Source organism: Cheilinus undulatus, linkage group 21 (assembly GCF_018320785.1).
Source record: "Cheilinus undulatus linkage group 21, ASM1832078v1, whole genome shotgun sequence".
In the NCBI taxonomy this organism is placed as follows: domain Eukaryota; kingdom Metazoa; phylum Chordata; class Actinopteri; order Labriformes; family Labridae; genus Cheilinus; species Cheilinus undulatus.
This window is the reverse complement of record NC_054885.1, coordinates 38,862,647-38,928,470: the sequence shown is the minus strand read 5'-3', so window position 1 is coordinate 38,928,470 and position 65,824 is coordinate 38,862,647. Positions and strand designations below refer to the sequence as shown.

The window sequence follows — 65,824 nt, the reverse complement described above, 5'->3', positions numbered from 1 at the left end:
GATTCATCTATCTATTTTTTATTATTATTATAAAAGTTCATGATTATGGCTAAATGTTTTCTGTTTTTAACTGCTGTGCACAACAAAACTCCAGCAAAAGCACTGAAGTATCCATGCCATGAAATAGAACAGGTAGTAGTAAGGTGTAAACATTTCCCAACAGCAGGAAAACATCAGATAAAGCACCAGCATTGGACACTCACTTCCACACTGGATCGATTAAATATCCATTTCTCTGTTCTGCAAGTTTCCGTTTCGCCCTTAAAGAGTGTTAAAGAGTTTAACGCTTTTATTTTGAAGGTGGAGAAACAGAATGGCTAATACACATATGTTAGCGTGAATGAATGAGGTTAACCTTTACTGGCCTCTTATTGGTTCTTTGGAGATGACCTCATGCAGCAATGGAGAGCTCCCATTGGGCGGCAAGAAAGGATTTCTGCATAGAGAAGCTCTACTAAAAGGCTATGTTTGAGCATTTTTGATTGGCCCTCAGCAAATTCTGTAAATAAAATGAATCATGGCCCGTATCAGAATGTAAAGCTTTTGTTTAACTGCATTGTACTACTTCGTTTTAGCGCAGGGTGGTGCTGCCAGGCTAATTTTGTAAACAAACATTTTGACAAGTCAAATTCAGTTTTTTCTGTGACTAAATTAGGACAACACTGTAAATAGTAAACAAACAAAATAACAATATAAAGCCATGATGGATTTTGGCAGTAAATAGCAACACCAACGGCATTCCAGGGGCAGAGCCAGTGATAGCTGGGGTCGACCATGGCCCCCAGAAATCTGATTAGCCCTCCAAAAATCCTTGAAATGAATGTGTGTTCGCCTACCATTATTATGCTGATGACTGTCAGATTTATTTGCCTATAAAGGCCCCCTGACACCCTTGTAGAACTGCCTAGGTGACGTCAAGGCTTGGCTGGCCCAAAATTTTCTTTGCTTAAATGAGGGGAAAACAGAAATTGTGTTGTTTGGACCCACTGATCCCCTTATGGACCTGGGCCCCCTCAGAGACAATGTTCAACCCTTTGCCACCAACCTTGGCGTCTCCATGGACAGTGATTTTAAACTCAACAAACAGATCAGCACAGTGTTACATCAGGCTTTTATCACCTTCCTCTTTTATCGAAACTTAAGCAGTTTTTATCTTTTAAGCACTTTGAGCAAGTCGTGCACTATTTTATTTCTTCACGCCTGGACTACTGTAATGCACTTTATACCGGCATCTCGCATAAAGCCCTTTCACGCTTACAGTTAGTCCAGAACTCTGCAGCATACAGGTCCATTTAGAGCTGTAAAGTACTAACTTTACTCTGTTCCCGTTCATCCCAAATAGCTGTCCCTCACTTCCTGACCCCCAACATACATTTCCTGCACTTACATTGCTCTAAGCCCGGTCAGGCCTGAGTTCAGATATTTCATCCTGCCATGACACAACAAATGCACTTTGCATGCTGTAGCTACAGACTATGGAGAAATAAACAATGTGACAGTGACTTTACTCACTCCCTGTGTCCCCATGTGTTTATTATTTGTGTGCAAGGGCATTAGTACCGTGCTGAAGCCCACCTTGTTGATCCTTACCAGGGCAAAGGAATTGTACCATGCCTGAGCACAATACAGAGCACTCACATGAGTCAAAAGCACTGGACTATGCATTCTTAGTCACTGTACGGACTGCCTCGTGTGAGAGCACCCTTCTGTTTTTAGGCACCTAAAATGCCACTGACATGTAAATGTATGTTTTTAGCTGAAATTGTTAAATAAATGTGGTCTAGAGCAGTGGTTCTCAACTGGTTTAGCTTCAGGACTTGCCTCCTTTTCCAAAATAAAAAAATGTAACCCACATTTCTGAAGCTCTTTCTACCAAACAGAATATGATTAAAAAAATAGAGCAGTTATAAAAAATACAAACAGGTGAACAAAGAGATGCAACAAACATGTTTGAAAAATTCTGACAAAAGGGCTCAGTGACCCACTTTTGGGTCCCAACCCACCAGTTGAAAACCTCTGGCCTAGATTATATGCATGCTGAAGACGTGCAGAAGCTTATGCAGGCGTAGGTTTACAGCAGTAAAGGATAGTATCATCAACATATAAACAGAAAGATACATTTAAATACTGACAGTTTATGATGAAGGCCCAGGACTGAACCTTGAGGAACCCCCCCTGTGGATTTACTCTATGAGAGGTGAGCTTCTCTAACTGGACAGTCTGGGTTCTACCAGCAAACCAGCAGCAGCTTTACCAGGATCAAATCAGATGCTGTGAAAAACAGAATAAAAAGATCTTAGAGAAATCCATAAAAATGCACAGACAGCAGAAATGCGTGAGCAATTTTTGCTTGCAAAGTGAGCTTAATGTGTGTGAAATTTATTTGAAGCATGCTTTGTTCCTTTTCAATAAAATATATAAAGTTTTTCACATGCAGAGAGCCTGAGATCACATGTTTCTGCAGGAATTTATAACATGAAAAACGACGTTTTATATGGGAAACTTGATCTGAAATATTTATCTGAAATATCTGTGAATATGTGAGCACCATTTAAATCATCACATGATAGATTAGTTTCATGTCTGCTCATGTTTCTGAAGCTTGGGTCTGGAAATAGAAACTGTACTGGGATTTTCTCATATTGGTGATAAAAGTTATTTTATTTTTTTGCATCATCCATGGGGAGACATATTTTCATGAGCTGTAGCTGAGACCAAGAGGGCTGCATGTGGCTGAAACATGGCAGCGATGCTGGCCACTGTACAGGGATGACTTTAACATGACGTGATGGATCTACTGACGTGTTGACGTGTCCTCTCTCACATTCAGGATGTCTGATGTGAGCATGAAATGTTTTCACTTTAAGAGATGTGACAGCGCGTTCTATCAACTCATGGACAGAAAACCAAGGTATAATATCTTTACTAGTCTGTTAAAAACATCTAAACACAAACATTTAGAAATAGAGGAATTAAAGATACTTACAAAGCAGATTTGGCACAAAATAAGTGAATTTATTGGAGTTTTAAAGAACTAAACTAAATTTTCAAGTCATCAACTGTTAGAGCATAATTAATTGTTATCGAACAAACCTCCCAATGATAACTATTTTTTAAAATAAAAAAACCTCAAAATGCACTGTTCCACGTTATTATGGACAACAGAGTTTTAAAACATTTTATAGGTTGTTAAGAACTAAAAATGGTAATTTGTTGAATTTGCAGCATTAGGAGGTCATATTTACTGAAATCAAAGCTATTTCAATCAAAAACATCTTAACAGGTCAAGTTCCATGTTAACATAGGAGCCCTTCTTTGATATCACCTTGAACTTGTGAGTTTTTGGAGAGTTTCTGCTTGAATTTCTTTGCAGGATGTCAGAATATCCTCCCAGAGCTGCTGTTTTCATGTGAACTGCCTCCCACCCTCATAGATCTTTAGCTTGAGGATGCTCCAAAGGTTCTCAGTAGGGTTGAGGTCAGGGGAGGATGGGGGCCACACCATGAGGTTCTCTCCTTTTATATCCATAGCAGCCAATGAGACAGAGGGATTCTTTGCAGCATGAGATGGTTCATTGTCATGCATGAAGATCATTTTGCCACAGAAGGCATGGTTCTTCTTTTTGAACCATGGAAGAAAGTGGTCAGTCAGAAACTCTATATACTTAGCCGAGGTCATTTTCACACCTTCAGGGACCCTAAAGGGGCCTACCAGCTCTCTCCCCATGATTCCAGCCCAAAAATGACTCCGCCCCCTCCTTGCTGGCGTCGCAGCCTTGTTGGGACATGGTGGCCATCCACCAACCATCCACTACTCCTCCATCTGGACCATCCAGGGTTGCACGGCACTTATCAGAAAACAAGACTTTTTAAAAATGAGTCTTCATGTATTTCTGGGCCCACTGCAACCGTTTCTGCTTGTGAGCATTGGTTAGGGGGGGCTGAATAGTAGGTTTATACACGACTGCAGGCCTCTGGAGGATCCTACACCTTGAGGTTGTTGGGACTCCAGAGGCACCAGCAGCTTCAAATACCTGTTTGCTGCTTTGTAATGGCATTTTAGCAGCTGCTCTCTTAATCTGATGAATTTGTCTGTCAGAAACCTTCCTCATTATGCCTTTATCTGCATGAACCTGTCTGTGCTCTGAATCAGCCACAAATTTATTCACAGTACGATGATCACGCTTAAGTTTTCCTGAAATATCTCATTTTTTCATTCCTTGTCCAAGGCATTGCTCTATTTGAGGCTTTTCAGCAGCAAAGCACATTTTTCTTTCCCAAATTGCTGAAACATGTGTCCTGATTAATGAGGTGGAACGTCCTTCTTAGGTAGTTTTCCTTTAATTGGACTCACCTGGTTAACTAATGATCACAGGTGTTTGAGATCGATTTCAGTGATCCAAAGAGCCCTGAGACACAACACCATCCATGAGTTTAACTGAAAACCAAAGAATTGAAGGTTTGTGGCACTAAAATCCAATTTGCATAATAATTTTGAATGTACAACAAAAATGTGAACAAAAGATTGATTGATATCTACAGGACGCTTGCAGCTTTGAAAGATTATCTTATTGGTTATCATTTTTCCTTTCTGATTTTCAGACATCTTTAACTCAATCTTTATCTTTCACATTTTAAAAGTTAGCATCAAATCTGAGAAACCACGTTGAATTAATTTTTTACATGTGAAGTTAATGCTCCCATGGCACCTTCCACATTTTACCTGCATATATCTGAAATAATAAGAATTTTCATCCCAGTCTGCAGCTGATCACGGTGATTCCTAGTGATCAATTAGTTTTTGCATGTCTGTTTCTAAAATTTCACCTTCATTTGTTTGTTCACATCAAGGCTGAGCAGCACCTTCCCTAACCCTCTCCTTCACCCTCCTCCATCTCCTGTAACTTCTCCCCACTCCCTCCATCATACTCCCTCCCTCCTTAGTTACATATTGATTAGGCCGCTCGGTGTCTGTGTGCATATGAGCCTGGTCTGCTGTGGTCAATGAGGTCAACATGGTGGCCAGACAGGCTCCCCCACCCCCTCTGGTTTCTGTTGGTGTTTTTTTTTCTCCCCTTACTGCCTCCTCCATCACCTTCTCCCCCCTCCCTCCCTTTCTCTCTCCCCCCTCTGGGGGTGAGTGGGTGTAGTCGAGGTGAAGGAGGCGTTGAGCGACGGCGTCAGCATCACTCCTGAACCCAGCTCACAGCTCGTCTGATCTCAGCTGACAGAAAATGAACGCAGCCAGCATCACGTCGTGTCAGGATGATCTTACAGACAGAGGAACATTAAAGGTTCTCCGTGTTTGTAAGAACATCAGAACCTCACAGGAGAGCCTACCTGATGAAGAGGTGGCACAGCCTAGGGCCGGGCAGGTTGAGTTTATGAGATATGATGAACTTTAAAACAAGAAACACGACAAGACAGTGGAGATATGTGCAGGGCCAGGTGATATGGACTTGCTGAATGAGGATACACAATATAGCAATCATTTTCTATGAAGGAATAATAAATGGTGGTCTCAAACCATCCAACAAACCAAAGTGAAACCTGTTTGATATCAAAGCTACAAAACAGAAGTCCCAAATATTTGGCAGTTTTTCATTTCTAACAACCAAAAACTGCAGAATACCCTGCACACAGGCTTAACTGTGCAAAAACACGGCCACCACTCCTTTATATAATGGTCATCATCGTGTTTTTAGATGATTAAACCAGGGATGCATAGGTTTAACATCAGTATCAGCTGATATCTGCCTTTTTGACAAACATGTCAGCAGCCAGCAAGCTCACACTCACAGCTATGGGCAATTTAGAGTCACCAATTCACCTTACAAGCACACCTTTGGTCTGTGGGAGGAAGTCAGAGTATCCCGAGAGAACCAATGCATGCACGCAGAGGCGTAGCTAGGGATTTAGGGCCCCCAGAAAGAATATTACACAGGGCCCTTCTTTAAAGGAACCCTGCATGATCAGACAAGTTCATCTTGTTGGATAGCTTTTTTTATCTCTTGAATGTATATTGAACTAAAAAACTCACTAGATATCAGCATTTTTAGTAAATTTAAGTTTATAAACTCATCAGGAGGCCATGTTTTGGTACAAGCTGGTGGTGTGACGTCACAGTTCTGCAGCACTCCTCACCGTTCCTATGCAGTAACCCCCGTTTCAGACTGGCAGCCTGTGTTAGAGCTGCATCTCAGAGATGCTGCACGTCTCACACAAGGAGAATTTTACAAAATGAGGTCTCCTCTATTTTTTATTTGCACCATGAGCGGTTATCTGACCATCTAGACAGGAAAATGATAAATACAGAGCTATATTTACCTTGTTGTAGTAAATATTTACATCCACATCGGTAGAATATGTTTGAAATCCATTTCTTGATGAACCAGATGAAGGTTTAATAAAGTTGTTCCCCAAACATCGACTCTTTATGAAGCTTTCTGTTTCCACACGGTTCAAAATGTTGCAGGTAAAGATAAAAACAGTACTGAAGCACTTCCAGTTTATGCTTTTCAAAGTAAAAGTCCAGTTTAGCATTTCTCTGGAGAAACTCCCTTCATATGTAAATAATGCTTTTATTTTGAAAAGCTCCCGGCCTGCTTCCACTATACGCTGAATCCAGTCACTTGCAGGGAGTTTTATTGAGGTAAAACTTACTCCCAGTTTCCATATACCCTCTCTAGTCTATCAGAGCATTTCCATAGCTGGCACTCCAGACCGGCAGCGGCGCGTGCCTGGAGCACCACTCCGCTCCACTTAGTTTTAAATATGCTTCAGGTCTATTTTCAGCGCCGGCTGCTGCCAAACTTCGTAAATTAACTGACATTCAGAAAGCACCAACCATGGAAGTCACAAGCGTAGAACATCCGATACTTTCAAAATAAAACACAATACACAGACTCCCAATTGTGAATCATCACTCTATCAACATTCATCCTGCAGCGAAAGCAAAGGTTAACGAGAGGTCAGTTGGTCAGAGTTACAACGGCACCATTGACGAGGAAAAGTTAACTTTTGGGAATATTTAGCCAAAGAATTTTGCATAAAACCACAGATCCTTTAAGCAAACATTTACCTTTTAACTTCCTAATGTACTCACCTAATGGTAGAAGCAATAATATCATGTACTTATACCACAAAGGATGATGAATTAACCCCAAAAGGTAAAATAGTCCGCTCTTGACATACTATTCCTGCGTGAACTCGCAGTTCTACCGTGATCTCTTCCTGCTGATCAGGGCTGTGCGCCGCGGCACTGCGCTCTAGACACACTTCCAGTGGGCGAGGTCGCTCACCTTCGGTTGAACCAAACCCGCGGTGCGTCGGTGCACGGCGCACTCGTCCTATGTGGAAATCACGGGTTAGAAGGAATGACAGAGCTTTGACAGCAGGGAGACAAAACCAAAACGCAGCAAACTGGTGACTGGTTTTGTCTGATATGAAAGCTGTTATGGCAGCAACAGCTGCAAGCAGCAAAACCGTCGGAAACAGCGGTTACTGCATAGGAACAGAGAGGAGCGCTCAAAGGGAGCTGTGATGTCACACTACCAGCACAGACCAAAACATGGCGGCGTCCTGGTGAGTGTATAAACTCAAATTTACTCAAAATGCAGATATCTAGTGAGTTTTTTGTTCATACAAGAGATACAAAAAGCTATCCAACAAGATGAACTTATCTGATCATCCAGAGTTCCTTTTAACCCTTTAAACAAATGTGTAATTTTTACAAATATCTATGCATTTTAAAATATTTTGCACCATAATTTCCAGCATTTATGAGCAACAGTTTAATTGAGTTTACTTGCATTATTTCTGGACTTCACCATTTTGACATTTTTAAGGGAGGAGAAGGGGCCCCCAATATTGCATTTTATTTTTTTATTCAAATTGCAATCTGCTTACCGATTCATTTAGTCGCTTTTGATTAAAAAATGACACTAATTACTAAGAAAAAATAAATTAAAAAAATTCTATTCATTGTAGGCTTGTCAAGGGCCCCTCCCTGTGGAGGGTGATGCTGGGTAATTGGTACTCCCCCCTGTGTTACACCCACGCATGCACAGGGAGAACATGCACACTCTGCATAGAAAGGCAATGACCATCTAGTGCTAACCCCTGCAGCCCTACTTTGTTGCAAAGCTTCCTGTTAGGGATGCATGATGTTTGATTTTTGCTGATACCTAGAGTTCAGGTTTTAGAATTCAGTTGTAGCTGATATCCAAATATAAACAGAGCTCTCTTTAAATGAACTTTAAGGATGAATGAAGAGAAATATCTGTCAGAGGATCATGAAGCTTCTGTCCTTTTTGATACTGATAACCATTAAATAATGAAGCATCCTCATTTTGAAACATATGGTGTTGAAAACAGTTTCACATTTGCCAGTGTTTTTGGACAATGTAGACTGCAGGAATTTGGCTGCAAATTTTGGTCATTGAAACTGAAAAATTGCCCAAGATTGAGTGTCAGGAGTGTCTGTTTTTGTTGCTGTAGTGTCAAACAGGTTTCTCTATGGTTAGATTTTTGTTGGCATCATATCAGAGTTTATCATTCATGACCATACAGCTCAAAAATATCTAGCTATGATATTAGATATATATATCCCAGATTAAACACAACATAATGTTTGAGGTGACACTGATACTCTGGATAAACATCTGTGTATTCATGTGAGAATGCAGATCTCTCTCCAAAGATGACCCGCTGACGTCCTTCGCCTCTCCGCTCTGGTCTTTGTATGGAAACAGAAAAAAAAGCAGCGTGTTTTTCAAACACCACCTGACAGTGACCGCCCTCGCTGACCCCTCCGGCCGGCCGGCAGACTCTGTCTGAGTGGAGGAGGGGGCAGGATGGATGGAGGAGGGGGCAGGATGGATGGGAGCGAGGGGTCGATGGAGGTCATGAGGTAAAGATGGAGGGAGACGCACGCAGAGGAAGCCTGGGAGGATGCAGCAGAGACAAAGCGGCAGGAACAACAAACACTCTGCTCTTTCTTCATGACTCATTATGAGGAGAAAATGTTTAGGTTCAGAATATTTAGAGGCACCGAGGTGCAAATAAGATGATCTCACTGGTTTTTAATGACCACGAATGCTGCACAGACTCTAAATCCCCAGAGGATCAATCCTGCAGACGGTGGTGTCAGTCTGGTTTTCACTAATGCTGCAGAGGGGTTTGGCTTTTTTACTTCTTCTCAGTGAAATGTCTCAACAGCTAACGACTGAATCAGCCATTACAGAAAACCTGGCTATATTCTACATCATTTTAGGCCTCTTTATAGCTTAATTTGGCCCTTTAACTGTCAGGGCAGGGTTTTTGCAACAGATTATTTGTCCAAAAATACTTAAAAATCAGAGCAAGAGGGGCCTGATTGATGTGGAAGTGTAAATCTGAAATATGACTGATAGTTTTGACTCCATGTCTGCACTGAGCATTGGCCAATGTTGGCGTGAATTGCTGTGGTTGCTTCTTCGTCCTTTCTCTTAATGGCGGATTTGCAAACCAATTAAACACATGACACCACCTCCTGTTTATGGACGTGTGCTCAGGCATGAATGCTGTTAATAACATGAAAGCCGGCCAGCGGGGGAGAGGGGAGCAAACATGCCTGAGCATGGTATGAGACAACAGTGCTTCATGTGAAAATGCCTTTCAGACGGACACCCAAAAGACTCATGAAGAAGATTGTGGCGCTATGGGCCGTCTGTATCCAAAATGACCATGTGTTATATGGGTCAAAGGTCACTATAATGCAGCCTCAGTGAGAGAAGGAAAGGATAGATGAAGTCCAGTCAGAGAATCAATTGTCTACAGGACTAATAGTTTTATTTCTAGGTTTATCTGTAATCCTGTAAATGAGAATATGGATCAAGAAGCAGGAAGGAGAAAGATATTTGATGATTAGTCGACAAAACCTGACCAATCATTATTCAATCAATAGTTAATCATAAAATGGGCTGAGACTTCCTGGATCAGAGAGCAGGAGCAGATCTGTTTAAAAAAGAACATGATGTTCTAAAGAGGCTGTGAAATTATCGAGCTGAAAAACTCAGAAGTCTCCAGCTGAATCTGATTTTTGGTATTTTATGTTCTAACTGACAGACAGTGGTGTATATTTAGGATGTTAATACTTGTATTTAAGTAGAGTCCAGTTCTCTGATCCATGTTTTATCTGCCTATATGGACTCAGCTGTGTAGAGTCTTTTACACTAGAGCGCCCTCTGGTGGCGGCATCCTGCAACAGCACTCCGACTTGAGAGGCTTGGAACATTAGAATTATTTTTAGGTTGCTCCTCTTATTTGTTCAATAAACATAAGAAAGAAATCATTTTATATTATAACAAGCACAATATTTGATAAATTAAGGTAGAGATACACAATTTAGAAAAAAGATATCTCATTTTTGGCTAAATTTGATATCAATTGCTATATTAAAGGATGATCATTTCTCCTATTCTTATTTTGATAAAGAAAAACAAATACATAAGCAAGAAAAGCAGGAATTTTGTAGAAAAAATCCACAATAATGAAAAAGATGCTTGAAAGTTTGAATAAAGTCTAGAGCAGTGATACTCAAAACATGGCTCTTTTGTGATGTTTTTTTGGCTCTTTTGTCTTTGTTTGAAATAATTTTCCCCCAGAAAACCTTAAAAATATAAACCTTAACCTCAGAAGTCAAACATTGCAAGTAACATTAATCGGTGTGTTTCCCACACTTCCACAGTTGGCGTAAATTGTCAACCTTTATTTTTTGTTTGTATATTTCCATTGCCCTTAATTGTGATTTACCCCCTTTTTGCCATTTTTAATCTATTTTTTTCTTTTTAGTCCTGCTTATTGCCGTTTTTTGCCATGTTTTCCCCCTTATCATCCATTTAAACTGCCTTTTTCCATTGAATGCCACTTTTGTCCATTTTAGTCTCTTTTCACTCTTGTCTTTTTTTTTTTTTTTTTTTTACCAATTTTGCCAACTGTTACTCTTTTTTTAAATCAGTTTTTATTATTTTTTTTGCCATTTATCTTTCTTTTTGCTATTTTCAATTTTTTCCGCCCTTTTTGCCATTTTTGCCACTTCTTGCACATTTAAGCTGCTTTTTGCCATTGAAGGATACTTTTTCTCTTATTTACTCATTTTTTACCACATTTTACTGTTTTTTCACCTTTTTTACCACCTGTTACTTATTCTTTAATCAATTTTTGCCACTTTTTTCCTCATTGTTGCCAACTTTCACCCATTTTTTGCCACTTCTTTGCCACTTTTTTGACCATTTCAGCACTTTGACTTTTTTTATTACCATTTTAACCCATTTTCACCAATTTCCACCACCTAGATTGTGACTCTTGTATTTTTTTTTAACAATTTGGCTCTTTGGTTGAGCAGGGTTGAGTAACACTGGTCTAGAGAATAAACAAAGAAAAAAGATAGTATCCAACTGTAATTTTGGCACATATCAAGTTAATATTGCACTGTGATTTGAAAATTGCGACATACCATACTGCAATTTAATCTAATTTGCAATTAATTGCCCAGCCCAAATAGAGAGACAAACAACCAGGCACTCTCACACCCATGGCCATTTAGAGTCACCAATTAACCTAACGAGCAGGTCTTTGGTGGAGGGAGGAAGCCAGAGCACTTAGAGAGAACCCACACATGCATGGGGGGAACATGCAAGAGAGAGGCCCTGACTGGGAACTTTGGCAACAGCGCTAACCCCTGTGCTGCTGTGCAGTCCATCATTTGATCTCATTTAGTTAAATGAAAAAAGGATATTTAAAAATAGATGTAAACTGACATCAGGAGTTTGTGTTTTGTTTTGTTTGGCAGATTGCCTCAATAGAAAAAGAGTGGCGATGTGCAGTAATACAGAGAAACAGGATGAATCCTGATGCACAGGGATATCGATTGTTAGCATGATAATCAGAATCAAATCATGCGGTCAGTCGAGACGCACAGCTCTAGTTCACACTGATCAGATGAAACACACTTTGGGATCAATGTACCTGGATCCAGACCCACAGCCTTAAGAGGGGAGGATATTTAGAGACCTCTATTTATGGAAATGTGGGTAACGTTTTTATAGTTTGGACAGTGTAAAGGAGCTCAGCTGCAGTTTTGATCATTAAAAACTAACTGCCAAATATTGGTATATTCTGGTACTGTGACACACATTCTTCATTTGTTTACTGAAAAAACTCCAGAGCTAACTCACCCTGACCTTCTGGAGCTGAGAGTGAGACAAAAAGAGAGATATCTTGATTTAACGACAGATTTATTGTTTATAGTGTGTTTTTTAAACACTTTATGTGAAGCAAAAAGCATTTATCAATAAATATAAACCTTTCATTTTTAGGGCTGTTAGGTCTTATTTTAGAGAGAATGGATCATGTTTTCTTCAGGACAGCTGAAGGTTAAAAACAGAAGTCTGAGGTTTTGTTGCTGAGTCAGCATGTTGTGAAAGGAAAAATAACGATCCTCAGTAGAATATTTAAAAAGTCTCCTCCATGTTCATGCTGGAGTCTGAACCTCCTTGGTTTGACTCTCCACCTCGATGATCTCCTCCTTTCTGTCCTCCACTTTGGTCTCCTCCTCCTCCACCATCAGCGGTAACCACGACTCTTTGTGCAGCCTCTCGCTCTTCTCCACCTCCTGGACACTAGGGGGCGATGTGTGCCGCATGTGTGCTGGCAGGTGTTTGAACTCATCCTCGTTCACATCGTACTCCTTCATCTTAAAGTCCAGGATCCACCAGAAGCCGACGAAGCCCACGTCCAGTACTCGCTGAGGCAGCTCCCTCCAAGGCACCGACAGGTTGGAGCACTGGGCCTCGTACAGCGTCACATTCGGGTCGTAATCCGCCCGGTAGACCAGCGTCAGCAACCCGAGGCTGATGTGGCGGAGCCGACCTTCGTTACGGAGCTTCACCAGACTCTGAACGTGGCCGTCAGAGGTGGCGTTACGTATCCACGGTGACAGCAGGCCCAGCTGGTTGGAGCGCTCCAGTAGAGCGGCGTCAAATGACGACTGGTCAGGTTTGGTGTAGAAGCAGGTCCAGACCCCGCCCAGCAGAGCGCCGTATACCGAGGCTTTGATTGGTCGCTCCCACGCACCGACGACCATCTCTCGACATGCCTCTTTGTAGTCGGACGCCAGACTGCGACACCACACACCTGCAGACAAGAGGATGGATGGTTAGTCCTACTGGAGGTCTTAGTAAAGTTCAGCAACCCTCTATAGTTTTTACTTTACAACCCCAACTCCAAAAAAAGTTGGGACACTGTGTAGAATGTCAATGAAGACGATGATCATCATATTTGATTCACAACAGAACATAAACAACATAGCAGATGTTGAGACGGAGACATTTTAACATTTCATGAAAAAAAATGTTGAATTTGATGGCAGCCAACACATCTCAAAAAAGTAGGGACAGTGACATGTTAACCATTGTGTAGCATCCCTTCTTTAACAACAGTCTGTAAATGTTAACAAAGTGAGGAAACCAATTTCTGGTGGAGGAATGTTGTCCCATTCTTGCCTGACGTAGGATTCTAGCTGCTCAGTAGTCCTGGGTCATCCTGGATTTGTCCCTTTCAGATGCTTTCAGTGATAAGAACTGAGTTACAGGTGACAAAAAAATAGTCCAAAAGTGGCAAAAACATGGCAAGAAAAATGAGTGAAAGTGACTAAAATGGGCAGGAAACAGTCAAGAGTGGCAAAAATGGGCAAAAAAGGGAAAGTGGTATTCAATGGGAAAGGTGGCTCAAATGGGTAAAAAATGGTGAAGAGAGCAAAAATGGGGAAAAAGTGGCAAAAAGAAGGTGCAAAAATGGGCAAAAAAAATGAAACGTGGTATTTATTGGCACAAGGTAGCCTAAATGGGCGAAAAGTGGTGAAAAGGTAAATGGTCCAAAAGTGGAAAAAATTTGCAAAAACATGAGTTAAGGGTAACTAAAGTGGGCAGAAAAATAGGAAACAGTGACATTTTATTGCAAAAGTTAGCTTAAATGGGTGAAAAGTGGCAAAACTGGGATAAATGGCAAGAAGGAGTGGCAAAAACGGGGGGGAAATAGAAAACAAGTGGCATTTAATGGCACAAGGTAGCTTAAATGGGTGAAAAGTGGCAAAGAATGGCGAAAAAGGGCAAAAAAAGTTCCCCTTTTCTAAGGTTTTCTGGGGGAATAATATTCCAAATTAAGACATAAAAGAGCCACGGATAATCACAAAGAGCCACACGTTGAGTATCACTGCTCTAAAACCTCTCTCTACTTTCCAGCACTGATAGTTCCTTTCCAGATGTTAGAGCTGCCAACGCCATAGGCACTAATACCATCAGAAATGCAGGCTTTTTAAAATTAGTACCACTTTCTTTTCCAGCCTTTTGTTGCCCTGTCCCTAATTTTTTGAGATGTGTTGAAGCCATCAAATTCGAAATGAGCTAATATTTTTCATGAAATGGTGAAATGTCTCAGTAGTCTGTAAGAGTAGTATTCTTAGAATCATCTTATCAAGAGAAAGAAAACATCTAAAAGTGTAACAATCAGTCAGATGGCATTATTTAAACAGTGTAGCACGATATTAGTGCAAACACTATTTAACAAGTTCTATAAAACCCTTTAACACAGTAGATTCTTTCAGAAATCTAAATGTACGGTGGACCTAACCCGGTCTAACCAGGCTAACCCATGACTAAGGCTTCTGCGCATGTCTGTTTTCTCTGTTTCTCACCCGCTTTGCTGTTCTTCAGTCTCTCCCATCTGCTGGCTGGAGGAGCTGCTGCTGTTTCTGCTGCTGCACAGAAAAACCTCCTAAAAACACGAAACGAAGCCATGATAACAGCTCCAAACCTGAACCACGGTCACCTTCACTCAGAGCTACATCCTAACTGTCAAATACCCAAGCTCACATGGAGCCAAAATGGCCACCACACAGTGCAACGGCTTAAATCTTCCGACTGAGGCTGCGATGCGCAAGTGTTCCGCTTGCTGTAGGAAGGTTCCTAGCTGAGTGAGACGACCCGGAAGTATTTAGGTGTTTCGCTGTTCGAATTCTCTAACTGATAAAGAAAGGTGCTTCGTTACTTTCTTAAATTTCTCCTTTAATCTTATATTATTACATTATATTAGATTACATTAGATTACATTATATTAGATTAGATTAGATTAGATTAGATTAGATCACTGTATATTATATTATATATTATATTAATTATATTATAATATTTTTCATTAGATTAGATTACATTAGATAAGATTGGATTAACTGTATTAGGTTATATTATATTATTTTATATTAGATTAGATTACATTAGATTAGATAAAATAATATTATATTATATATTATATTATTTTATATTATATTATATCTTATTAGATTAGATTAAATTATTTTATATTAGATTAGGTTTGATCTTTTATATACTATAATTTATTTTTATTATTATTTATTATTATTCATTTTATATAGTTTTTCCTGCAATAAAAGCCATTAACATTTAATAGAGATTAAAGGAACAATTGCTGCTTTTCTACACATGTAAGACTTTCATTTAGCATTAAAATCATCTGTAAATTTATGGGATTAGTTGAATATCAGTGTTGGAGTTTAAAGAGAACTGGTTTGAAGCTCTGAACATTTAAACCAACTGTGCTGACTAAACTGGTTTATATCCATGTAACTTTCTTTTGCCTCTGTCATGTTCAGGCTGTTTGAAAATCATTTACCAGTGTCTGTTTTGATCCAAAACAGTAAATCTTCCAGGAAAAGCCTTAAAGTGTGGTTCTGTTTCTGTGTTGTGAAGATAAAGAGAGCACAGATGCACCGTTGAGGTTTTCAGCACACAAATATGTTTAATATTTAATCCACACAGATAGATCGATGCATGAATCCATACTGAACGGAGAGGATGGGCGTCGGTGTTTCTGCAGATTTACAATAATCCCTGTACACGTAAAGACGACACATCACTGATCGCCTGCTTCACACCGAACCGTCTGATCAACAGCCAATCAGAGGAGAGAAAAGAGACCCTCGACATGACACAATAACAACCCTGTTTACACAACTTTTTGATCCTTTAGTTTACAATCAGCTGCATCAGATATGTATAAGAAGATCTGATAATGCCCATTTAAACATTGTTTCTGAGTGGAATTCTTAATGGCGGAAGAAAAATGAGCAATAATCCATCATGATATATAATAAGTACGAGTGTTTGTCCTGTAAGCTTTTAATTACACTCAAATGTCTCACTATCCAAACCTCCTACACCAGTTGCTAGGGTTGTCACAACACCAGAATTTAAAACCTGGATATCAAACTTTGACATGACATCTTTGAATTGAGATATGAAATGTTGGATTTTTATTAAATGAACATTAGAATATTTGGAAATCCTTCCCATCCCTAATCAATACTTCTTTGATACCTGAACAACATAGACACCCTAAGCATCCAATATTGTGCTATTCATTGTTTTTGATTATCAAAAATTTGCCTGCACACTGAATAAATTTCACAAAATATTGTCATATTTGCGGGGCTCATTCCTCTCCTGCACACCAGTCCTGTGAAAAGATTGCAAAGTATTTTCTTCTTTGTTTTGCAGCTATAATCCACAGCACTGTAAAGACCTTATGATGATTTTTGCATATTTTTAAGACCCTAAAAGGACTTGAGTCCTCATTTGAGTCAGTATTTGCAAACCATTGAATTCAAAGATGCTCTTTTTCCCTCACAACAGAATTTGGTTAAAAATATGACTAAAGATCTTTCCCAGAGTTTAAGCTCTTGAACCGATTTAAAGAATCTAAATGTCTGACATCCCTCCTTCTGCTAAAGGCAGAAACAAGCCTTTTCATAGATTTGTATTCATGCTCTACACCCTTTTTAGCCATAAAATCTGACATCTGCACCATTTCCTTCATCTAAACTGGGTCCTCATTTTGGTGTTAATGATTCTGGATTCCTGATTGGCTGTTTGCAGAAAAATCAGACACATTCCTGGTGGAAAAGCCCATCAGTGCTGTCGATCACCTTCCTGTTGCTGCTGCCGGTTTTGTTTTTTGGTAGAATTGTTGCATGTCGGGGCTCTGGGCGTCGCTTTAAGAGGGGTTGAAGGTTTCACAGAGGACAAACTAAGTGGGGGGGCGGCGGGGGGGGCAGATGCAGGCAGGACAATTGAGGTAAATATAGGAGGAGATCGAGTGTGCTTACAGGGTGAATATAAGATCGATACAGAGGAGGGAGGTAGTTATGAGGCTGGGTTACAGGGCTCATGAAGATAGTTACAGTGCCCTGTGAGGGACAAACAGCATGGCAGGCAGATTACAGATCAGAGGAGGTACTTACAAGGCGTTAAAGTTACAAGTCGATGGGGCAGAATAGTTACAGGGGACGATACACGGCTGGGAAGGTCAATTCAGAGCCAACGGGGACTTTAACATGACCGGGGGTAATTACAAGGTTTGGGGCTGCTGGAAGCTTTCAAGAGGGAGGAGGGGAGATTTTTATAAGGGGGAGGAGTGGGTGAGGTGTTAAAGCAGACCCAGGTGTCACTCAGGTATGTAAGACACCTGCCAGACGATGATATGGCTCCGCTCTGCTTTACACAGAGACGGTTTCATCTGAGAAGCCCCACCGGCAGTGTTCTCACCCTCCTCCGTCTCATCATCCTCGCCGTCTCCTGAAGACAAAAACAGACAAGCAGGAAGATAAAAATTCAGAATTTGGTCAAGAGGCATGCAAGACATCTTCTCTGCAAAGAGAAGCTTTCAGTGTGGCTGTTTGCTCTCATTTTAATGAAGAAATGTTCTCTTATAAGACTGCTGCTGTGGCTTTTTTATTGTTTTTTGCCACTTTTGATCTATATTTGCTGCAATTAGCCCCTTTTTTGCCACTTCTTTTTACTACTTTCTTCCAATTTTCACCTTTTTCACCCATTCAAGCTGCTTTTGGCCATTAAATGCTACTTTTTCCCACGTTTGCCCATTTTTCCTACCTTTTTGCTGCTTTTGCCCATTTTAGTCACTTTTTACTCATTTTTGCCAAATTTTGCTGATTTTTTAAAGATTTTTAAAGTTTTCAGTGGAGTTCGCAGTGATCTGACTTCTCACCGATACGGAAGTCGATGTATCCCTCTCCTCCGCTCAGCACCAGCACGTTGTGGACACTCTGGGTTTCCGTCTCTTGGGAGGGCGCGGTTGAGCCCTCACTTTCTGATGGACTGTCCAACACGCTGCCGTTTAAGGTAGCCAGCACATTTCCTGTCACACACAGAGAAGAAACAAGAAGGTGAACTTAAAAACAAGTTAAAGACAAGGGGATGCAATTAGTACCAGCTACATTAAAAAGTAATTTTCTTTAACCCAATCCTGCTTTTTTAAAACCTCTACAGAGTCAGAGGCTAACTGTAAAAGTAATGCTAAAGTTAAATCTTTGTCAGACGTCTTTTTTCATTCTGGCGACTTCTTTCAGAGCCAAAGAGGAGTGTTTTCTGTTTTGAATGGAGGACTGTTCATCTGAATTGCTCTTTGCTTTATTAAACAGTAAGCTAATGTTCTAGTATAATGGAAGGATTTTACATAGTGAGGGAGAAAAGCTGTTAAAAGTGGCCATTCTGGTTAATGCTGCAATCAGAGATGAATTATCAAAAGACAACAGCAGGGATGTTTTTAAGTTATAGAAAGTTGAATTCATAGGAAATACAGGGTGTGAGAATCTGTCGATGCCTACCAGGTACGGAGACAAAGAACTTGACAGCGTCTCGGTGTCCATGGAAACAGAGCTGAGCCTGAGCCATGGAGCAGTACGGGATGAAGCTGCCACTGCTCTTCTCAGAGCCGTCGTCTCCGTAGACGTGGATCACCCCGCCTGACGACGTGGGAGACACCTTATTGGCTGAGAGACAAGGAAGTCGAGAGTCAGAAACAAACCAAGCAGGAGCGTGAGCCAAGAAATCACATGAGGTAGAACGACATGACAAACTGAAGATTTATTTAACAAAATCCACATTACACAACTGGAAATGAGAAGAGATTAAGAATATTTGAAAAGTTCAGCACAGCTCTTTCATGCAACGGATCTGCTGCACAAAACTTTTAAACACCAGCAGAAGAAATAAAATGTTTAACAGCATGCAGCAGAAATAAAGGATAAAAACACCGTTCTGGTTAACGTAAAGGAGTAAAGAAATCCTCCTCAGAAAACTTCCTGTGTCCTGTAGCTAAATTAAAGAGCCTGATGTGTCTTCATTCACACCTGAACTCTTCACTCTTAGGACATAAAGACACCGTCTCAGGAGGTTTGAAGGTTTTGAAGGTGGGCAAAAGAAAAGGAAGATCACAACATCAGGAGGCAGGGAGAGCTCCCACTTACCCCTCACACCAAGGAGCTGACCCCGGTGAAGGACCACGGCTACACGAGTACGAGGAGGAGGAGGAAGAGGAGGAGGAGGAGGAGAAAGAAGACAGCAACAGTAAAAGTTAAACCAGGATTGTTTGTTAAAGAGGAGAAAACGCTGAGAAGAGAAAGGAAAACAGAGAAGGAGAGAAGATGGGGAGGAGATGGTGAAGAAGGGCACAGGTATTCAGCCTTTAAGGCTTTTTTTAACTTTTTTTTTTCTTCAGATGAAAACTAACAGGGTTGGTAATCTGATAAAGGAGGAGGTCAGATGTTTTCAAACTCTTATCCACAGTGTTAGATTGTGTCAGGGGTCGTTTGATTAACTGACATAATAATAAAAAAGTAAAGCAAAGTGGGAATGGCAGGATTGGCTATTGAATGTGATCTTTGGACAATAAACTGACCTAATTTCTATAAGTTCATTAATGCATCCTGTATTAATAGTAATGACTCAGCGTAGGACATTACGGCTTTTTAGCACTGGAGTTTAAATATCCAGCGTATAGCGTTAGTTCAGGCCACGGAGTCAAGCTCTACCATATAACTGAGATCAGCTGATCTTGCAAGCCCTCATCAGCTGACTGCCAGCTGATCCGCTCTTAGCATGCTATTGGCTAATCACACTCATGCCATCATATTTTAAACTGCTCTAGCCTGCCTACGCTTTACTGCTCCCTCTTTAAGCTGCTGTTGCAACTCTCCTCCACCCCAGCTCCTCCTTTATTCTGCTTCTGACGTAACCAGTGTCATTCTGTTTTCTATGATGCCTCCTCTGCTGTTTCTCTCCCTGTCTTAGGCTTTCCTTATAGGCCAGGAAAGGCAGGAATGAGTGCTGTTCCTGCTTGATGCTTTCCACACAGGCTCATGGAAGAGCAGGGGGATCCCAGAACAGCCACACTGCCAAATATGAATATGGCAATAAGAGCAAATTAATAACTGATAATTAAGAAAGTATTTATGACTACAAATCAGGACAAAGTTGTCCTGGCTGACTGTGCATTTGCAGCATTGCAGGCTAAAAAACTGCTTCAAACTATGATGCTGACTGCATCTGTCCCAACAACTATATCATCAACTTCTTAGTTGAACTGAACTTTTGATTTTACTGCAGAAGAACTGTGACAGCTCTGACTCATTTTCAGAGGTTAACCATTTTAAATCAATGTAAAGACAACCATTTCATTCAAACTTGATCAAGCAGAGGTTAAACTGATTGAGAGGAGAATGGTTTGAGCATGAGCACAGGAAATTTGATCAAGCAACTTCAAAACTAAGAGCAAACACAAACAGAGCAGATTTTAGCATAAGGAGGTGGTTTTGAGTGCAAAAGATGGTTTTAAGGGAAAGTCTTCAAAAAATCAATAAGACAAGACAGGAATAAAGCTAAAATATTGACTCTAAACTCATTCTTGCATTTTGAAAAGCTTGAGAAGAGTTTTTAGTGTTTTTGTTAGCGGTGCTACTGGAGTAAAGATCAAAACTTATTGTTCATTTACCAGTGGCCATATTGTAACAAATGTAACTGAAGTCTACTAAATCTCAGAGAAAAAATGCAAAGAAAAGACGAGAAAGTTTACAGATCAAACTATAAAAAGTCTCTGTGCAGATGTTCCTAACCCTGTTGAGAGGATTAAACTGATTCTTAAATCCTAATATAAGATTCTGATAAAGATAAAAATATTTAAGTCTCAACAACTTTTTCAAATATGGATAAAAATCTAGTTTTTGCAGACACAAAAGACTAAAGAAGCCTCTTCTTCAGTTGGATTATTACTTAACCATTTCTGTTGTGTTGAAGTGAAGTTAGACTCACTTTCTGTCAGCGGGATGGAGATGATCACACCATTTCCTGTCCCCACCCAGAGACGATTTCCACCAATCAGAAGCGCTGTGATTCGCACAAAAGAGAAGCCCAGCTTTCCAGTTCCTGTGAAGAGGAAATGATGAAAATGAAGTGAGACTGAAAAGGCTGCATGCCCATGAAAACACAGCTTTAGCAGTCCCTAAAGAGGAGGAATAAAATGCCTTTTAATTTACTGATCATATAAGTCTGCAGCAGCCTTTTAAAAAACAAGCCGGCACGCTCTCACCTAGCATCTTGCTGACATACGGCTCGATGTCCACGTCCTGGAGGTGTTGGTGTGTATGTGCGTGGTACAGACGCAGCGTGGAGTCTAACCGGATTGACACCCACACACCGTCACCAATCCATGCTAGCTGCCTCACCTGACTCTCTCTGCGAGGATGAGCGTCGAAAGACTTCTACAGAACAGAAATATAAGCACAAGAAGGAAGAAATCGACTCATAATTCAGACGTTACCACACTTAAACGATACAAATATAATCAAAGTCACAGCTCACCTCGATCTGCATGCTCTTGGGCTGGATGACGTGGATTTTGTTCTTGTAGCCACACCAGACCTTATCGTGGACCACCGCCATGCAGCGGATGGAGTGATGAGGCCGGCCGAGGTCCATGAGGTGATAGTTTGATAAATCCCACTGGCCGTCTGTCAGCAAACACAGAATCAGAAGTCAAATTAAAAAATAAATACAACTGCAGGAAATTCTTAGAAGTCTGCACAAAAATCATGAAAATCCAAATTTACTGCACGTTATTTTAGCTGAGATACAACATTTTAATTCAGAGAACGATTCACCTCCAACAGATCTTAAGTTTGAGAGTTAAAAAAGATAATTACCCTCGGCTCTGTGAAATATGGCGAGAGTCCCATCAGCGAGAGCAACCAGCACTCGTCCTTTGACATGTCTGCAGAGAGAGAGAGAGGGAGACTCATCAGGTTTTCATGAAGAGGTAAGTGGAGCTATGGTAAAGCTTGATTAGAACATTTAACTGGCCACAGTGATTGTTGATTTATTAATGGAAGCTATGCTACGTAGCAACAGGCCCCCTTTAAGGTAGATACTAGTTAGCAAGCAAGTTAGCAAGCAGCTAACCGGTTAACTGTCAAAAACCAAAAACATGAACAATTTCACAGCTTTTACATTTGCATATGCTTTACTCTTTACTTGTGGTACAATGCACAGCATGTTATCCTCAATTCATGGTGATATCTGAAGGAAGAGGACAACACAACTTATGCAATTCTTAGTATTTGTGCTGTTTAACATCCAGTTTAAAGCTTAGCATAAAAACTGGAACCAAAGTCCACTAAGGTCTGCTTGAAGATCTGTACATCCAAGAGCAAATCATTCTCCAACTGCATTGTCTACTCTGGGTGTCTTGGTCTTCAAACATGTTAAGATGTAGTGTTAGAGTCCAGTTTTAGTCAGACAAACACAATAATTCAACTTTTCCTAAATACATGTAAATTCACCGAGTGTTGTAGCAGCAGATTATGTAAAATCAAGCGGCAACCTCTGGTCCTGAAAAATGAAGCCAATGTGGAAGAGCAAAAAATTGCACTTGAGACTGGCTGCAGGAACACTGGAAGTCCCATCTGTATTTTACACAAGAAATAAACTGGTTTACAGCCTGGTTCAAAAACCCAAACGTGTCTCATTAGCTAATGTCTTCATGTGCTCTCACTGTATGGGGGGGTGAATTTTTTTGTACCACAATCATTAAGATTATATTTAGGAAAAACCTCACTGAGCACAGACTGGGGCGTCTCATTTGATTGACAAATACTTTGGCAGGCAGAAGCTAGGTTTCTGTCAATTAGAATGCTAGCTGACTAGCTGACAGGAAGTTGAGCTTAGTGGTCGGGCCGTTAGGTTGATCCAAAGTTTGGTTGAGATGATTTCAATATGGAGCCCGCCGCAGATTGGCTTCAAAAGCAGTTTGAGTCCGCCTATTGTAAGCAGACCGCTGACGTCACACAGGCTTTGTCCAATTCTTTCTACAGTCTATGTGTAAAATGTAAGAGTAACTGAGAGCTAATACTTACACCAGACTGAGCACAGAGTCTTTGAGTTTGATGGAGTGGAGGCACTTTTTCCAGTTTCCAACGGCAGAGTGGACATAGAGCCTAAAAAGAGAACAAAGAAAAACAAACTGCATAAAACTCAGTTCCGTTATTTTTGATCACTTTAATGCCTCAGTGCCAGGGATAGCAGAGAAATTATGTTTTGAGATTGTCCATCTGCTCATCTAAACCTTTCTTGTGAGTGTGATGGCTCAAGAATCTGTCGAGGTATTTTCTTCAGGCCGTACACAAACATCCACTCTGACTTAAACATCATTATCATTTGCAAACAAACCATTCTCCCCAGTGTCTTTCTCTAAGTTAATTTTAAAATGGTATGGTGAAAATTTGTGAATTTGAAAATGGAAATCTTTATGAATCTCAAAGGTAACTTACCACAACAAACACATCATGAAATACAAATATGCCAAATATACCACTCTGTTTCGTTCAAGATCATGTGGTTGCTTCAGTGTTTTGACTTGACTGTCCTTTTCCTTTGTCTTTCTGCTCTTATCTCTCTATTTTATTTTTATTTTTTGTTTTCTTTCTCTCCTCTTTTTTCCCCTCCTTGTTCTTTTTCTTTCTCAATTTGTCTCTTTAATTTTTAACGTGTATATAATTTTTTAAATCAACACCAAAACTTGCTACCCATTTATCTGTTTGTTCATAATAATAATAATAATAAATAAAAATTAAAATAAATAAAATGGTATGGTGGGTTCTCTGCTATAAAAGGTTGTGTTTAATAATATTAACAAAAATGTCAGCATGCCCCATCTTGAGAAGGTAAATGTCAGCTGTATTTATTCCATCAAGGATATAAAAGATGATGAAATTTTTCCTGAACTCCAGGAGCCACTGAGCAGATGTCCTGAGGGACTTACCATCCATTCTGGGCCCCGAGCCACATGGTAGGGGCCACACTGGTAAAGTTCTTGGTCTCGTCACCTCCATCCTCTGACTCTGGAGGTTGAGAGCTTTCCTCTTTGGACTGACCTGCGCTCCTGTTGGACACCACAGCGACAAATGAGACATGACAACAACAGACATCCCAGATCAATGCAGAGAGACTAGTGTAGGGTAGATGTGATCTCTTAGTTCTTGTCTGTTTATATGAAGCTGAAAAGTCTTCATGACAGGGAATCCCTGGGGCGTACCTGTCCGAGGAGTCTGCTGGCCGAGGCGGGGGGTCTGTGAAGACATGTTCGGTAAACGGTCCTGGGGGTCCGTGCTCCGTGTGGCCAGTCGTTGACTCGGAAACCTCGGTGGCTTCTGTGGCCTCTTCAGCCGACTGGGCGGGGTGAATCTTCCCGTTAATGGGGGGAGCTGTGGGAGCTGAAGTACAAAAACATCACAATTAATGAGGAAATTGAAGGATGTTTTAGTTTTTCATCTATGCCATGGATCCTAAATTCTATATTCTTCATGTGTAATTTTCCCTTAAATAAATGCTGGAGTGTGGAAGAGAGGAAGGCAGATATTTGTGTAGTTTTTGATGATTTTGCCTCTTATTTGAGTAAAATAAAGTCTCAAATGTGCATGCTGAGTCTGAGTTCATCTGAGGACGGCAGAATTGGGGTACAAAAACATTTACTGGTAATTTTCTGCAGAGGACCAGAGGAAAGAAGCCCAACGGTTTTCTTCTTTTTGTTATTTCAGTCTGACAGATCAGCTTCCTCCATGCTGGACCAACCTTAGCTCACATTCCAGCCTTTATTAAGTGTAACTATCTATGACAGAAACAAAGATGCAGGGGCGTCACAGATGGACTCACCTTGTCCTTTGTCCATGATGGGCGTGTCGGTGCGTGACGAGCAGTTGCTCCGTGCGACGCTGCAGTTTGTGGCACAGCCGACCAGAGTGATCCCAGCCAACATTCCCTCCACGCTGCCGCTGTCATCACCTCCGCCGGCTCCTCCGTCACCTGGATCCAACACAATCTCACCTGCTGGGTAGTCGCTCTCACTGGCAGCTAGATGAAAAAACACAATAACACAGACATTAATCTATGCTGCATGTTAGGAACAATGTCGGCTTGCTCCAGAGTTAGCTTTAATAATTTATGTTATTTTTTATTATCAAACTGTCTACGATTCACATGTAAATCTGTTAATTCGCTGTCATTTACAGGTCTGTATTTTGGTTTTCAAAACAGAATCATAGGCTGCAGAAATTTCTGGACAAGGCCTGATTAATATCAATAAAGTTTTACTAAAGGGGGATTTGAAGGCCAACAAAATGAAAACGCTCTCTCAAACTAACTTTAGATCAAAAAATAGACCAAGAGGTGGCAAATGGTTGTAATATTGACGTGTGTGATGAAATTCAGTTTAAGTATTATCCTTTTAAACATGAATGACATCAAAAGAAAAGAAAATGTGGGTAAGAAATAATTAATACCAAATTGTCAATGAGACTCTTTAAAAATGTGCATGTTTTGTCCTTTTTCATTGTTTTGTTGCATCTTTTGTACTGTTTTAGGCCCAAGCTCTACTTATTTTAATTAAGTAACTCTGACCAAAAAAATTGCCAAAATTTGGGTCACAATTTTTCTTAAAAAAACAGTTGGGAACCACTGTTGTATAACATCACTTGTTTTGGCAGCTTTGGTTGGAGCACATGTCTGCAATCTCAGGGAATTTCTAAAATAATTCTGGAATACTAAAAAAAATCTGATGAAGATTGCACGGGGTGCAGATGGCTTTGTGGTTAAGGTGCACCCATGTACACGGGCAGGCTAGGTTCAATCCGGCCTGTGGCTCCTTTCCTGCATGTCTCTACCCCACGCTCTCAACCCTGTTATCAACTCTATATCCACTGTCCTCCTCTCTAAATAAATACATAAAAAACACATCTAAAAAACTCTCACAACTGGCAAATTAATAGCAGGCTGCAGGTTTCCTCTGTATAATTAAGAAATATTTCATTTAAAAAAAATTAATTTGTGAAAAAAACACAAGTAGATTTCCACTCAACACCCCATCTTCATAAAATTAAGTCTCTGTGGTTTCAAAATAGTGTTTTGTTTCACCTGGCACGCTGGAGATGCAGAGCACGTGGGCGTTGCAGACATTGAACTGGTCGACCAGCGAGCCCGGCTGGTTAGCGTCAATGATGACCACCTTGCTGGCGGAGTGTGTGCTGGTGAGGATCCACACCCGACTGCTCATGGTGTCTGTCTCTTGGAGCTCCTTTGACTGGATATTTTAGAAGACAGCAGTAAATGCTTGTTTTTGAACCGCGCCATAAAAGTAGCATGATTCACAGATGTCCTTTTTTTATTTTTACCTTCCTCTTCTCCGGGGAGCTGTGGGTCTTCTTGTCTCCATCCTCCTCAGCGTGCAGTGGGTCGCTGCTGCCTGACAGCGCTTTGCTCTGCAGTGATTCCTGACTGCTGACCCTCCATCCTGTGAGATCCACTCCAGCTGCACACCACAGCTACAAACACCAGCATGGTAAAATTTATGTAGACAACCAGAAACTAACCCCAGAACACTGTGACTGATCCATACAGCACCCAGCCAGTTACCAGACCAGGATACTTGTCACCATTTTCTATGACCCAGGCTCCCTGAACATCTCACCTTCCTGTTGGGGTCTTTCTCCACCAGAGGACGACAGTAGACGGGGACGGGAACATTCTTCATGCGGTTATCCTCTTTCTCATTCGTAGTCTAAAAGAAAACATTAAATAATCTCAACACTAAATTATATTAGTGTTTCCATCAAAACAACTTCCCTGTTTCAAACACAAATAAATAAATGACAAAAACATCCAGTTTTCCTTAATGTGCCATTTACATGAACTTAAACAGCAAACATTACAGGAAAGCTTCATGGTTAACACGCTGTCATACATTTCAAACCAAGACATCATATTTCTGTTCAGGATGCAACTCAAACATTCCTGCTTTTTACAGCTAAATGTTCTCTGCTTATGCAAACTGTGGAAGATAAAGAAAGAAAGAATCCACTCTTTAATAAAAGCACCATGATGTGATCAAGAGGAAAGATTTAGTTTACACATAAATATACTCTATTCTATTTATTTAGACTGAAGTAAGGGCATCTTGTATCTGATCTAAGAATGGATGGATGGATAAATTTATGGACGGACGGACAGATGGACGGACGGACGGACAGACGGACGGACGGACGGACGGACGGACGGACGGACGGACGGATGGATGGATGGATGGATTTGTTGATGGATGAATAGATGGATGGATGACCAGTTAAATGGATGGTTTGATAAATAAGTTAATTAATCAATCAATGGGTGGATGGATTGAGGGGATGGATGGAGCAAATTTTAAGATTTTCAGGCAACTTTTAAAAATGTTTAAGGAAAATCTAACTGTAGTGAATCCCAAATGCTTTGACCTTACATTTCTAAAATCACCCCATGCCTTCATAATACAAAACGAAATACAAAAACCCAACCGAAACCATCGACTATCACTCATTAACATTTAAAATATTAAGGAGTGGATTTTTCTTTCAATAAAAACATCAGATACAAAAGCAGGAAGAGGTAAATCATGACAAAACCAACACGTTTAGTCGGGCAGGTTGAGACAGACAGAGATTAAAGGACTTTAAAAACAGATGCATAGAAAATTTAATGGGGTCAGCGCCACAAAAAGTTAATCAGAGGGATGCAGTCATGATGTTTATGGTTATATTTCATGCCTAAAATAAAATATTCTCAGATTTTTCATGCATGTCCAGAGTCGCAGAGTTTGTCAGATCTTTAAAAATAGATTGTTTAGTTTTCAGAGCTCAGCAAGGCTCAGGTAAGAAAAAATAAAAGCATTTTATCTGGCCCAATGTTTTACAATTCCATGCAGACAGATTTATAACTATATGCATGGTTTACAAGTCAACACCTACAGGTTTGTAAAATATGCACACAGATTTGCAAACAGTCAGAATAATGCGATTTTATTTTTTCTTACACAAGGCTTTGTACATTCACACGTAGCTCATAGTGCCTTACTGAAAAGCAAAATTCTTCTTCTATGTTTTTTTGTTTTTACTGAGTAGTTATTTGGGGTTTCTGGGTTTTAGGAGGACAGTTAAAGGGAGGGGAAGCCGTGAAGGCGCATGCGGACACTCTGTCGGTCTCACTTGCCTGTTGTCTCTTCAGCGGGCTGTCCTGAGCGCTGTCCGTCTGACCTCCAGTCTGTGGGAGACCAGAGTTAGAGCCACCTGCCTACCAACACACTCTGCCTGCAGGCCTGCAGCTACTACCATCTGCCCACGAGTAAGTGGGCAGTAGTGGGAAAAGTTTGGTTCTTGAGGCTTAAATGCCTGTTTTCATGTGTAACTTCAACGTAATGCAAAGAGAGAGAGATCCAGGTAACATTCCCACTGTTAGTTAATTTTAGCCTGTGTTTAAATGTTTTTGTACACCTATACAAACTATAATTTCTGTCAAAACTTAAATAATTAAAGCCCTTTTCTAAAAGCTGTCAAACTTTTATATTTATACTTTTAAAGTGATGCAATCATTCAGTAGTATGGAGAAGTACTGAAACTTCATAAAATCACACTGATGTTATCAGACAGATGCATAAGAGAGGAAAAAATCCTCAAAAAAAGAAGCTGACCTGCAAATCTTCATTTTCAAAACCATGAAACTACTCAGTATTAGATGCCTAGGATTTGCATTTTTGATTCTAGTATAGAACTTGGTATGGACATAATGTCATTTCACAAACCTCAGTTGAATATGAATATAAACCGAATGCAGTGATTTGCAAATCATATTAAAACTAATATTCAACCATAAAACAGCACAAAAACAGGATAATAAAAATATGCTGTTGAGTCCTCCGGGCTAAAGAGGAAAAGGACCATCCTTAAGCCAGCATCTGTGGTGGTGTGAGGGTGTATTGGTGCCTATGGCATAGGTCACTAGCACATCTGTGAGGGCTGCATTAATACTGAGAGGTACATGCAGGTTTTGGAGCAACAAATGCTTCCATCTAGACAATGCCTTTTTTAGGGACATTCCTGCTTATTTCAGCGAGACAACGCCAAGATATATATATATTCTGCACAAGTTACAACAACATGGCTTCACAGTGAAAGAGGCCGGGGCCTAGACTGACCTGCATGCAGTCCAGATAGAAACCCTGCACTGTTGAGAAACTGAAGATGAACATGAAGCAGGAATAGAAAATATTCCACTTTCAGTCCTTCAACGGTGTCTTCAGTCCTCAGATGTTTACAGTGTTGATAGAGGTAAGGTGATGGAACACAGTGGTAAACATGCACCTGTCCAAACTTTTTTGGAACATTTTCCTAGCATCCAATCCAGAATGTGTGCACACTTGCAAAAAACAATAAAGTAGATCAGTTTGAACATTAAAGTCGTTGTGCTGTATTTGAGGTTATAAAGGATTAGTTAATCACTGCTTTCTGTTCTTATCCACGTTTAACCCACAACGCCCCAACTTTATTGAATTGGAGTTCCTGCTATCATCATATCCTAGTTTAAATTCCTGTAGGATTACCTGTTTAAAGCGTGATGGCACACTCCACCCACAGGCCTGCATGATGCCGTCATCACGCCGCATGTGCTCCCGGACCTGCCGATACTGTTCACGCCGCTGCTCACGGCGAGCCAACAGAGCAGAGTCGCTGAGGAGAGACGCAACACCATTACTCGCCAGTCTGGGAGAGGAAGAGAGGAAGGAGAAGGAGAGGAGGAGAGGAAGAGCGAAGCGTTAGCAGCCGGGCCAGCCATCAGCGAGAAGAGGCGAGCAGATTACAAGAGGGAAGGAAAGCAAAGGCAGTCATCAGCGCGAGTTAAACTACGCTTTCTCACAGCCACAACAAAGCAGAGATGCTATCACACTTCAGTGAAGTGCAGGAAAAGATCCTACGATCTTTTTTCTCTTCAGATCCATAACAGAACAGTTAATGCAGGGCAGAGGAGCAAAGTTCTGCCAAAGCTGGAAAAAAGTTCTTTAATGAGAGTGAAAGTGAAGCTCTATGACTGGCTGTGGACTGATTAAAGGGAATAAACACATCTGATATTTAAAGAATAATTTCACTATCAATTACCAATTAATTACTAATTAATTTCACCTCAATACAACATTTTCTGTACAACTGTAATGATGAAAAATTTTCCCCAAGAATAAACAGGGTCCTACACTTTGAAGAATTTAAATTCAAGAAATTTTAAGACTCTTTAAAGACCTAAGCTGAGAAGAATTAATGCCACAATACGTGGTGCAAATGGTCAAAAATTAAAGGGATGTGAGTTTTCTGGGTACACTAGAAGAAGCTGAATTATCTGGTTTTATTTACTGTTGATGAAATGTCAACTGATGAAGGGCAAGGGATTTTTTTGGTCACAAAGATACAAAATTTGATGATTTGTTGCACACTGAAAGCCTCTTCTTTTAGGTTAATATATGGTATAGTGATATCTATCAAATACTCAAAAAGGAATGATTAAAATCGAATAAATGTAGGCAGGAAAGAAAGAATATTATATTTTTTATGGCTTGAATTTATAGAGTCCAGTTTAAGATTTTTAAGGATCTGCAAGAACCCTGATAAATCTCTGATTCTGAGAGAATGAAGACAATAGCTGGCTTAAGCTCGAAGCGTTGGCTCCCAAAGCTGCTGCAAGCGAGCAAGCAAAAACCAAGTGCTCCCCATGTGAGGCAGGTTAGATGGAGGTTTAGTGATTTTAATAAAGTTATATATCAGGATGCTGCTCACTCTTCAGGGAAGAACTCAAGCGTCCGGTTAGAGGTGGAGATCTGGCACATGGTGTGGCTGCGTCGCTGAGAGAAACCAGCCGGAGACGGAGACTTGTAGTGGATGTTGACGCTGTAGTACGGCCGCTTGACGGGCGGAGGGCTGGACGAGGAGCTGAAGAGACGTGCAAAGCTGGAAGACAGAGGGGGGAAGAGGCAGACAGGATTTTATTTATCAACATTTCCATTATTTTTCTGGTAAAAATGTTTAGAGAAAGCAGAATCTTACAACTGCCAGATGGTGGACTTTTTTTTCTCTTGGATCTGAGGACTTTCTCTGGACGCCCTGAGAGGAAAAGAGAGTAAAGGTTGTGTTAATGGACAAAAAAGGAAGGTGAAACAGTTTTCTTTAATGGTTCAGCTTCTTTTAAAGAAACTGGCAGCCATTTTGGTCAATTTTGTGCCACATCACAAACATATCCTCATTTTGTGGTGCGAACAGAATAAAGACGCTCAAATGTTTTCTTTTACTACAAAATGTTCAGTTCTCTGTTACTTTTAGCTATTGTATTTTTATAAAACCACACAATCTCTGCTATTAAATTACAGAATTAAAACATTTCAAAGCTTCACAAAAACTTCAGATCTTCAGTTATGATTTTAACGGAAAACAAGAGCAGCAGAGGTGCGCTGAAAATCCCTGGTCTGCAAAGACTGATGCTTCTAAAGCTCTACTGGAGTCTGTAAAAGATGCAGAAGTTGGGTTTATTTCTTTAGAGCGCTGCATACAACGCTATGCTAAAGTACAACAAACGTATGCTAAAGTAAGGAAAAGAAAGGCTTAACTGAAGTGGTTTGGTTCGTTTTAAGGAGTATGGACAACTTCTTTTGCATTTCTTTGCAATGAAAAAATAAAACAGTTAAATTTGATGTTTATGAAATCTTAGAGAAGAAATCAGGACACTAAATCTTCTGTCTTTCATCTACCTGATCATCTCTGTCCACCGTACAGCCTCCTGCAGCTCCATCAGTCTCTCTTTGTACTGGTTCCTCTCCATCAGCACGCGCGCCATCTCCACCCGTGTGAACCGCCGCCGCTGCGTCATCGTCATGTCACCATCCTGCATTGGTGAAGAAAACTGGGGAAATAAAAGCATAGGGCCCTTTTTTAATTGTCAAGAAAGACACGCGCACAGTACGGCTGAAGGATTTGGGTGATTTAAGTTTGAGAAATTCAGTTGGGGAGGGAGGGGAAGTTGTTTTACTCACATCATCACCTCCTTCATCCTTTGAGTCTCGAGATGCACCGAGAGCCTCAGCTCGTAACCTGCAGCACCAAACAAAACCAGCTTCAACATTTCTGCTTATCAGCAGTTTGTGAATCCCTGTAGATGTAGAGAAGACTCTGACTGCTCCACACTTTTGCTTGTCCTGTAGTGATGGATTTTATTTTCTTTATTTTTTTCCTGGTCAAAGCGGCACAGGTTTAAAGAATAAAATGATGTCAATAAAAAATCAGGAACAGCTTTGAGGAGTTTGCTTGCAATCCTTAAACACTGAAACTAAAAATGACTAAATCTTTTTTTCTTAAGATTTATTTTAGGGCTTTTTCTGTCTTTAATATAGAGGAGGAAAGCATAAAGAGGAGTCAGAAACAGGAATGAGAGAGTGGGGAATGACATTTGGAAAAGGAGCCAGCTACTGTCGCGTACATAGGACACTCCAATCTTTACCCTTCTTCATATTTTTTCTAAATCCCATCACAGAGTAATAATGTTTTATTCCTACTGAAATATCTGCCTCTTATATTCACCTCTTGAGTTCTTCTTCCAGCTCTTTGACTCGAGCGTCCACCTTGTTCTTCGACTGTCTCACTGCCTCCAGCTCCTCCCTCAGCACCTCCTGTTCGCTCGACAGCTCGTCCACTTTGGCTATAAGGTCGTTTTTCACTATGTTGAGAGCATTTCTGTCGAGAGGAGGACACAGAGAGACGTCAATACTGACAGAGGAGAGCCACAAGCCTCCTACATGGATTTATTGAGTTTGTGTGGATTTAAAAACTTTACACCGGCATCATCTGAACGCCTAAAGATGACAGGTTGAAATGGACATTGGACTGTACTGCACGTAAGCATTGAAACCTTGATTTCTTGATCACTCAAGCACATTTTAAATGCATAAATAGGTTCTAATATGGATATAAAACATGTAATAGAGGAAGAAACAGCCATCTGAGTTCTTACTTGGTCTCTAGGAGCTGCTTATTCTCTGTCAGCAGGTTCTCCACCTCCTTCCCCATCCCTGAAACAGTCACATCCACACTCTGTTACTCTCCACACAGCATAAATAATCAATAAACCCATCAATCAATAACTTAAGAGCTTTTCCAAGACTCTTCTGTGGCATATCTGCCATCTAGAACAGCAAAGGAAAGTGCCTGCTAGGGAGTAAATGAGAGAAAATCTCCACATGGAGTAAAGATTTTTTACTTCAGATGAAAAGAGTATTAATGGAAGGGTAAATGATTTTAGCTCCCATGGTACAATGGAAGATAAATGGAGGGTTTGTTGTTAAACATTAAATATCAGTGAGAACAGTGAAACTTTAAAGCTCTGTTAAAAAAAGGGCTTGATATTTTTGTCAACTTGATCATCTTTGGAATCCCTGACATTAAGTTGTGATAGTTTCGCTTTTTGTAGAAAAAAAAAATCTCACCAGCACAAAACAATCAGAATAATTCTTCCTCTCAAAATACAAGAAATAACCATTATATTCTTAATAATTCTCATCAAATAAAACTATCGGAGCTTTTCCTAGTTGTAAAAAAATTAAGGCTTGATTAACATTTTAATCACATTCAAATGTAATTATTTAATTTTATATATTTCTACTTTTTTGAACACTGTACATGCAAGTAGAAAGCAATCTGCAGAAAAAGCCAAGCACCCAACCTTTATGCAGAAATTTAACATAAAAAGGCAGATATGCACAAACATAAAACACAAGCAGAAAGCACAGTGGTTTTTATAAAGCAAAGGGTTGATTACAGCAGGGATGGTTTGTGTTGTGCACAGAGAAACATTCAGTTTGGATATTTTAGCTCTCTGCACAGGCAGAAGTGTGAGAATAAATCTATTTAAATGTTTGATTTCAGAGTTTCAGACAGCTCAGATACTGGAGCTGCCACATTTTCCCTTCTTTTCTAAAAGTAATGTTTTAATTTGTTGCTTCAATTTTTTACTTTTTTGACAAATTAATTGTTCTGCTTTGAGCTGTCTTATTTACACCAAAGTGAAGCATTATGACAATTATCTTTAGTTATAATTTTGCAAAAGTCTGACTTTTTCTTACTCAGCATGGGTTCATAAACATTCTTTTACAGCATTTTCATGCTGTTATTAAACTCAAGCTGTCTATCAGCCACCTCCAGAGTGACGGCTGCAGATTCAGTGGTAAAGAATTCTTAACTCAGCAGAAACATGTTGCAGACAGCTATAGTCAAAGCCAGTATTGATTCCTTTCACAATATTGTTTTTCATCCCAATCTTAGGAAACTAGGTCTGTGATTTATAAAAGCGGCACAGACATAAAAATAAAAGCAAACACAAAGAAGGAACCAGGAGGATGTGAAAGCTGGGAATGATATGACAAGCAGATGTGGGAATGAGTGGAGGCAAGGAGCCTTACCGAAGAAATCATCACGGACTGGAGGCAGAAGAAGGAAAAGAAGAAGAAGAAGAGAGAGAAATAAAAGCGCAAATCAGAAGAAGAAGAGGCGTGGAACAGAAAGTCGAGAGAGAACAGAGAGGATGCTGATAAGCATTTTTCATTTGTGTTTAAAGAGGGAAGTCGGCTGCTATCTTTTACTTAAATACTATAAAGGAAATAAAACAGTTAATTTTTAGATGTCATCAGATGTAATTTAAAGTCCCAGTGAACTATTTAATCTGTGAATTTGTGTATGTCATATCTGATTATAAAATTGAGATTATCGGAAGTTAGGACGACTGATTTGAAGATAAGTTTTGGTAAACTTACTCCTAAACTCCTAGAGATTGAAATGATTTCACTGTGACTTTAAAGGCACAATACACTGAATATTTACACCTAAGCACCTATATAAATTGAAATGACTACTCCTGTGTTTTATATATTTATTAGCTTGTTTCTTTTCCTCAGATATATCTGAGTTCATTTTTCAAAACCAGCAATATACTTAATTTTTGTTGTTGTTTATTGTTGTCGTGGAGATGCTGGATGTTAAGTGAAAGACTGCTAATTAATGGCGTGGGACCTGCTGCTGGAAGCTGCTGTTCTGTTGCTGCTTTCTTGTGATGGCCAACGGATATTCTCTGCCTTCAGGGAGGAAAAGGTTGAAGCTTTCAGAGACCCGGTCGCATAGAGGGGTCCATAGAGGTTTGTCGTTCATGCTTCGTTATGCAGTAGTCTTTGACATCCAGCAGTTCCATAGCAACAATAAACAAGTTGTGTCTTTACTTGTCGTCGTCTGTTGTTTTATTTGAGAGACCCATGGTTGTGGAATTTACATGTTCTCTGTTTTAAAGGACTTGAAAAAATTTTATGTGCACAACTTTCAGGCATGTTTGGGCCAAAAAGTGAGGCTGAAGTAAGGCCTGTAATGGTGGGTAAGCCCACCTGAGGGCACCATCGAGCAGGAAGAAGGACTGACACAACCCCATCGTCCTCTGGATGTCCTTGCACATTACCGGGGCATAGGAAAATAATCTGTTGAAAAAATAAAGTCCACACTTTTGGGGCGGAGTAAGGGGTGGATGTGGGGAATAAGCATGGCCTTGGGTAAGTGTCTAGTAAGGTAGTAGGGTAACCACGAGCCCCTGGTCGTGCTGTGGATGTCCCAAGAGCCCAGAAACCGCCGGCTGTCTCCGGGCATATCACCAGGGGTGAAAAGACCCAGGCAAAAGTGATGCCTTCGAGCTTGGCCTGGCAGCTGAGCAACACATGTCAACATGTGTTTAGCTTGACTCTGGCTTCCCCCCGTTCCCTCTCCAGCCCCAGGTTGTGGCACATCGGCCCCTGTAATATATCTGTAGCGCCATACATGTCTCAAACTTATGCACATGACTGCATATAAAAAACAATGGAAAGAAGCGCTCCCCGGTTTAAAAATAGAGCATGTCAGAGCAGCTCTTTGGAACAGGATACTAATAGGATTAACAAGAAAAAAACTCCAAGGTTCTCTTTTTTAGCAATTGAAATGCTGTTATTTTTAATGCTATGGTCATTGGTTCAGGTGCCGGGCAGTTTGAATACAGCAGCAGAAAGAAAGACAGATATGCTTGCACACTGACGCAATCCAACAAGAAGTTTATTGAATCACACAGTGTTTCAAACAGAGGTTGTTTCTGCATCAACCCTTCACCACGAAATCAAAAACAAATCACAGAGGCATTGAAGTTGTTTAAAGAGAGTGCCTTGGAGTTCCTGCTTGTCAATTTTTCTAATTTATCCTCAAAAATGTTCAAAATTTCCAGATCTCTGAGCGCCACTCTGTCTCCAATGTACTTAAATGCCAGTATAATATTAGTTGCTTTTAAATAAACTGTATGCATGGATTACTATAAAAAAGAGCTGTTTGGAGAGTAGAAAGGAGCGGAGACAGTGAAAGAAAAAACAAATGCATGCTCAGATACACACCTGAGAACTCGCCTATGGGTGTCACCAGCAGAAGCACATAAGGGGGAAAAGAAAAATGGGTGAGAGGTTAACAAATGGACAAGAAGTTGAGTCAAATCTGCCTATCAGGGGTGATGAATAAAACTTAAAATAGCTGTGCTCTAATGTCTGAAATTAGCTCAAACAAAAACCACCATGAACTCTAAAAAAGTGAGGAAAATAATGTGCATAAAAAGGAAATAAAATGTGATAAATAAAGCTAAAAGGGGGTTCCATCTTTTAAAACCTACAGCCTTCAAAATGCATATAATTAAATAATCCCCCTCCATAAGTAAACAAAGGAAGATTTAAAGTAACTCTGCATGAGTGTGCTGCTGGGATTGGAGCTGCAGCCAATGAAGGTTTGCATGATTTTTTTTCAGGATGTGACCGATGGTGAGCTGCAGCATGAAGTGTTTGATTTACCGGCTCGGCCATGCAAGATAGAAGAAGGTCAGAGCTGGTGCAGCGGTGCGTTCACACAAACTCACACTGAGCTTCTGCTCATAACATAATGCAAAAATAATCACTAACTAAAAGTAAGGCATGCATGCATCTGTCTTCCCTTAATTTGGGCCAACATTAAATCTGATATTACAGAGTCACAGCACATGTTGGCAGTGGAGGAAGGAGGATTATTTAGCTTCACTTTCACCAGTTCAAGGTAGATCACTTTAGGAGGAGTCAAAGGAGTTTGAAAGCATGCCCTCTAAAGTGAAATAATTACCACTTCTTTAACTGTACTGCTCAGCATTAGAAAAATATGATTTTTATTAAATAATCAACCTTTGACAGAAGTCTAAAAGTCCTTTCAATACCTAGCAGCTCTGCGCCTGCATCCACATCTCCAATGATGTCCGACTTGGCATCTTTGATCTCGTGGTAGAGAGAGTCGGTGTTGATGCCGAAGGCCTCGTTCACGATGCCCTGAGAGGGGCTGAAATAAACAACAGACTTAACCAGTCACCCACAGTTTGATAAGAAATACAAACTCACTAATTTGTCCTTCTAAAGTTTTGATTTGTTCCAGGTTATCGACAAAACATCCGTTCTTCAGTTTAGACTTTGTGCAATCTTTGAGGATAGAGACATTTTTGTTTCTGTGGTCTCAAAAATGTAAAAATGTTTGTCTGAATTGTCTGATTTCTACCAGAATCAAGTGTAAAAGTCTGATGTTGACAGCCCTACCTGTTTCCACCTCCGTACACTCGGGGGTCCACACACATGTCAAGCTCTGGGGTTGAGTCAATGATCTCCTGAAACTCTGACCACTCATCGCTGCTTCCCATTCCTGCAAAATCACAACCTTAAACATCTGGAACAATGTGATGTCACATTTATTCACCACATAGGTCTTAGCACTGGTTGTCTCCTCACCGATGCTGACATTCCTGGTCTCCTGTGAAACCTGCACCTCCATGTTCCGGCTGAGCCTCTTTGCACTTTTCCGCCGGTTTCCGGCCCTCATCCCTTCAAACTCGGACTGTGGGAGGAAGCCTTCGTTGATGGGGGTGACGGTGGCCGAGGGGACGGAGGAGGTGGGCGTGTTGGACTTGCTTCCTGTGCTGCTAGGTGTGGCTGCCACTGAGTCGGACTCTGATCCATCCTCCTGGGTGTAGCACGGTGTTTGTGAGACGATGGCATGGAGCAGGAGACAGAGAGCATTATATGAGCGTTGTCTAAAGGAAGACACTTATATTTGACTTATGACATCTGCATGGTTTACTTCTATTCTTCTATTCTTCTCTATTTACAAAAGTTTCTAACCAGGATTCACCGTTGTCCTTTACATTTTAAAGATAGAAGGTTGAATTCTGTACAATTTTGTGAACTCAAAATAAATAGGCTAATGCATGGAAAAGTACAGAAGCATTAAGTATCAAAGCTCAATGTCCCATGATAAGGAGTGAATTTTAGCTGTTTTCTCAAGATCTCAACTTACTTATTAATTCACTTACAGAGGCTCTTCAAGGTGTGATAGTTATGCCCCTGAGAAATTTTAACCTAGGTATGAAAATCATGGGAAAAGGGGGCAAAGTGATCACCTATCTACAGGGCTTTGAAAGGGATAACAGGGGCGTTTCAGAAGCAAGACAGGACGAGTGGAATCTACGGGGGTCCCTGTGATTAGTATGTATGTATGTGAAGCTCCAGTGAGTTGTGCTTTCTCTTGCTTTTGTTACACTGCAATGCAATTTAAATAAACAGGGACACCAACATTCATAGCTTTCAATCACATGACTGCAGGGAGGCTTAGAGTGCAGAAAAAGCTTATCATATAACACTATGTGGTGCTAACCCTTACATCACATGGCAACCAGAGAAAAATAGGGATATTTATCTAAAGTGTCATTTTTTGTCCCTCTGGACCTTTTAAAACATCAGAGACAATTTAAATCACTAAAATCAGAGATGTCTCTGCCAGAACTTAGCTTCACTGATGTTTACAGTAGAGAAAATCCTTCTCCTTACAACGTCTCCATCACCTCGCTGCAGAATAGCATGAATGTCTGAAGCTATAGTAATAGCGATGCTTCATTACGATGCTGCCTCAGAAATACACTGAAAAGGGCTTACAAACCTGGTCTTCCTATTTTAACAAGTAATGTCTAAATCAGCAGGTCTATCCCAAAATAATGACATAAACAATTTGAAATCTTAAGAAAGCAACCAAAATGTGCATATCATCATGGGGAATTTTAAAAAAATAACGTATTTTAACATATTCTCCAAATAAACATTAATAATATAGGTAAATCTGAACCTGAGAGGAGTTAATAAGATAAGAAATGAAGAATATTTATGAGGAGAAGGCTTTGGGTTGATTTTATTGATCAGAATTTTGTATTTTCTGTACACAAATCTGTGCTGCAGATTATGTCTGATTTTAGTCCTCTTATCAGGAAATGTCTTTCAAATCAATGTTCACCTCCTTGGGTTGGTCAGCATTCTAACATAAATATAAAAAACTAAATTAAGCCTGAATTACTGGGATTTGAACCCTAAAATTTACGTAAACTGTGCGTATGCTTTAATGATGTTTCCATTAATAAAAAAATAACACTGTCCTCTATTTTTCTCACCTGTTTCTATCAGAAATAAAGCACTTTTTAAAATATGTCTGAGTAGCATAAAAGCATAATAAGAAACAAAGGCTCGAACTGAAACATGAAGACACACGGTGGACATAAACACAGAAAAATCACCACAGGTAAAAAAACAAAACTCCATGAGAGAAAAACATGACCCCCTGCTTGCTTGAGTCAACAGACAAACCTAAGTAATCTCATTTTAAGGGTAAATTACAGGAGATAAGCTTATCAAAGCTCCTTTAAAGTGACACAAGCAGGCGTCAGGGGGGAGCAGTCCATGTGGGCATGGCTAGCAGGACGGGCAGCAGCGAGGCTGGCCCCTCCCCTTTCCACTCCCAGGGCAGCGGAGGTGTTTGTGGAGGAGGACAGGGTCTGTCTGTCCCACCTGATAGGCGGAGCGGGAGGAAGACCGACCGAGCTCGCTGACCTGCCAGATGTCCTTCCCGGGCATCATCCTAGCCCCCCCGAGACCCCCACGTACCATGCCCTCGCCGCTCGGGTACAGGCTCAGTGACGGCGGGCGCTCCGCTTTGCTGCAGGAGAAAGACACAAAAACAGGCGGAGACTCTGGTGAGAATGAGAACTGATTAATGATGTACTATTAAATTACACTCTGTGTGCGATGAATCAAAAATATACAGTGCCTTTAAAAAGTTTTCACCCCCCTTGGATGTTTTTAGTCTTTTATTAATGATCAATAAGATTTGGCTTTTTTGGGGAAAAAAATTACAAAAACCTCTTTTATGTCAAAATGAAAACAAATTTCTACAAAGTAATGTCAAACAAAAATCTGTAATGTGAAATAAGTGACTGCATAAATATTCACCCCCTTAAAGTGACTGAGGTCCAGACAGTTGGTGCTAGTAGTCTCACAGTTTGTGAAATGGGGATCAGCTGAGGTCAGTGAATGAGTCTCAGTGACCGTAGTATAAAGACACCTGTGTCTGGAAGGTCCATTCACTGGTTAATCAGTATTCCTGGCTACCATTACACCATGAAGACAAAAGAACACTCAAAGCAACTCAGAGAAAAGGTTATTGAAAAGTATAAGTCAGTCCTTGAAGACAATCTTATTCAGTCTGACAGAGAGCTACGGCTTTGGAGAAGATTTATTTTCCAGGAAGACAATGAGCTGAGGCATCCAGAGAAAGCTACACAGAAATGGTTTAAAGACGACAAGGTGAATGTTCTGGAGTGGCCAGACCTAAATCCAGGAGAGAATTTGTGCCTGGACTTAAAAAAGACTGTTCATGCCTGATTCAGCAACCTGACAGAGCTTGAGCTGTTTAGCAAAGAAGAAAGGAGTGAAACTGCAGAGTCCAGATGTTTGAGCCTGACTGAGACCTATCCACACAGACTCAGAGCTGTGACCGCAGCCAAAGGTGACTCTGCGAAATACTGACTAGCAGGGAAGAAGTATTTATGCAGTCACTTATTTTTCATTACATATTTTTATTTAATTTACAGTATTTTGTAGAAATCTGTTTTCAATTTGACATTAAAGGGGACATATTTCACCCTTTTAAGACAAGTTTATATTGGTCTCAGAGGTCCCCAAAACATGCCTGTGAAGTTTGTTGCAGAAAAAAACACTCCAGTATTGGATTTTTGCATGTCTAAGAAAACCCCAGTTTCAGCCCTGCTCAGAACAAGTCGTTTCTGTGTCTGTGACTTTAAGTGTTACTGAACTGTCTGACTCCGCCCCTGACCACGCCCCTCTCAGGAAATGGATGTGGCTTAATGGATGTGGCTGTCCTGATCCTCAGGAAGGGTCTAGCTGCAGCTGCAGCCGCTACAAACCACGCTCCATACAAAACACGCCCCTTCAGTCCATACAATAAATTAATTCTAACCCTAACCAGTGGAATTTAAATGCTAAACCTAACCCCAGGAAGTTAATTAATTAAAATATACACCTACCCCAATGAGCTACCCCTAAATCTAACCAGTGGAAATTAAAATGCTAAACCTAACCTAAAGCTAAATAAGGCCTGTCTAAACTAATCCAAGTTAACCTTAAACTAAGCAAATAGCACAGGTGTGCGTGGGGCGTTCAGGGGGCGTGGTTTGTACGGTACCCGCGGCTGCAGTTTGGTATTATTGTGATCCTCCAAAGATCAGGAGAGGAGGGAGGAACTTTCTTCCAAGCGGGGGAGTGCCAACTGAACCTGAGGGCAGAGCTAACTCCCTACATGACATCATGAGGGGGAAAGCTGAGAACAGATTGTTTCAAAACACATTTTCTGAAAGGTGGGGGTGGGGGCTCTGGTACTTGAGGGGATTGTGGACAGGCCAGGGGCATATATTTTTGTTAGAAGAGCCTGAAAAAGTTATTTTTGCATAATAAAGAGGTCTATTTGTAATTATTTTGTTTAAAAGCCAAATTATATTGACCATGATTGATTTATTAAATCAATAAAGGGGGAAAATGGGGAATTAAACTGAACTTCTTCATCATGTTCACATGTTTCTTATGCATCTGTGTACTCTTCTTACTGAGATGAGCCAATGATCTCTACAAAGTACAACTGAGGCTGGATGAACACTGGCTGTGAAAGATCAGGAGTTACTGTACCAAACGGCACCAAAATGTAAAAACCCAAACTGGACTCCCTGGTGGAAATGCACCATTTCTGTTGGAGTACCAAGTGTATCTGTCCAACCATTAAGGCCTCAGATAGAAACACTGCTAGTTAGGGTACCACTGGCTGGGGACACACTAAGATCAAGGTTTACCGTGCCCAACAGTGTTGAGGCTGCAGTCTTACTATGTGTTTTACTCTACAGGACAGCAGACATGCACAGCAGTTATTCTGAGTAATGCTTAAGTAAAGCCTCATTTATCCACACCAGACAGAAATCAATATCTACTGAGAAGCATCCTCTTTGCATATTGTTTTGGTTTACTTTGGGAGAGACAGACAAGCAGAGCAGGCAGACAAACAGACAGACAGGCTGACTGCAACTCATGAGGGAGGAAGAGGAGGAGAAGACGGAGTCAAGTATGCAGTTTACAATATGCATTGCTCATCAGAATCTCTGCAACCATTCCTTATTTATTTTTGATCCATTCAGGAGAAGTTTCAACAAGCATTAAGAGCAAGGAATACTCGTTCATAAAGGAGGCATCAGCAACTCTTCAATCAGGTCAAAGCAGGCTGGAGGTAAATGAGGAGAAGGAGGAGAGAGAGCAGCTGTGGGACCATGTTTGATTTACCTTTTCCTCCATGTGTGGCGTTGACTGTGAAACAGCAGCACAGAGAGCAAGCCAGCGAGACAGACAGACAGACTCCGATTAGAGAGAGACAGGAGACAGAAATGTGCCATGATTCATGAAAACACACAAACACCACCACCTACCACGCTAACCAGCTTCAGATACTCAGCAAAACTGTAAATAAAACCTATCGTGATTCTAAGTACAAATATCCTTAAAATACACAATGCATCATGAGCTTAAACTGTCCAGATTTGATGCTTTATTTTTATGTAACAGTTAAAGGTTTGTAGGATTAGGATGTCTTTAAACCAACAGTGTATCTGCATAGATTTGAAGATACTGAACATGTTGCAGAAGGCGACTAATCTGCCGCTTAGCTGCAAAAGCTGCACCAGATGCCCTGCTCCTTGTCTGCCTGCATGCTCACATGTATTTGGTTTCATTCTTTTATGTAATAAGGATACATGTTTGGTTAAATACTCAACAAGTCCACTTTTTCTCAGAACATATCACAAGGTAGGGCTGGGTGATATGGACCACAAATTATATCTCAGTCTTTTAGCTGACTGGTGGTACAGGATACATATCTGGGTATTTTTTACAGTAAAGAAATAACAAATGATCGTCACAATACCAGAGCAATAAACTTTGATACGATTCTTGTAAAAATCAAACTTTACTGATACCTGCTTGATACAGTGGCAACTGAAGTATAGAGTGCATTCAGACCCCCTTCACCATTTCCAGTGTTCTTATGTTCCAGAGTGATGCTACAGTCATTTGTTTCTCTGGTCTTTGTTGAGATGTTTCTACACCTTGATTGGAGTCCACCTGTGCTTAATAAACCTGATTAGACGTGATTCTAAAGTCTCACACCTCTCTATAGAAGGCCTTACATCTGACAGTGATATCAGAGCAAAATCCAAGCCATGAGGTCAAAGGAAAGACTGCAAAAAACTTGGCATAAAAGCCAAGCAGGCTTGTTGTTTTCACTAAAGACAGGCTTCCATCTAGCCCAGTCTTACTCAACCCTGCTCAACCAAAGAGCCAAATTGTTGAAAAATACCTTTGCAAGAGCCACAATAGAAGAAGTGAAAAGTGGCAAAAATGTGTTAAAGTGGCAATTAATTGGTGAAAAGTGGCAAAATAGGTACAAGATAGCAGAAACTGGGTGAAAAGTGATTAAAAATAGGGGAGAAAAGTGGCAAAATATGGCAGAAAGTGGCAAAAATGGGCGAGAAATGACAAAAAATGAGTTGCAGGTGGCAAAAATGAGTAAAGAGTGACTAAAATAGGCAAAAAGCAGCAAAAAGTTTGGAAAAATGGGCAAATGTGGGAAAAAAAGTAGCATTTAATGGCCAAAAGCAGCTTGAATGGGTAAAAAAGAGGCAAAAATTATAAGAAAGTGGTAAAAAGAAGTGGCAAAAAAGGGGCTAATTGCAGCAAAAATAGATCAAAAGTGGCAAAAAACAATGAGAAAGGGGGCAAAAATCGCAAATAAAGGCAATGGAAATATAAAGACAAAAAATAAATGTTGACAATTAAGTTTGATAATTGAAGCCTACAGTATAAGTGTGGCATTGATAAATGTGATTTGTAATAGATATTTTCTGAGGTCAAAGTTTCCTTTTATTTAAGGTTTTCTGGGGGAATATTTCAAATTAAGACATAAAAGAGGCACAAATCATCACAAAAGAGCCACATGTTGATTGTCACTGGTCTAGCGACTCGGACATGAAGCCCAGATCAGTAGAGGGCTGCAGTGATGGTTGTTCTCTGGAACTTTGTGCCGTCTCCACACAGGATCTCTGGAGTTCAGTCAGAGTAAACCTCAGGGTCTTAGTCTCCTCTCTTACTAAGGCTCTTCTCCCCCCGATCGCTCAGTTTGGCTGGAAAACCAGCCAGCCAGTTTTGCCAAACTTTTTACCACAAGTCTCCAGTCAGGTTGTAGAAAAATCTCAGCAACAATCAAAAGAAAAGGGAGGAACCTGAGAGACATTTACAGTGTTATGTAAAGGGCCTGAATAATTATGTCAATATCATATTTCAGTTTTTATTTTCAATAAATTTCACCTCAAAAAAAAGAATTTAAATGACTGTAGCATCAAGCTGCAACATGACAAAACTGGTTGGTAAGCAATTCTTACTGTAAACAATGTTTAAACTCAGCATTAGGCGTGACTTTTTTTCTTTCTTTTTTTTTTTCTTTTCAAATCACCACATTTTTTTAACACAACATAAACCCTATTATGTTGTCTTTCCCTTTATCTAGTTTAAAATATTAACATTATATATTTTAAAAACTTCTAATATTGCCCAGCCTGTTGTGTTTGGGTTGGACTGGCTGTTCATCACGTCTCCTGACAAAGCATCATCACAACGATCACGCTGACAAATGTAAGGCCCAAACATTCAAGACAAAAGACTGGACATCAGCAACAAGATGATGGGTGAAGTTAGAATGTAAAGAAATACACATTAAAATACACAGGAAAACTTGTACACCCACACACATTCATAAAAGCACTCACGTTCGTCCACAGCCGGGGCCGTCTGGTTGGCTGTTGCTCCCTGCCTGCTGCATTTTGGACCGCTCTATGTGCTCAACGTATGTCTGAATCATCTGTGATGGAAAGACACACAAAATAAGCATGATCAGTCAACATAAACTATGTAAAACATTTAACAAAGAAGAGAGAAGGTAGAAACTGGATCTGGGTTTGCTCAGAAACAAATGTCGTCATTGTGTTTCCTCTATTTTAGGAGCAGCTGATATTCTCTCTCTCTCTCTCTCTCTCTCTCTTGAGGACAAAAAAATGATCATTTAATATGCGAAACAAAAAAGTATCTTTTGGAATGAATGAAATAATATAAGAACTGAAAGGTTTCACAGACTTGTTCCTACCTCAGTGTGGCGCTGGTGCAGAGCGTTGTATTCTTTCTTCATGTCAGATTCTCGCTCCTCCAACCGAGTGACTGAAAAGGAGACAAAATTTAACCGCAAAAGACATGAAGAGAGGGACTTAGGTGGCGACATCTCTAGCACTGTAAATGAAGCCCTTCTGGAGCATTCATAGACAGCACAGACGTGTGATTGTGATGTCCGTGTACTCACTCTGGTCGGAGTAGTTCTTGGTCTTGAGCTCCAGCTGTTTCCCCTGCAGCTCCAGAAACTCCACCTGTACCTGCAGGTCCTTCTTCTCAGCCTCCAGTGCATCCTCAAACTCAATGAATTTCTGATGAAAGACAGAAAAATGTAAAAGTCAGGGATGAGCATTAATGGGGAAAGCTAACTTTTCTCTCTGTGATATAGACTGTAATATGAACCAAGCCTGGAGGTTACGTGTAGCTACAAACAGTGAAAGTCCAGTGGGGTCATGAAGAAAGGCTGGGGTGGTTTCTTTAGTGGGAATGTTCTAAACAGGGCAAGGTACCTTTACCTTTGATCTTTGAGCTCCAAATTCATCCTTGAGTCAGAGTGAGCATATGAGCAAAGTTTGAACAAAATCCCTGAAAGCGTTTTTGAGATGTGTTCACAAGCAAACGATACACACAAGCCCCATTACTTTTTTAAGTCTAACTTTTTCTGGTTTTTGCCTTCACTCACAGTGGGCAGAGCAGTAGACAGTGTAGGGAATCAGGCAGATTGGGCCGGCTTATCCATCTGTGTCCCATGACATTTGACCTATGACTTCCAAAGTATAATCAGTTCATACTTTGGACCAGGGTGAACATTTGTGCAAAGTTTGATGAAAATCCGTCAAACAGTTCAGATATGGTGTTCACAAGGATGGCTCAGACAGAGGAACAGACAGCCTGAGAACATAATGCCATGGACCTCAGCATCACCAGTGTGAAGGCAGAAAAATACAGGAAGTTATTCCAAATAAAAGCACAGCGTTTACTCTTAAATAAGAGCCATTATCAACTGAATCCGACAATCCTGATTTAATTATTTTGCATTTAAAGTCTATCTCTTTGATAGGCCTGCATAATATGAGACAAATGTGATTGGCAACACTATTTTTCAGTGCAATGTTTAATATGAAATGTGATTAATAGCCTTACATTAAAGAAACTACATAAGCATTAACTAATGCACATTTTCTCCAAGCCCGTCCTGTCCCGGTCCTTCCTGTTGCTTGTATTCATGCACTCAAATTTAAACCCAAAATTTTTTTAAATAAGATAAATGAATATCAACGTTTTAGAACATAACTGAGTTGATTTAATGTCTGTTTAATTGAGATCTTAATGAAGCATGTATAACTCGGTCTATTTGTTCATGATAAACAGCAGTGAGGATGAGTAGCAGACATAACTGTTAACAAAGACTACAGTCTGCAGTGTTGTTCACACACTGCATGGTAAACACACTGGAACAGATGTTCTGTTGAAGTTTTTGCTTCTTTTTTGCCCATGTGCATAATTGCACACAGTGCTCTGTCCTTCTTTCACTGGATCCCTACAGCACTATTTCACTGTGTGCTCAGAGTGGAGCAGGCTGGCAGTGCCACTTTTTTACAGCTTTATTTTACAAAAAAAACATTTAAAGAAACAGTGATGTAATGTTTACTAAATAAACTACTTTAAGTGTCATTATTTTAAAAAAAAAAAGACATCTTAAAGGGGACATTTTATACAAAAATCACTTTTTCAGGCTTTTCTGACAAAAATATGTGCCTTGGCCTGTCTACAATCCCCTCAAGTACCAGAAAAATCCATACCCTCCCTCCCTTTCTTTCTCCACCTTTCAGAAAACGTGTGCTGAAACAGGCCGTTCTCAGATTTTCCCCTCATGATGCCATGTGGGGAGTTAGCCCCGCCCCCGGGTTCGGTTGGCACTCCCTGCTTGGAAGAGAGTTTTACCTTCCTCTCCTGATCCGATCAGAAGAGCCACACCCATTAAGCCTCATCCATTTCTTGAGAGGGGCGGAGTCAGACAGCTCATTGACATTTAAAGCCACAGACACAGAAACAGCTCATTCTGAACAGGGCTGGAATTTTTAAACATGCAAAAATCCAATGCTTGAGTGTTTGTTCAGAAACAAACTCCACAGGCATGTTTTGGGGACCTCAGAGACCGATATAAACTTGTCTTAAAGGGGCGAAATATGTCCCCTTTACTCCAGGAAACTTGACAAATGGGGCAGGGTAGCATGTCTCTAGTCATAATTTGTGCAGAAGGTCTGCACCAGGGGATTTTTTTCTTTAGTTATCAAAAGGAAAATAGACAAAAACTCAGAAATTAAGGATGAAATTTTGATTTAACCTGTTATGTCTGACACCCCTCCTCTAGGACCTACCCAGTTCCAGGCCATCACATCAGGCCAGTCTTAGGCTCACACACCTCTATTTGGAACATGTTTCTGCTGAATCCACAATAAATGTAAGCATATCTTTAAACCACTAAATTTAATGATCGATCAATAATCAGTAATTGATCTTGCAGCTGATCGTTTGCTTCATCTTACTTAATGAAAATAATGCTTAAGCATGTGTAATGTGCACATGCTGCATGAGAGAGCATTCTTGTTTGCATTAAATCATTTATTTAGCACAGTAAATTCACAACATGTTAATGCAGTAGCTCATATTGTGATAAAATTGGGGTTTACAACCTAATTAGAGCTGTCACTAGCTGATTGCCCAGGAGTGTGAGTGAAATCACGACACCGCCGCTGTGTGAATCGTGTTATTTTTAGCCCGTTTGTCGCTAAAAGAGACTCTATTACACACCTCAGCTGGATGCACTGTTAACACACACACAGACAGAAAAAAAACTACTAGTAAACACACTCCCCTCTCACATCGCATGTTTGTTTTTTTTCATAAAGCTGTTCACAATGACGTCCCTTTTCTCAGTGAAGAAAGTCCACAAAGTCCTAATACTGTAATCCTCTGAATGCAGGCAGACCGTGGAAACACCACAGGGAGCAGATACACACAACAACAAACAATAACAAACAGGAAGCTGCTGTTAAATGATGCCCTTTAGTGGGACAATTAATATTGAAGACTTTGGAGAATAAAAATATGTTTGTGTGTTGGATGCAGGATAAATTTCAGCCAAGAAAACTGAACTGATCGCTCCTTTTAGCCGCTGACTGTCTTTGACCTTTGAGGTCAACAAGAAGCTAAAATATCACCCTAAATGTTAAAAAAGGCAGGATTGGTTTCTAATACAGCCGAAGGATGCTGGGAAAAATGGCATCTGGATATTTTAGAATACTCTGAATAATATTAAAAACAGCAGCCACATATGAGATGGACTCAGGTTCAGACAGGATAAATAACAGTCTAGTATCAGTAAAGGGAAAATGTCTGCTAGTAATACTGGTAGACACAACACTCTTGTCTAGGCTGTTTTTAAGCTTACTAGTAGTGCTAGTAAGGCTTCAAATTGGTGGGCAATCTTCTCTTACTAGCAGTACTAGTGGATATTTTTTAGCTCTACTAATACTACTGATGGGTGAAAAACAGTCTACTAGTAGACATTTTGCATTTACTAGTGCTAATGGTAGGGCTGGGCAATATATTACGTTTTTAAAGTATATTGATATATTTTTAAGCAAGATATGGTGTAAGATATTATCTTCTCTATCAGTATAGTTAAATTACCTCTGTATGTCTCTTCCATACAGCCGCCAGCTCATCTCCTTCTCCTGTCACTTCCTGTCCTCTGTCATCCTGCCTTAAACTTAAAAGCACACTCCTCCTCCTGCTTATTCACAACTACAATACCTGTATGCAGAGAATGAGACAACATGGATAAAGGGAGTGACAGGAGCAACGTAGGAGAGAAGGAGCTAGTCAGCAAAAAGGAAAGCTCTGGCACAGTTATTTGGAGATGGTTTGGGTTTAAAGTTTCAGACGAGGAGCAGAACAGCGTGTTCTGCAGAGAGTACCAAAAACATGTTGCAGGAAAAAGGTTCAAGCATGAAAAATCTCTTCCACCATTTACAACAGCAGCACAACGTGATGTAGGAAGGGTGTGTAAAACTCTGTGCTGCAACCCAGAACCTGAAGCTTCTGCAGCCATCTGCAGCGTGCAGACATCATGTATAGTCACATTTATCTTTAGGTGCATGAGTGGACTTACACCTATTCCTACCTTGATGCCTGTACTTTCTCCATTCTCTTACCTATATTTACTCATGTATCCGCTCACATACCTGCACCTGGTTCATGTGGATTTGACTGAAAGCTGACTGTTTTTTATTTTCTTATAGAATATCCATTGATATATGGAATCACCACTGAGCTTAAAAACAGTAGACATTTTGGCCTAACTAGTACTACTAGTAACACTTTTTGCTTTACTAGTTAATCCTAGTTGTGTACTTATAGGCCAAAATTGAGTACTAGTACTGAAACTCGATTACTAGTAGAGTTACACAATGAATAATATCACTTATATCAAATAAATACTTAAATGACTCTATAGTTTTGTGATTGCTTGTGCTGTAAATGTGATGCTTGGGGTACAGAATGCATGGATGGAGGCTTTGGCCCTCCTAGTGGACAACCTGGGTTCAAGTCCAAACTGTAGCTCCTTTCCCTCATGTCATTCTCTGATTCGCTCTGATTTCATTGTCCTGTCCAAATAAAGGCTCAAGAGCCCCAAAATAAATGTTACAGTAATGTGATGCCTCTCAGCCTTTGAGGAAGAAACTCTTCTCTAAACAGATAAAAGCAGAGCTGTTCTTCTGCTCATTTTGTCTCTCTGCTTTAACACACCAAAAGCCTCAAACTGCAGTGCTTCATAATCCTGTACTGTACAGCTTCATGAATTATGATCCTTCATCCTGTCTTACAGAAAAGCCTTTCACATACAATCCAATACCCGCCACTTTAACTTAAATACAACACTTAAACCCTCCAATCTGCACAGTGTTTGGGGTTAAAGTGCACAGTACTGGAGCTGAAGAGTGCAGCCTGGTCTGGCTTTAGCATTATTACATGGAGAACTACATGAAAAAAGAACAAGCTTAAAAAAAGATCTGCTGCAAAACATGGAGTCTTTATAGAATGTATTGTGCAGTCATGGTCAGGAGAAGAGCAAAATTATCCTTAAGACAAGATTTCAGTGTTTTTTTGCTCTTTAAATAAAGCTGCATCTACACTAACCATTGTTTACAGACTTCAGTCTAAACCACACCTGTAGCTACGGCCTCTCTCTCATTGAATTACACTGACAGGTCCGGTCATTCTCTGACCAGGAACAAGCATTTCAGGCTGAAGTTTTGCAAGATCTGCCTGATGACAGACACTGAATCTGGTCGATCCATCTGCTTTGCATGGTTAGCACCAGGGCTGAAAGAATCAATCATCAGCTGTTATCACAATTTAAAGTGTGAAACCAACCCCGTCACTGATATAAAGAGATGAATCCTTTCAAAAAGGCTTTAAAATGGCTGAATTTGTTAATCCGACTCTGATCAAGTGTAATCCTTGACATCCCTGTGCAGGCTCCATGAGCAGACAGCGTGTTGTGTCTTTGTTGGCCGTTAGCTTTGAGGCTAATAACCTTGTAATGTGAGCCTGTGCAGCCTGGGTCCTGAGAGAGAAGCTGCCTCATGTCTGTCCTGAGGCTCTGAGATTTTCTCTCTCATGCTGCCGTTTTCTCCCCATCACCCTCCGCCTGTCTGCGACCGTCTGGCCTGTGTGTTAACTCGCTCACGCTGCAGATTTTAAACCTCGATCTGTGTCTTTCTCCCTGATTTTGTGGTTTTGTCTCTGCTCCTCGTAAGCATAAATCAGGTTACAGTGTCAGGCGTCCTCAGTGTACAGTATTGATTTCCCATGATTCCCCACCCCTCCAACAACAGCCCATCCCCCATCACACTCTTTAACATACTCAGAAAAACTGTCTGTTATGTTTGCCTTTCAAATCTGTCGCCTTTCCAGAGTAGAGGAATCACCATGCTGATTATAAAGGCAGAAAGTGCGGTGTTAAATGTCCAAAAAGACTATAAGTATTTCAGGCTGAAGCCTGAAGTGAAGGTTTAGAAAATAATCTATTTTAAAATCATGTTTGATTACAGAGAGAATTGTAGGATATGAGGCTAAAGGGCAATTATGATGTCCGCTGTTGTTGTTCCAAATGTTTGCAAGTTATGAGTCTTTTTTTTTTTTTTGGTATCCCAGTTGTACCTAAAAATCCCAGCAGACACTGAAGCTCTTACCCGCACGGAGATGCTGCTTATCAATCTCACCCTTAAACAGCCGTGTTCACAGTTATTTCTAAATGTTTTAGACCCACACAGAAATAAAAGTGGATCAAATTAAACAGTCAGGTTATGTTTGCTTCCCTGTATCAGAGTATCTGCCATGATTTTGAGGTGATTAACCCAGACAAAAAATATTTCAGAGCAAAACATTTTCTCCTGTGAATGCAACTCTTTAGTTTGTTTTCATCCTTTGCAGGAAAACAACTTGGTGATTTCCAGCTCAACTGTCCTGTCTCTCTTTTATTTAAAATGGTTTTACTAAGTTTTCAGTAGATCTATGTAGAAAATCTTCACAGTTGTGAGAGAAAGGGCAACAAAAACAGAAAAAAGGTAAATTAAGGATGCATTGATGGTGAAAAGTATGGCCAATGCTGATACTGATGTTTTTCATGATTTCTTTTAGAGTCAGATTCCCACTATGATAATATTTTCACTCACATTTGACAAGGAAAATAGATCAGAGTTTGTCCACAAGTGACTTTTTCTATCCTGTAAAAAATCTCTTCTTTACATGCAACATAACTGGCCGATGGTCGATGTTTGGAAACTGAGTAAATCTGCTGTGTGCTGCTCTTGGATAAGGTGCTGTACACATCTTTAGTAATTTAAATATGCAATACCTCTATATGTAATGAAAAAAGAACAAATAAATACAGACAAAAATAAAATCGGTCAAGAAAGAAGAGGAGAGGGAGAAATGAGTGAAGATGAGGAGGGTACTATTCTAAAATGATGGAATTAAATTTGTTTAAATTATAGTGTAAGAAGAGCCAAGTGCCAGGTTTTAAATCTTTAACAGTGTGTCTGATTTTTTCAGAGTTCGAGAACCCTCCTTGTCTTTCATTAACCCTTAGAGCAAGGGTGTCCAAACTGTGGCCCAGAGGACAAATGCGGCCCGCGGTCCACAGTTTGGACACCCCCGCAGCAAATTCTAGAAATAAAATGAACTGCATTTGAACATGAAGCTTGTGCTTGGCTGTATTGTACTTTTTGCTTTCAGCACAAGGCATTGCTTCCGTGCTAATTCTGTAAACAAACATTTTGAGTAGAAGAACTTATCGAATTGAGTTTTTTGTGACAAAATGAAGGCAAAACTGTAAATGAAAAACATACTGGCAACCAAAATAATAACAATAGTTTGATTTATAATGCCCTGGTGGATTACAAAAGCTAATAGAAGTACCAAAGGTGTTTTAGAGGCAGAGCCAGTAGTAGCCAGGGCCAACCAGGGCCTCCCTAAAATCCTTAAAATGATTGGCTCATTGCCTTGTCAGTCATTAACTATCCATTTATGCATACCTAATCACTGAGTATATCTTAACCATCATAACATTGGCTTTACTAACTTTACTATACTCAAGGTAAGGCATATGAAAGTGGTCCCATCATCCTTAAACATTTTCATATCTGTGGCCCTCAGTGGAAAAAGTTTGGACACCCCTACCTTAGAGGCCAACTGGCTATTTTGCCATTTTGCTAATTTTCTTTTGACCAAATTAACCACTCAGAAAATAAAAAACATCTTCATGTTAGGTATGATTTTTTTCAGCACTACCTCAACTTTATGAAATGATAACTGTATTTTTTTTTCAAGTTTAATTTACTGTATTAGATATAGGGCTACAAAAAAAACATAACACCCCATAAAAGTTGATTTTCAAACATAATATATTGTCATTTTTAAAAATAAATTACAGCATGCTGAAATTATGAAAAAAATACCAGTGCCAGTCCTGACAGCATGGCCCACTGTCCCCTATGTTTCACATGAATTTTTTATCAAATTAAAATGATCATATTTCCTGTTTTACATGGCCTATTAACATAAAATAAAAACTGAAAGAAAGCTTAAAGATCATGCTTTCCACACAATGCAAAATTTGGCTTTGTTTTCATGCTGTCATGTGACAAAAGTAGTGCATCATGAAATCATGCCAGCACGATTGTGGACCCCTAAGAGTTAAGGCCCCTAAAGCGACTGTGACTGATGAAATCAAAAGATTCTAAGGCTTAAAACACTCCAGATTGTCATATCTTTTTACAAAAGCATGAAAGAGACAAAAGTGATGGTTCACTCAAGCTCCTGACATCAAACACCAGCATTTCTCAAGTCACTTTGGAGTCTCAAACATGCAAAAACTGTTTATGTCTGTGGCAACGCTCTGCACAGGTCGCTACAGGAAATAAAAATACTTTGCAGATTGATTTCATAAAACAGAAGAGGAATGAGCCCATCAGACGCTCTAGTAAACACCTGCACACTGACTCACAAAAACATCAGTGTTTGCCTGCAATATTTATCAATTAATTAACAAAACACTGGGTGTCTAGAGCTTCTAGTTTTGTTGCTTTGGTGTTGAAGAATACTTCAGTATTGTTTGATTTTTCTATAACAGAAGTCTTTAAATTCTGGTATTTAGATGAGTATATTAATTAGCCATATCTCACTAATACTGCGTTCTCCTGCTGGTCAGCATGTTTGTGAAGAGGTCGCTCACAGGAATGGAGAGAGAGCTGTTAAATATCCGGGGTTTAGCCCAAACTTAGAAGGTGAAGACATGCTCCACAGGACTTTTTGGTTATCAGGCAGACAAACGCATAATTCAAGCCATTTGAATAATAGCTTAAATTCATACATACTAATAAATCAGTTCACCCTTTGGGTCTCTTTGCCAGCAGATTTTCCTTCTTTCACTCTCCTTTCTTTGTCGACATTTCACAAATGGTGCAAACAGACTGTGCAGAAGTTTTTCTTGCAATTATTTATCATGAAAAACAGGAAGTGGCCTAATCTTGTTTCCCTGGGACTATTTTTGCTGCTGTTATCTAAATTGATATATCATGTTGTTTTATTATGACTAGAATCATGTCAAACTTTGACATTAACTTCAAATTCTTGGCATAACAACTGCAACAGTTTTTAAATCTGAACCCTTCCTGTACATCATAACCATATTTGACGATAAATAAATAATTAGTTATGACATTTAAAGAGGCTTAAAGAGGATAACACTGGTCTTTAAATATGAAGCAGACTGCTCTCTTTAATTTAAGACAAACTGGATAGAGACCCAGCAGGGAGAGGAGATGAAACAGACTAAAAGCTGAGCTAAGCTGATACCAGCGCTGCTGTCGGTGATACTCGGAGGCCTCTTTGGATGGGAGGCGGATTAAATCTGATCTATGATGCCTGCTGGATCACACACTGGTCAGAGAAACATTGCAGTGAAAAGAGGAAAAGATTTCCTGGAGGTGGGGTTTAGTCGGTAACGTGATCTCTCCGTATTGATGTCCACTTTTGTTGTTTGTGTTCCTGTTTTCAGCGTTAACGCCCACTGAGAGTCTCTCCATTCATCTGTCAGAGCTTTGCTGACACTTCCAGTCTGTACGGTAGCACGTCTTCATGTTTGCATATTGTCTGCTCATGGATTTGAATATGAGATCTCAGCAGTGACCCGTGATGGAGCTCAAAGACAAGCAGACAGCTGTAGTATTTACAGTAGAGGGGACGCTGAAGCAGGCGTAGTGGTTGTGAAACCAGCCGTATTAGTAGTTTTAATAACAAATTAGAGGCATATGTCAGATTTTCACTCTGAAATGTCCACTTGAAAATTAAAAAAGGCTACCTATGCTTTATATACATATAAGTTGAGATTTTCTATTGCCTGAAATATTTTCAAAGCCAGAGACATTCTTGATTTTCATAGCTGTAGCAGATCAAGGTTTGCTCCATAAGGAACCATGAATTTATCTTGTTCATGTTTTGCGCTGCTTTATTGTGAACAATCTGGATTATTTTCTGGCATTGACTGCATATTCTGTTGCCTGAGCGCACCTGGTAGCTTCACTCCTAACCCTTAACGTTGTCACTGGAGATGCACGGATTGTAAAACATAAGGGCTGACTCCAATACTAGTGTTCAAGACTAAAGTTTAGCTGATGGACAATCCTAATACCAATAACAATAAAAACACTAGCATTTTCTCTCATGTTTGACCACAAAACAGATCAAAGTTTGTCCAACAGGCTAATTCTTCTGCTCAACATAAAACCTTTTCTCTGAGTCAGCAGGAAGTTGTGCTAAATGTCAACATTAAATCTATACAACACCACAGAAAAACACCTGCTACTAGCATTGGTTCACATCAGATTATTTGCTGCTTGCAGATTTTTGTCAAAAAGGATGATACTGGCTAATACTGATGTTACACCCATGCCTCTGTGCATCCCTAGTCGGAGCCATTTCCAAATCCAGTTAAAATGCTTCCATCCGGCTAAGTTGTGAAGCAGTGGTATGTAAGTCATATGTGTTGAAGACTGTATATAAGTAAAGACCAACACTTTGATGTGACTACAACACAATCCAGATCAGAGGCAGTATAGTTGTAGTGAATAAAAGGAATCATGCCGTCTATTGTAATTAAACTTTTCCTCTTTAAAGTAGAACAGATACAGTCTTGCTATTTATAAAAATCCTACATACTGTGCCTGACTTCTCTGCTAGAAACATGTCCCAGAGAAACATTTCCTTATGCACATGACCTCGAACACTAAACCCATTCTTCACACTGATTCTCTCTGGTCGCAGGTACAAATAACTGCCTGGAAACAAACATGCAATAGCAGGAGTTTAGTTTCCTCTGCCATAGCATCTCAAAACAAAACAAGACCCTCTATGAAGGGGTGGAACGTTACTAATTACATTTACTCAAATTACTGTGATTGACTAGTTTTTTTGTGTACTTGTACTTTTTTGAGTACATTTTGAAATTAGTATATTTACTTCTACTTCAGTAAATTTTAACCAAGGTAACTGCACTTTTCCTGGAGTACTATACTCTTATTATTTCACCCTTCCTTGACTACACAGGAGCACATACAGAGAGAATGATTCCACAAAACTGGAGTGCTGATATCTCATTTAAACATGTCAAGGGCTGATTTTACCTCCTAAAGTGTTATTTTAACTCCTTTCTGAGTGGAATGATCATCAGTGTTGGGGTTATTTTACTGTGTTGATCCACCAGTGTTAGTTCAACCTCGTAGAGACACATTTGCACCAAGAGTGAAGTTAGAGTTCCTGTCAATGACTTTAGGTGTCCCTAAAGCACAGGTGTCAAACTTAAGGCCTGGGGGCCAAATGGGGCCTGCAGTGCAGTTTTACCCGGCCCGCAAGATTAAATCTTAATTAGAATTGGCCTGCTGCTGTGAGGTCTGCAGATTTCCTCCAGTATAAAAATGTAAATTTAACCTTGAAGAGAAAAAAATTCCTTGTAAAGTTATAAAAAACTGAAAAAGTGGATAGAAATAATTAGATAAAAAGTCAGGAATGAGGGAAAGAAATTAATTTGTGTTTTAATTTGCATTTTCATTTTGCATCCCAAAATTATGACTGAAACAAGATTTTGAATTTTCATTTCATATTTTGACCTATTAATTTCATAATTTTGACCTTTTTTCTCATATTGTGACCTTTTAGATTCACAAATTTTTGATTTTAAATCAAATCTTGATCTTTCAAACTCCTAACTTTGACTCTTAATCCCATGTTTTCACTTTTTAAACACCTGATCGAGAATTTTATCTCATATTTTGACCTTTTAGAGTCACAATTTTGAATTTTATCTTCTATTTTGACCATTTAAGCTCTTGATTTTGTAATTTATCTCATATATTTACCTTTTAAAAACCTTATTTTGACTTCTAATTTTGTATTTTGACATTTAGGACTTATAAAGTTGACTTTTTATCTCAGATTTTGAGCCTTTAAATTCATTTTTTATTTAGCATTTATTTGACATGGACTCACATTAATATTGATGCTGTGATATTAAATCATTTTTACTTTCTTTTTTTTTTTTGTTTAGAAATCTTAAAATCATTTATCATCACTGTTTAATTTCCCCAAAAATTCATTACCTGTGAAAACACGTTTGACAGTTTATGGTTAAATCTTGACCCTGTTAGGCCCTCAGGTTAGACCTAAATCAGATTTTGGCCCCTGCTGTGATTGAGTTTGACACTCCTGCCCTAAAGGATGTATAGTGTGTATTCTTCATCAGTGCATTGCCTTGTTATGAGGTTGACTCTGCTTTATTTTCCAGAGGTGACCCACCTTGCCACATATTTTCAAGAGTTAGTGCAGCTCTGTCATACTGTAAAACATTTTATATCTATTTTGCTGAATATTTGCCTTTATTATTTATTCCCAGAACAACCTGGCTGGAGGGCTATGCTCTTGTTGTTCTTGCCAATGAAAATAGATTATTTTTACTGTAAAACTCTTTGGTAGGGGGCGCAGGTGGCCTAGTGGTTTAAGGCGTGCCCCATGTATATGGTCAGCCCAGACTCAAATCCCACCTGTGGCACTTTCCCACATGTCTCTCTGCTCTATCATCCCTGTTTCTGATTCTGTCCACTGTCCTCCTCTGTCAATAAAGGCATAAAACCCCCAAAAATAAATCTAAAAAAAAAAAACCCTCCTCTGTAGATAGTCCATGCTTAAAATAAACTTTGAATACATTTTACTTTTACTTGAGTAGATTTATAGACTGGTACCTTTACTTTAAGTCAATTTTAACCAGAGCAACTGAACTTTTCCTTGACTACATTAGTCGTGCATATTTTCACCTCTACTTCTATGTATGTAAATACTAGCTGTTACAGTTTGTGTGTATAAATGTGGAAGTATCAGGTATTTTATATCCACGTATCAAATGGAATTCTTAAACTCTGGTATCATGACAGCCTTAGTAAAGAGAATCTCTGATGTTCTTGATGAATACACCGTGTTTTGTGAGAGCACTGAGGCTTAAAATAAGCTTGACACTGTCCTGTCACAGGCCCAAACATGAGTCACATGAAGCTAGATTAGACAGAACACTGTGACTGTGAAGAGGCAGCATGGAGCTGACGAGATGATGGGGACAAAGGCTCCTACACACAGAGGCTGATTTACCATTAGGTAGAAGTAGGTGACTGACTGGGGCCTTGTGCTCCAAGGGGCCTCAAGATAGAGTCATTGTAAATGTGCATAAAACATGACATATACATCTAAAATCACTTTTAGTGATTAAAAAGTATGCAGATAAGAGGCCAAGAGTGAATACAATAGCAACAAAATAGAGCATGAATACAAAAAGGTCCCCAGGGAGGACTCCTGGCCCTTCTAGCAAGATTCAAACCCAAAAATGGAGTTCATAAAAATGTTTGAATGAATATTACAGCAATAATGGTCATATATTTTTGTTTTTCTAAGTTCTACCTGACCTATAGACATGTTAAAATATTATGAGCTGAATTTGAGTTATGATGCTCTTCTATGATGAAGTACTGTTGGTTATTAGGGTGTTTATTTTTCATATTTGGGTCTGTCCTGTAGCTCTCCTGCCTAGTAACTAGGAAATAGATACTTCTAAATATTTTGTTATTTCGCTATGATTGCTTTCAGCCAGTCTCACATTGTGGCCTCTAAATGACTAAAACCGCCCCCGGGTGAGGGTCACTCACCTCCTCTGCCTGCTTCCTCAGCGCTTTCTCCCTCTCGTACTGGGTGATGAGCTGCTCGTTGTCCTCCTTCAGCAGCTCCAGCTCCACTTCGTGCTCCTGGTTCTCCGTCAGCACCGCGTCCAGGTTCTCCAGGACGTTCACCACCAGCGGCATCAGCTCCTTCACCACCTCCTCGTCATAGCTGCGGATCAGCCGCTCAAACTCCCGGTAGATGCTGTTGGCCAAACCGGACACCCGCTCCGACATTACAGATCCGGAGCCGTAGTCATCCTGGTAGACCGCCTCGTCTAGCTGAAGCTCCATCATGTTGGCGGCTGGTTCTGTCTCCAGATGGGGAGGTTGTGATGATGAGTTTAAGGCCTGTGAGGAGAGTCTGTCACAGTTTGGGTCCTCTCAGAGTAGAGCTGAGCGATATGGACCAAAAACCATATCTTGATATTCTCCAGTTGAATATTTATGATATTTTTGTCTGTAAAGACATAAAAACAAAGTCAGATCTGAGTCAAATCCACATGGGCCAAATGTCACATAGGTAATTTTATCAACAGCCGGCTGCACAATGTCAACATGTTCATCAAAAATGAAATTAAATTTGACCACCTGTTTGTGGAAAGAAACAAAACAAAGTAAAATGACTTCTTTTACATAATAAAATAAATAACATCATTATTCCCTCCTCAAAACAGACAATTCAAATAAATAATCTTGGTTTTCATAAGCATATTACTGTTAGTGATTCCTGCTGTAAACAATCAGTTTACTAAGCATTCTGTTTGGCATCTATTTATTTAAATCAGGATAAACAACATTGATATAAACAACATTTTCTTACCCCTTACTCTGTTTGAAAACACATCAATATAGCTTTAAAAACGTGATTTATTTCCCATCCCTAGCCCGGAGCATGAAAAGGAGTGACGATCTCAGTTTTTACTCAGATAAATAAAACATTTACTCCATATTCAGCAGCACAGATTCGTGAACGCAGACTGGCTGTTGTTGTGTGAAGTGGCGCATAACCTTGAGCTCGGTGCTGGAAATACTGGCTCCGATATTTGGATGTAAAGAGGGCCGCCTCCTCCTCCACTAACAGCCCGATGTGTCGCCTCCAGAAGCGGCCCAGCTACAGCTCTCCTCCCGCAGAGAGCATCTGATCCGTGAGGCGGTGGATGCTGGGTGGGCCGGCCTGTGGATCGGCTCTGGTTGAGTCCATGCCGAGAAATGAAACGTCGATGATACTGCACCTGCCTCTCAGCAGCCGCAGCCATGGACCCCAGCCATTACAGGCAGGGGGAATAAATAAATGAATAAATATGTAAATAAATAACCTAGCGCTGGTTCTCCGGCTTTATCGTATCGTTTCCTCCATGTTTTGTTCCCTCAGCGGGCTGAAGGCTCGGGCGGTGATGGTGATGTCTCCCTTTGGGAGAGGCTCTCTCTCTCCCTGCTGTTCAGATGGAGGAGCCAGCTGACCGAATCTGGCTGACGTCACAACGTCTGCATTGAGCAAGCGGGCTGAGTGCGTCAAGTCAGCAGATGATACCGGAAACCGACGTGAGGATTCCAAAATAAAACAACAGATTAAGAGGACAGTATAATTTTACTAAACTATCATCATTTTCTTTTGGTAACTGGGTTAGAAGGTCTTTAAGTCACATTTTAGTCATTTTCCTACTAAAAGATTTAGTCTAGTTTTGGTCCACAAAAACTAAATGTCAGTCAAATGTTAGCTGATGAAAATAAATCACATTTAGGCCGTTATATTACGACAAAACATTTCCAATAAACCATTTACAATCAGCAGAAAACTTCATATCTGCTGGTAATGGTAATAAACTGTTGAGCTAATATCTTAAAAACTGAAATCATGGCATTAATACTCTATCCCTACTTTTATTTTCTTTCTAAGACAGTTATAATCCTAAACTTTGACTTGCATACTTTTATTAAAGAAACCAACAGAGGGTCACATTGCAGATAGCGCTGTCCTTTTTTGTTTGTGTTGCATTAATCTCCCGAGACCTGAGCTGTAAAAGTTGACCTTAAAGCCTAAAAAATCCAGTGAAAATTCCCAGAAATTTTACACAAACTTCTGAAAATTTTAAAGCAATTTCCTACTAATTTCAAAGCAAATTCCCTCAATATTTAAAAATATATTCCTCAAAATTCCATTGAGAGAACAGAACTTCCCTCAAACTCCCAAGCAAATTCCCTGAAATTTCCATGAAATTATTCAAAGTGTCAAAGGAGCCCCCTGCAAAAAAATCCCATCCAAATTCTCAAACATTAACATAAAAATTTCCCCAATTTCCAAAAAGTAGCTTAAAATTTCCCCACAATCCAAAACGAAAAAATCCCAGGGAAATTCTTAAAGTTTCCCTGAAATTTTCATAGCAAATTTAACCATGTTGGGCGAATTATTAAAACATCAATTGTCTGAAAAATTCTAGAGTTATTACTATGGGTGTAGGAAAGCCAAAATGTAATTTCCTCAAATGCATGCAGGGTGTAGGAGGTTTAGACAGCAAACTTATCAGTGATTTTATTTTGGAAGTTTAAAACGGAAGTTGAAGCCTGACTTCCACACCTACTCGATGTCAGTCAGCAGCAGGAGCTGGTCCTTCAATTTAATAATAATGACGATGCATTCTCGGGAAATTGAATAAAACGTATCAAAAAAGCATTAAAACCACAGAAATGACCCATGACTGAGGCTTAGAAAACCTCACAGATCATTCCTTTAACAAGCAGAAGTTTAAAATCACTGCTCCATGTTGCACATATTACAGATTTCCTACTAAACAGGATACCAATTTGTGTAATATCTCAACGAGCAGCTATCACAATAAAGTTTTCAGGGCGCTAGTTACTACAGTTTACCATCTTATAAATTTAATGTTTGCGTTTTCAGAGGAGGAGGAGCTCATTTCTCTGTTTAAATCTTTGACACAGATCTAATCTGCCTTAATGGGGTCATAATATAAGAAGTAGAAATGTCACATGTTGGGTTACACCACAGAGGAAACTGAGTCAACATTTCTGTTGCTAAAAAAGTCCTCATCTGGTCATATATGCTTCAGGAAACTGAGACTAACGTGATGCTTAGAAAGGCTGCAAAAAGGCATTAAGTACCTTTTTAACATCTAACCATCCTTTTTGAATTAAGTCTTTACAGTAAGTGGATTTTATTTTGACTTAAGTCTAGGCTGGGCTTTGAACAAACCCAGCTAAACTGCTCCAAGTCTGAGTCTGCAGGGCCTATTTTTAGTCCAAAGCCCTGACAGAAGGGTTCAGATATTTAACAAAGAACACCAAGAAAAGTTTTGATCTCATCATTTTGATGCACACTCTGACTGGACTGCATGCATCTATCTATCTTTCCATCCATCCTTCCATCCATCCATTCATCCATTAATTCATTCATCTATGCATCATCCATCCATCCATCTATGCATTACCATCCATCTATCCATCCATCCATTCATCCATCCATGGATCCATCCATCCATCCTTCCATCCATCCATCCATGGATCCATCCATCCATCCATCCATGGATCCATCCATCCATCCATCCATTCATCCATCCATCCATCCATTAATTCATTCATCTATGCATCATCCATCCATCCATCTATGCATTACCATCCATCTATCCATCCATCCATTCATCCATCCATCCATCCTTCCATCCATCCATCCATCCATCCATGGATCCATCCATCCATTAATTCATTCATCTATGCATCATCCATCCATCCATCTATGCATTACCATCCATCTATCCATCCATCCATTCATCCATCCATCCATCCTTCCATCCATCCATCCATGGATCCATCCATCCATCCATCCATTCATCCATCCATCCATTAATTCATTCATCTATGCATCATCCATCCATCCATCTATGCATTACCATCCATCTATCCATCCATCCATTCATCCATCCATTCATCCATCCATCCATCCTTCCATCCATCCATCCATGGATCCATCCATCCATTCATCCATTCATTCATCTATAAATCATACATTCATGCATCCATCCATCCATCCATTCATCCATCCATCCATTCATCCATCCATCCATCCATTCATTCATCCATCCATCCATTCATCTATCCATCCATGCATCCATTCATCCATGCAATCATCCATTCATGCATCCATCCATTCATTCATCCATCCATGGATCCATCCATCTATTCATCTATCCATCCATGGATCCATCCATCTATTCATCTATCCATCCATGTATCCATTCATCCATTCATCTATAAATCATCCATCCATCCTGGCTACTTATGATGCAAGGGAGCAACAGCTCTTCTCAGAGTTCTTCAGGCTGTGTCTAGGGTTGAGCTCTTGCGCAGTTTTATTGTCTCCACCCAGAGCTCATGACCATCGTTGAGGACTGAAACATGGAGTTATAAATTGAAAGCTTGGCCTCACAGCTCAGCTCCCTCTTCACCACAATGTAAAACGTCTGCAACACTGCTGAAAGTGCAAAATCCTCCTGTCAATCTCACTCTCCCTTTTACCCTCACTTCTGAACAAGACCCTCAGATACTTGAACTCCTTTATTTGGGGCAGAGACTCACCACTCAGCCACTGTTTTCAGGCATGGAACCATGGCACTGGCCTTGGTGGTGCTGACCCTTATCCAGCTGCTTTGCACAATTTCAAACTGCCCCACAGCCCGCAGGACCCTTTATATTTTAGACAGGACAGTGTATAGAGTTGGAAATTTGAGAGAGAGGGAGAGGGGAATGACATGCATAAAATGAGTCACAGGTTGGATTCGAACCCTTCGAGGTGAGCAGCCTCAGCCCAGTGGATGCTGGGACAAATCCACAAGGTTACTGGTGCCCCAGAACAAGGATCTAGTCTTAACTCTGAAGGTAAAGTCTGAAAAAGCGTCATGATTCTGGGAGTTTTCTTAGAATTTCATCACTAGCTGCAACTCTTTATACCTTGAAAGCTTTGTAAATACAGCCTCAGGTCTCACTGAGCCTTTTGGACTTTTGCAACTTGAATGTAGTCAGAAATGGATTTACATTAATGACAGGATCTTGCAGTCACTCAAACACAAAGAGAAGGATTTCAGCTTTCCCTGCTCAGACTTTTACCAGCAAAATTGCCCCTGACTCTGTAAAAAGCATGAACAGAGATCCAAAATATTCTTTAAACACAATTAGCAGTGTATAAGATGGCCTCTAGGCAAATTCAAAATATAAATCTTTAAAAAGTGTTGGAAGTTACAATAAAACATCTGTGGATTCATTTACACTGTTTACATTTAAAAATGTATAAATAAAGCGTATCACAGGTCTGAAAAGGTCTTATAGTATAGTAATGTGTAATGTTAATTCTGTCATCTAAAAAATGTTTAAACTATTTGCTTAATAGCTTAGTGATGTAATATGTTAAATAAGCGGGAATAATAATAAAGGGGAAATTTGTTCCATAGAAGGAGGAAAAGCGAGTGATGAAACCATGTAAATGACATCTGAAATTCCAGACAAGAAAAAACAAAAGGAGCCGAGAGAAAACGTCTTTGACTTGAACTTTCCTTCACTCAGACGTGTTCTGCTTGGGCTACTGTTTGCTGAGGAGAGGATTAACAATGGAGACAAAAAAAGGTCAATGAAGCAGAAAAACTGGATAGATAAGGGCCCAAATTCCACGCCAAATGAATTTTAACCACCTCCATATTTAACAGCAACTACCCCAGATCACAACGAGTACCGTGGTAAGATCTGAATAACTAATAACATTACACTCCTCCAATCAGAGCCCTGACACAGAGACAGCAGTATAAATGACAGGAGTCAACAAGGACTGTAGAGCAAGAGAATTTAAACCATAGAGCACAGGATGAAGAATTTTCAAGATAAACAATCTTAGAATTAAAAGAACATTTAGATTAAAAATTTAGTCTGATCTCCCCAGCTGTCTTTCTCATTTTATTCAGTAGGTGGCAGTAAAATACCAACAATATTCACATTTGACAC

At 40.0% G+C, this 65,824-nt stretch overlaps 2 protein-coding genes across 15 annotated transcripts; both read right to left on the bottom strand.

Moving 5' to 3' along the window:
• Positions 1 to 12,260: 12,260 nt before the first annotated feature.
• On the bottom strand, positions 12,261 to 15,052 carry timm29 (translocase of inner mitochondrial membrane 29). Its single transcript, XM_041817217.1, has 2 exons — positions 14,734 to 15,052; positions 12,261 to 13,175 (listed from the first exon to the last, which is right to left on the bottom strand). The coding sequence occupies exons 1-2, from the start codon at positions 14,834 to 14,836 to the stop codon at positions 12,514 to 12,516; spliced, it is 765 nt and encodes a 254-aa protein (XP_041673151.1). The 5' UTR covers positions 14,837 to 15,052; the 3' UTR covers positions 12,261 to 12,513.
• A 787-nt stretch (positions 15,053 to 15,839) lies between these two features.
• Positions 15,840 to 61,273, bottom strand: mapk8ip3 (mitogen-activated protein kinase 8 interacting protein 3). 14 transcript variants are annotated; one of them, XM_041817185.1, is made up of 35 exons: positions 61,138 to 61,273; positions 59,810 to 60,278; positions 46,183 to 46,303; positions 45,973 to 46,043; positions 45,599 to 45,690; positions 43,065 to 43,088; positions 40,275 to 40,380; positions 38,133 to 38,364; positions 37,944 to 38,046; positions 37,574 to 37,692; positions 36,738 to 36,749; positions 34,749 to 34,766; positions 33,305 to 33,362; positions 32,875 to 33,027; positions 32,331 to 32,388; positions 32,049 to 32,200; positions 31,351 to 31,407; positions 31,084 to 31,254; positions 29,862 to 30,021; positions 28,475 to 28,525; positions 26,925 to 27,014; positions 26,629 to 26,778; positions 26,372 to 26,537; positions 25,115 to 25,312; positions 24,498 to 24,675; positions 24,225 to 24,344; positions 23,320 to 23,400; positions 22,111 to 22,178; positions 21,770 to 21,918; positions 21,498 to 21,669; positions 21,221 to 21,334; positions 19,381 to 19,419; positions 18,739 to 18,903; positions 18,120 to 18,269; positions 15,840 to 17,689 (listed from the first exon to the last, which is right to left on the bottom strand). In XM_041817185.1, the coding sequence occupies exons 2-35, from the start codon at positions 60,113 to 60,115 to the stop codon at positions 17,559 to 17,561; spliced, it is 4,035 nt and encodes a 1,344-aa protein (XP_041673119.1). In that variant the 5' UTR covers positions 60,116 to 60,278; positions 61,138 to 61,273; the 3' UTR covers positions 15,840 to 17,558. The 14 variants fall into 14 exon arrangements, with proteins under 14 accessions (XP_041673119.1, XP_041673118.1, XP_041673116.1 ...); XM_041817184.1 differs by having other exon boundaries at positions 60,642 to 61,264; XM_041817182.1 differs by having other exon boundaries at positions 60,765 to 61,264.
• Between the last annotated feature and the right edge of the window lie 4,551 nt (positions 61,274 to 65,824).

Excerpts from the sequence above, each read along its gene's own strand:
- timm29 (XM_041817217.1), bottom strand. The coding sequence starts at position 14,836 with ATGGCTTCGTTTCGTGTTTTTAGGAGGTTTTTCTGTGCAGCAGCAGAA. Across the intron at positions 13,176-14,733 it reads ACTGAAGAACAGCAAAGCGG|GTGTGTGGTGTCGCAGTCTG; the intron begins GTGAGAAACAGA and ends TCTTGTCTGCAG.
- mapk8ip3 (XM_041817185.1), bottom strand. The coding sequence starts at position 60,115 with ATGATGGAGCTTCAGCTAGACGAGGCGGTCTACCAGGATGACTACGGC. Across the intron at positions 40,381-43,064 it reads CGCCACACATGGAGGAAAAG|CAAAGCGGAGCGCCCGCCGT; the intron begins GTAAATCAAACA and ends TTTCTCCTGCAG. Across the intron at positions 25,313-26,371 it reads CTGCATCTCCAGCGTGCCAG|CTGCCAGTGAGAGCGACTAC; the intron begins GTGAAACAAAAC and ends TTTTTCATCTAG.